We start from the raw sequence: 54,436 nt of genomic DNA on the forward strand, positions 1-54,436 counted from the left end.
CCCCCGGGCTGGCGAGGTCCGCTGCCGCCCCGTGGGGGGGCGAAGGGACCGCCCCCCCCCCCCCCCCCCCCCCCCCCCCCCAAGGCAGCGCAGCGCCTCGGACTTGCAGGGCTGGGTCTGCTCTCTAACCCCACTTCTGCCGGGCCCGGGCCCAGCCAGTGCAGGGCTTCCCCTTGTCTAGGAGCCTGGGGAGCAGGGGCCCAGAGGCTGGGCATGAGTCAGTGCCTGGGGGCCATGCGTGGCTGGGCTGTGAGCTGTTAGGCGTCTCTGGCAGAGCCACAGGGATCCTGTGTGTGCTGGAGGCGTGGCAGCTGCTCCCCCTCCCTGGAGGCCTGGGCCCTCCTGCCGCAGCAGCTGTGCTGTACCTGCCTTGCTGGGTGCTCCAGGCCCTGTGAAACGTTCAGTCCGCTGGCCGGCCGCCCTGGCATTCTGCTTGTGCCCCACGTATACACGTTCACGTGGCTTGACGTGTCTGCCACGAACTGCCTTTTCCCTCCTTGGGTACCAGCCACCTCTGCCACCTGCCTGCTGAGCTGCGGGCCTGCCAAGGCAGGGGCCTCTCTGTGACTGCTCACAGCTGAGACTGGCTGAGGGGCTGCCCTCTGGACAGGCCCCTGGACAGTGTGACCACGTCTCTCTCTTCCCCCCCAGGGTGCTCCCATCTGCTCCCAAATCACCACTTCCTCAGACGCCTGCCTGCAGCCCCAGCCCAAACTCTCCGCTCCTGGCCAGCAGCCAGCCCACCCACCCCTCACACCCAGGCAGGGAGAAGGGGGCCAGCCAGGCCCTGCCCGGCTCCTCCAAAAAGAGACGACGAAAGCAGCAGCTGGAGGTGGAGAGCGTCCCCCAGGGCCTGGGCCCAGCAGGTGCTAGCGGCGAGAGGGTGGGGCTCGCCAGCCCCCCCCGGAAGAGACGGTACCTGGAGGAGGGTGAGAGTGAGGAGGCCGCAGCCAGGAAGTCAGGCAGCGGGAAGAGAGAGGGGCTGGGCCGTAGGGACCTGGAGCGGGAGCGCAGGCACCGAGGCTCAGGCTCCAGCTGCCACGTGGGCACTGGGCCCATCACCCCCCGGAAGAGGAGGAAGAAGAGAATGCGGCAGCTGGAGGAAGATCGCAGCCCCGGCACATCTCCCTTGGGCAGGTGAGGGGGCGGGGGGCAGGAGCCGTGGCGTGTGGGCCTGGCAGCTCCGCCCCATGGGGAGTAAGGGCCCTGTCCTGGGCTAGGGACTGGCCCCCTGCAATGAACCCAGCCCGGGTCCTGGCCCACTGAAGCCAGCTGCCCCCTTCCCTGCCCCTTGGCTCTGCTGGCAGGAGATCCCTGTGTGCAGCCCGTGGTGGGAGCTCTGACGTTAGGGGCTCCTGGACCCTCCGGAGCGGTCGGGTGTGGCTCCAGGGCAGGGCAGGCCACAGATGCTGGGCAGGCTCTTCTCTTGGGCCTGGGGTGAGGCTGCTGCGTAACGACTCCTGCCGCCAGTCTGACCCTGGGTCTAAATTCACAGCAGCTGCTCCAGGAAGGGCGAGCCTGCGACCCTGGCGCCCGGGGCAGGAGGGCTCCACAGTGCGAAGCAGCAGCAAGGTGTGGAGGTGGAAGATGGCGAGAGCGAGCATCGGAAGTGCAAGCGGAGGGAGAGCCCCAGCAGCCCGGTTTCCAAGCCCAGCACTGAGCAGGCGGCTGTGAATGGGCTCCACACCAGAGCCAGCACTCCAGGTACTGCTGCTGCACAGGTGTCCCCTGTGCTGGGCTTGTGCTCTCCTAGCCGGTGCCTGGCTCTTAGCAGTGCCTTTGGCAGATTGGGGGGGGCTGGGCTGCTCTCCCTCTGCCCCCAGAAAAACCATTCAGCTTCTGCCCATCCCTCCCGCCCCACAGGCCCCAGTTCTAGGCCACTGATCACACCCAGAAACTCCTACTGCTGGCTCGGCTGCTCGGGCTCTCGTTGGCTGTGTCCTGTGCCCGTCACTGGGGAGATGACATTGCCCCTCCCCCTGGGCTGTTGGATGTGTGACCCCCTTCGGGGAGGGGAAGGCTACTGCCCCTGTGCCTGGCAGTTGGGGGGTGGGTATCTCCAGGGAGCCTGGCTCTGCCTGTAAGATGAAGATTTCCCCTCTGCCAGCTGGGAGGCCACGCCGAGCCCATGCTGGCCGGGCTGGCTTAGTGCTCCAGCCATGGCATGGCCCCTTCAGAACAAGCTGTGTCTCAGGACACAGGTCCCGCGGTGTAGCTCGAGGGGAGCTGTGACTGCATGCTCATCCCTCCCTGGTCTCCGCAGTGCCGGTGTGCATCTGGGACAGCCAGGTCAGAGATGGCTCCATGCGGGGCACTGGGACAGCATGGCAGAGCAAGGAGGAGGCCAGTGTGGTGCAGGAGCTGCTCAGGAATTCCTTGGATAAAGCGTATGGGAAGCAAGGTAACGTCCCCGCACTAGGCTGCCGTCCTGGTGGCCATGCACAAGTGCTCCCCCCTTCATAGAGTGCACCGGGCTGAGGCTGCAGGGTAACGGTACAGCCCCGCTTGACGCTGCGAAGAAGGACGCTGGTCCATGCAGCCGAAGAGGGGGGCAGGGGTTGTATCTTGCACTGAGGCCAGCAAAGCCGTCCAGGTGGTCACAGGCCCCAGCTCAGCCAGGAGGGGCTGGTGGGTCGAGCAGCCTGGCACTGCGCATTGGTGTGGCCCGCAGTCGCTGATGGGCAACTCTGCTTTGCAGTGCTGACGTGGGAGGGTGAGATCTCGGCCATTAGCCAGGACGCCATTCGGGACATGGTGTGGGTCCAGCGCGCGAGAGTCACCGACGACTGGGACGAGGACTTCGACAGTGGCAAGGTGAGGAGCTGAGGGCTGGCGCCAGTGGAGCATTATGGCTCATTGCTGGGGTGGGAGAGTGAACAACTGGACTTGGTCTCAGGAACTGATCCCTTCCTTGGGCTTCTGCCTCCTGTCCTGGCATGCTCCCCCTCTGGGGGGGGGGTGCGTGTGCGCGCCCCGCCAGGTCTGACCTGGAGGCCCCTTCCCTTCACTCTGCCGTGGGCTCTACTCTCATTCAGGTGAAGAAGAGTAAAAAGTTCAAGCGGGAACGGAGGAGACACTTCAACGCCTTCCAGAAACTGCAGAGCAGGCGTAACTTCTGGTCCGTGACTCACCCAGCCAAGGTGGCCAGCCTGAGCTACCGACTCTGAGACGGGGAGCCCAGCGGGAGCTTGCGGCGTGGGCCGGGGTCAGAGTGGCTGGACCCTGCTGTGCTAGCATCGACTCGTCCCTGCCCAGCAGTCTCTGGGGCCAGGCCGAGGGCCGTGGAGTGCGACAGGCCGGGGTGGCTGGCTGTGGTACTGCTGGTGTTCAGCGTCCTGTGCAGGGCGGGAGCAGACCAGGAACAGGAGGAGTGGGGCCCCTTGGAACAGGGGCTGGTTCTCGGGTGTTGGGGAAGGTTGAGACTTGCAGGGGCTGCTGCTGCTGGAGTTTAGCCAACCTGGCTGGTTGACATGCTTTAAGTTGCCCTCGTACCACCATGGCCAGTGCCAAGGAGCATCATGGGTACCCTGATGCCTCTCTTCTCCCCCACCCCCCCGGCAGGTAGCTGGGGAAGGGCCCCTTAGGGCATGTCCCATAGCCAAGGCTGGGATGCAAAGTGTACCCTGCTCCTGACTGCCACAGCCTCTGGGTGACTCCTCTAGGCCCCCGCTCCTGGCACTGCCCAGCAGCCTGCCTTGTGCCCAGCCACGCTCCTCCCTTCCCCGGAGCCTTGTGATGCTGCTGCTGTTGCACGCTGCCTGCTGGGGAGCCATTCCCCTGCTGCACTCGCCCCAGGACTGCAGCGTGAGCTGGAACTGCCTCTCAATGGCGCTTTGGCCTGCTGCTTCCTGGTCTCTGCTGCTGCTCCACGCCGGGGCCTGCCCAGCGAGGCGCACGCGTGGCTGCTGGGCTGGCACTGCCCTGCCTTGCAAACATGAGCCCTGCTCTTGGGGCTCTCAGGCTGCTGCCTATGGCAGTTTTCTGTTAATGCCTCCTCCTGTACCGCCGATCTCCTCCCCACCCCTCCAGCCCCAGGAGCTGCTTCCGCCTGGGTCCCTGGGCGGAGGGAGTGATGGGTTCGTACAGACCTCCTCCAGCCCATCAGCTGTTCTCGTGGGTGAGCGTCACCCCCGTCCTGCTTGGCCTCCTGTCCCGGGTTCCCCCTGGCTAGCTGGGGACACGGCCCCAGCAGAACCACAGTGGGAGAGGGGGCTGTCCCCTGCCACAGCTGGACCAAGCTGTGTGCATCCCTGCACAGAGAGCAGCTGTTGGCCTGAGCTGCTCGCCCCCAGCACGCCTGCCTTGACTTCCCCTGGTCGTGCGCCGGTGCGTCTCACTGAGGGAGTGCTCTCTGCGGGGAATGCTGCCAGGCCAGGAGCAGATGAGATGGGGTCTGCTGGGTGGGGGCTGTGGGAAGATCTCCTGGGGGACTGCTGCTTCAGGGGAGAGGCTGCCTCCACCCATCTGCTGCTGCGTGTCCATGTCTGCCTGGTACCTCTTAACTGTTCCCTGCACTGCTGCCCCATGGCCAAACCTCCCTGCTGTGCAATTCCCAGGAAAAGAATGTTCTCCAAGTCTTCCACTGGCAGGGCCCTGCTCTCCCCCTTCTCCCTGGGAGCTGTCCTGCATTATCTTCTAAATACTCACTAACCTTTGCACCCCCCGTCAGCCAGACAGGCCAGGTGAAGGGGTTAATGGCTGCGAATCATTTCATTATCTCCAACGTGTACAGCTATCAAAGCCTGTTTAATGGCCGTTACAGCTAGGATTTGCATTTATTTAAATTTTCAACTTAGGCCAGTGTGAGCCTCTGTCCCTCCCCCAGGGGAGATTTCCCTCTTAGCGTGGGGATTATTCTGACATCTTGTACAGTTTGCTGATGGACGGTTCCATAATCTCAATGTATATGTGTGTAGATACCCGGAGCTGATCTGTACAGGGTTGTATTTTGCACCTCCTGCTGGGGACAATGCAGTAACCTCAGCTATTGCCAAGATCATGGTGCAATAAAGTAACTGGTTTTGAGTCCTGTCTGTGTCCCGTTTGTGTGTCACGGCTGACGAGCCATCCCTGACCGTACCTGTGGCAGGCGATGCGGCGGCTGTAAGTAGCTTGATGCCTCGGCTGTGGGGAGTTGGGCCGTCTTTAGCAGTGCACGGAAGGGGGCAGCCTGGGTGACGGTGGAGAAGGGCCTAGGAAGTAGCAGATTCATGCCTCTGCCTGGGGAGATCTGTCTCTGCTAAAGAGATTGTGTTCTAACCTCAGAAGGCATCTGTGTGTCTCTGATCCCAGAACAGCTGCCAGCGAATGCTTTGCAGTTCAGGGAAATAGCCCCCTGTTGTGGGGCTGGGAGCCGTGCATCTCCCCGCTGTGCAGAAGGGAAAGCGGCTGTTGGAGGGGTTGGTGTTACACTGCACAAAGCCACACTCTTTAAAGCCTTAGTAGATCGCCTTTAACCTCTGGAGCCAAATGGGCTCTGAGCAGCAGCTAGTAGACTGCCTTGCCCAGGTGCACTGTGCACCTAGGGGTAACTTGCAGTAAAGCAGGTCTGTGGCCATGTCGGTTCAGAGATTGGGGGGGCCTATTAGCTTCACAAAACATCAGCTTCTTCAGTGCTGCCCTTAAACGGAAGGTCTCCAAGTGGCAGGTGCCTCCCCAGGCCATTGGGTAGGGGGGAGGAATTGTCCGTATGGGATTTGCCATCCTCCTTCTTGGAAACAGCTGCTGGCCTCATTAGCCCCCACACACCCACTTGCTCTTCACTCAGTTTTTCCTCTGTCCCCAGCAATGCACAAACAGCCTTGCTTTGAGGAGTGAGCACTCCTTTGTCTGCATTTCTACTTGCAGGGGCAGGCTGCTCTTGCTACCCTAGTGTCATTGCTGCTTTATTAATCACGCTTTTGTGGTAGTGCCCATAGTGCTAGGCCCTGTACAAACAGTACCAGATACTCCCACTGCTAAACAGCTTACAAGGGGCATGAGGAACAAACAGGAAGAACTGGAAGTCTTAGTCCATAGTCTAAGTTAAGACTTAACTGGCATCACAGAGCTTTGGTGGGCTAAATCTCATGAGTGGAATATTAGTAAACAGGGAAGGACCGGTAGGGGGGAAAAGGAGGTGGTGGTGTATATATTGTACTTGCTTGGAGGTGAGAGGCAGATCAGCTGAAACTTTTTGTAAAGATAAAAGGGGAGGGGAATAGGGGTGACATAAGAGGGATCTACTCTAGCAGCAGTTCTCAACTAGGGGAGCTGTGAGCAGGTTTCAGGGAGTCCTCCAAGCAGGGCTGGCATTAGACTCGCTGGGGCCCAGGGCAGAAAGCTAAAGCCATGTGGGGCTGAAGCCTGTGATGTGGGGCCCCAGGCAGTTGCCCTGCGTGCTACCCCTGATGCAGGCCCTGGCTTTTATATGCAAAAAAACAATTGTTGTGGCATAGATAGGCCATTAAGTTTTTATAGCAGGTTGCGGGGGTGTCAAGGAGTGTGGGGGGACACCAGGCCCTGCACCCCTGGCTTCCTGCGATTCACCATGACTCACAGCCAGCCAGTAAAGCAGAAGGTTTATTTAGGCGACAGGAACACAGTCCAAGATAGGTCTTGCAGGCACAGACAACAGGACCCTCCCCCCAGTTAGGTCCATCTTGGGGGCCCCCGGGACACCACAGCCCTGTTGGGGAGCCTGAGCCCCATCTGGGCTCCCCTCCATTTCCCAGCCAGCTCACTCAGCCTCTCTCCGCTCCTTCCCCAGCCTTTCTCCAGTTTCCCAGGCAGAGGTGTCACCTGGCTCCAACCCCCTTCCTGGGTTCTCCTGTTACATGCTCAGGTATCCTCCCTCAAGGAAAGTCTCCCATCCCCCCCAATGCAGACAGTCCCAGCCAAACTCCCCTGCAACCTTCCCAGGCCAATACTCCCCACTCAGCATTCAAAGAACACATTAAGAATAGTCCCAGTTCATCATGGGGGGGCCTCAGAAAGAAAAAGGTTGAGAACCGTTGTACTCTAGCACACCAAATCAGGAAGAGGAGATGGCGGAGTCCTTTCTAGAACAAATGACAAATACCCCAAACCCAAGACTGGGTAGTAATGAGGAACTTTAACCACTCAGATACATGCTGGAAAAGTAATACAGCACAATGCAAAATGTCCATAACTTGTTAGAATGGGTAGGGGACAACTTGTTTCAGAAAGTGGAGGAAGTACCCAGCTAGACAGCTGGTTCTGACTAATGGAGGAATTGGTAGCAAATCTGAAGCTTGAAGGCAATTTGGGTGAAAATGAACATGAAATGAGAGATTTCATGATTCTAAGGAAAGAGCAGAATATGGATAGTGGTCTTCAAACACGCAGACTAACAAACTCAGAGAACGGGTGGGTAAGGTCTCCTAGAAAGAAAATTCAAGGAAAAAAAGAGTTCAGGAATTCTGGCAGTCTGACGCACAAAGGAAAGATAGGAAGAATAGTATGAGACCAAGATGGCTCCAATGACCTGAGAATCCCACAGAAAGTGGAAATGTGAACCAATTGCGAAGGAGGGGTACAACAGCCTAGCACAAGCAGGTAAGGACAAAATGGGAACGGGTAAGGCACACCATGAGTTACAGGTAGCAAGCAATCTAAAAGGCAATAAGAAGAGGTTCTATAAATACATTAGGAACAAGAGAAAGACAGGAACATGTAGGCCCTCTACTTTAGTGGGGAAGGAGAGCTAATAATGGATGAAGTCAAGAAGGCTGAGGTGTCTAATGCCTATTTTGCTTCAATCTTCACTAAAAAGGTTAATTATGACCAGATACTCAATGCAATTAACATTAAGATGGGGGAAGGAACACATTAAAGAATATTTAGATTATTCAAGTCATCCTGAAAGGTGGGTGCACAACTAGCTGAAAACTTGCACTCAGATTTAGCACAATTGGACAGTAAACCATGGTTGTCAACTGGGAGGACATATCTAGTGGGATCCTGCAAGGGTCTGCCTTAGGTCTGGTACTATTCAATATTTTCATTAATTATGCAGATTAGGGTGACCAGATAGCAAGTGTGAACAATCGGGATGGGGTGTGGGGTAATAGGTGCCTATATAAGAAAAAGCCCCCAAAATTGGGACTATCCCTATAAAATCAGGACATCTGGTCCCCCTAATGTAGATGATAGAGTGGCAAATATACTTATAAAATTTGCAGATGACACCAAGCTCAAAGGGGTTGCAAGCATGTTGGAGGACAGGATTTGAATTCAAATGACCTTGACGAATTGGTCTGAAATCAACAAAATTAAATTCAAAAACAAGTGCAAAGTACTACACTTAGGAAGGAAAAATCAGCTACAAAATGGGGGAAAACTGGATAGTGCCACTGAAAAGGATCTGGGGGTTATAGTAGATCCCAAATTGAATACGAGCCAATGTGATGCAGTTGGGGGAAAAAGGCTCACATTCCGAGGCACGTTAACAGGTGTGTCGAATCTAAGACATGGGATGTAATTGTCCTGATCTACTCGGCACTGGTGAGGCATCAGATGGAGTGTTATGTCCAGTGCTGGGTGCCAGACTTAAGGAATTATATGGACAAATTGGAAAGTGTCCACAGGAGAGCAACAAAAGGGTTTAGAAAACCTGACCTATGTGGAAAGGTTAAAAAACGGGGCCTGTTTAGTCTGGAGAAAAGATGACAGAGGAGGGATCTGCTAGTCTCAAATCTGTTAAGGGCTTTCTGTCCTTCCTCTGCAGTTCAGATTGTACCATCTCAAGCTTTCACGCTGCCACAGTGAGTTGAGCATGGTGATTTCAGGTGTTTAGAGAGACTAGAAGAATCCCCTCTCTTATACGACACCTCCACTTCTCTTGTTTTATTTTCCATCCATTCACTCAGCTCTGCTGGCAGAGGTATTAACGTCCACGGCTCACCCGCATCGTCTTGTTGCAGAATCGTTCTTTTACTGACGTCTCATTCTGGCTGAATTCTCTTCTCGAATTCTTTCCCCTCTTCAACACTCTCCATGTATTCTTCTCACTCCGGCTGTCGGCCTGGCTGCACCCACACCGGCTTCTTTTAGAAATGGCCATTGCTCTTCCCTATCGCCAGCACGAGCTTTATTAAGATCTGTGGTTGGGTTGCAGCTTGAAATGAGCCTTCACTGCTGTACCTGGGGACCAGCTCTGGGCTGGCTGAAGAGTCATTATTTCTTCGTGTGTGTGGCTCTCTGGCTGCTGTAGGGTGAGCGCTTAGTTACTGGGCTGGGGGTGCCTATGCCGTAACTGCCTGGCTGCGTCTGGGGCAGCTCTCTCCCTCCGGCCATGCTGCTGAAGAGGCCCACAGAGAAGCCGGTGCTGGTGCCACACCTGATGTCTGGTAGCTGATAACCCTTTAACCAGAAAGTGGCATTTTAAACAGGAGGCTTCTAGAGCCTTTTTGCCACTTGGGTACAAACCCCCAGCACCCCAAAGCCTTTGGCCAAAATGAATTCGGCTCACAATACTCCAGAGAGGCCGGTTGGGGCTGAACGTTATCCCCACTATAGGGCTGGGGAAAGAGAGGCAGCGATGAAGTGACTTACTTGTGGTCATACGAAGAGTCAGGCCGAGCTGGGAATGGAACCCAGGAGTCCTGGCTCTCCCCATCCCTAGACCCCACTCCCCTCCCAGAGCTGGGAATGGAACCCAGGAGTCCTGGCTCTCCCCATCCCTAGACCCCACTCCCCTCCCAGAGCTGGAGAGGGAACCCAGGAGTCCTGGCTCTCCCCATCCCTAGACCCCCACTCCCCTCCTAGAGCTGGGAAGAGAACCCAGGAGTCCTGGCTCCCCTCTCCCACCCCAGGCCCCACTCCCCTCCCAGAGCTGGGGAAAGAACCCAGGAGTCCTGACTCCCCTCTCTCACCCCAGGCCCCACTCCCAGAGCTGGGGAAAGAACCCAGGAGTCCTGGCTCCCCTCTCTCACCCCAGGCCCCCACAGCTAGGGAAAGAACCCAGGAGTCCGCGCACGCGCACACTCACTCTCCGCCCCGCCCACCGGCATCACGTGGCCCCAGCCCATGGCCGCTCCCAGCCCGGCTTCAGAGGCCCCGCCCCGCTGGTGAGCTCCGCCCCCAGGCGGGCGGGGTCGGGGAAGGAGCGAGCGCGGGGCCCCGCCGCCGCCAGAGGCAGCCGGGGGCAGCGGCGGGCAGCATGGAGGAGGAGAGCGGCTACGGTGAGCGCGGGGCCCGGGAGGGGGCGGTGTGGGGACAGCTGGGACACTGCTAGGCTGGGGCTGTGGGGAGGGGATGGGGGGCTGGAGGGGAGGGGGCAGTGCTGGGCTGTGGGGGACGGGGGGCAGTACAGGGTGGTTGGGGGGCAACTGGGACACTGCTAGGGGTTGGGGTGTTAGGCTGTGGGGGGGTTGGGGCGGGCTGGGGCTGTGGGGAAGGGGCAGTGCTGGGGCTGTGGGGGACGGGGGGGTAGAGGGGAGGGGGCAGTGCAGGGGGGCTGGGGGGCAGCTGGGCTGTGGGGAAGGGGCAGTGTTGGGGCTGTGGGGGACAGGGGGTGGAGGGGAGGGGGCAGTGCAGGGTGGCTGGGGGGCAGCTGGGCTGTGGGGAAGGGGCAGTGTTGGGCTGTGGGGGACGGGGGGTGGAGGGGAGGGGGCAGTACAGGGTGGCTGGGGGGCAGCTGGGACACTGCTAGGGGTTGGGGCTGCTGGGCTGGGGGGCAGTGAGAGGGAGGGTGCCCCCCAGTGTGGAGAGCGAGCCGAGGATCGCGTTACTGGGCTTGGGAAGAGCAGTGGGGCGTGTGGGGGGGACTGTAGGACAGCTGCAGGGGCAGATGCTGTAGGCTGTTTCCTGTGGGTCACCCCCCCCGGGGGGGGCAGGGCTCTCTGTGTCTGAGGTCTGGCGCCGCCCCAGCTGCCACTCAACAGCTGGGCACATGGGCTCCCGCCAGTCACTGGGTGCGTTTTCTCTAGTGCCTCTCTGTGGCTGCATTTGATGCTCCTTGCTGTTTCCTGTTGCTGCAAGTGATCGCCTGGGTCCTTTCCTCTGGCAAAGCGCTAAGCATGGGGGCAGGAGCATAATGGAGTGGGGGGAGGTCAGAGCTGTGCTTGGGTGGGATGTGGGCACCCCTGCTAAGGCTGCTCGCTGGTCACCCCCGGGCAGGCTGGTCCCCAAGCTCTGCTGGTGCTAAACCCCAAACTGCAGTTCTGGGTGCATGGAGCAGATGCCCTCAGTTCTCTGGCCGTGTGCTCGGGTCACAGAAATGGTCGTGTCTGATGAGCATGATGTGATATGCTGCTTAAACCCTGGCTAAGCTAAAAGGTGGGTCACGAAATGGGGAGTGAGAGGACCAGTCCCGGGGGACTTAGCTGTCTAAATGAGGAATGTGTAGCTTGCAATGAGCTGCAGGCTGGGGGAGAACAGACCCCAAGGTGGCCTGGGAGGTTGAGCATGAAAACACCATGAATTGGTTGAGGAGAGGGAGGCTGGGGTATAATCAATGTGCTCGGCCTGCTGTGGATTTGGGTGTAATGGTCCTAGTAACCTGAACTACAAAGAGGAGTTTGGGCCTGAACTCTCCAGAGCTGTGAAATGCAGGGTTTGAGCGGACCCCTGCTCCCCAGCAGGCCTGTTTCTTGTGGGAGCTGATCGTGTGCACTGACACCAGGTAGATGGGCTACTGTGCTTAGGGGAGGTGAGGACAGAGCAGCTTGTCTTTGCTTCAGTTGGCTGCTCACTACACTTCCGGACAGGGTGCACTGTTGTGAGCTTGCCGTTTTAATTCAAGTTTTCCTGGTGTACAGCCTGTGGTGGGAGTTCTCTCTCTAAACCCTTCTGGCTCTTTTCTAGTTAAAGGACTTGTTTTTTAAATCCAAATTCCCTCTTGGCTGGAATCTCTCTGCGACATCCTTGCAGCAAGTCAGTGAATTAATATGTATGACCCAGTTATCAGCATGAACCCAACCTTCCCGCTAACGGCTCCAACACAGACCTGCTTAAATTATCCTCTTACGCTGCTGAACATCTCTCGTCCTACAGACTGCACCAGGATTTCTTAACCCTTTGGAGGCAATTGCACTTGGGTATCTTTGGCCTTTCAGATTTAGGGGCCTGGAGTGAACTGGCTGGAGCTCTGATGATGATGATGGCTAGACTTGTCGGTTCACTTGGTTTGAGTGTTACGAAGTTCATATCTCAGGTAGCTTGGACTTCCCTGGTAAGTCACTGGGGCCTGGTGTTGATGTCCCAGGCCTTGCCTGGATGTGTTGATGGGGTAGCTGTTCTCAGCTCCCTGTGTAGATGAGTCTCTTGGTGGGAGTGGCTAGATAACAACAGCTGGGTGCGTGCCTGTGTCTACACACCTGCTAGTGTTGCTTTTGTTCCTAACTCATTCAGGGAAATGGCTGCTGTGCTTGGAGTCTCCTGTGGCTTCTGTTGTACTCCTGGATGCCTTGTCTGGTGAACGCAAAATGTGCTGGCCTAAGCCAAGGGCAGCCGCTTTCTCAGCCAGCGTGCACTGGAAGTGCTGGATTCGTGCTGCAGTGGTAATCTCTTTCAGGCAAGTGGCAGGCTGCCCATCCCTGCGCTGAATGTTATTAGGATCTGTGAATTGCCACCAGGGCAGCGTTGCTGTTTGCCATGTGCATGAAGAAGGACCCAGAGTTCTTGTTTGGCTGGTGCAGCTGCAGGCAGAGGGCGTTACCTGGGCTGCTGGTGATTGTCAGTGGCTCTCAGGAGGCAGCTGATGGAAGATCCCGGGTGCCCCCCATGCACCCCAAAACTCCTCAGGATGTGCTGCTGGCCCCTGGGATTCATGCACCCCAAGTGCCCCACTGGGACTGTGGAGGTGACCCCATCAGACGCATTCTGTATTCAGGAGCTCCTGAGTCTCGCTCTGAGACTGACCTTCTTCCTGGTCTCTGTGCCTGGGAGGTGGCTTAGAGGCCGAGGAATTCTGCCTCGATGCACCGTCCCCAGGGGCAGGTAATGACTTTTTGAGCATAGGCTAGGCTGTGCCAGCAGGCTGTGGAGAGAAGCAGCACTGAGCATGCTCTGTCTGCACTCTGCGGGCTGAGTAATGGACCAGTGCACACTGCTGCTGGTCTGTAGCTTTTCTTTCTACCCATAGATCTGGGCAGAAACTCAATCTGCCCTACGAAGCGTCCTGCCCATTCCAGCAGCTGTCAGGAACGTGCTAAGCCAGGCAGGGCTGGGTGATCTGTATTGCAGCAAGGGGCAGAGAGTCCATGGCCTGGCTAGTGTGGTCCATTCCTGGGACATGGCAGGGCAGCAGGCGAGGTGTCCCCAACACACTGCTGCTGGCATAGTGCGGCAGGGAACGGGGTCCTTGGCCTGTCTCTCCATGCTCAGTGGGTTTGTTCAGCAGCCTGCGGGTTCAACGTGCGCCTGCTGCCAACAGACAGGTGCCCTTGTGGGACAGCTAGGTGCTGTTCTGTGCCAGCTGCTGACACTGCTTAAGAAATGCTCCCCTGGTTTATTTGCTAACAGGCTGTGGATGCGAGGTGTGTCCATCTGCTAGGCCAGGTTGGGGGGTGAGCCAAGGCACGTGCAGGGGTGTCGTGCCCAGGGTTCTAACCTCCAATCCACATGCACGCTCCAGTCTGCAATGGAAGGAATTATCCAGGGAGGCTTTGGAGTGTGCAGCTCGGCAGGTTTGGTTACTTCCTGGTGTTCCCTCTCCCAATGTGCTGTGCTGGGTTCTTGCGGGAGCCTCATGGGGAGGGAAGGATGAGGAGACCCGCGAGAGGGGGCTAAAATTAAGTTGCCTCTGACTGGTTTTTTTGCTGTCACTTCAGACAGCGTCCTCCAGGGAGCAGTCTCTGCAGCACCTGCCCTGCTCTAACCCAGGCTATGCAGCTTATCTGCATCGTGTCCTGGGAACAGAGAGAGAAACTGCTGTTTGTGTTCATGAAACCCAGCCCACATCCTGTGCAGCTGCTGCTCACACCCCTTTGGTCTGTTACCCCACCTGTGGGCCCGGCTGGCTAGTGTGTGCGTGTCTCTCAGTTCCTTTTCTGTCCTCTCAGGGTTGCGACACTGGCTCTCCCCTCTACCCTAGCAGCTCTGGCTGGGAATGATGCTTCATGATATGGTGACTGTCAGTTTCAGCATCACTGATAGCTTCTGACTGGCTCTCGGAATAAACCAAGAAACCAGCCAAAATCTCTACTTTTGACCGTTGCCGACAGGGATATGAGATTTCAGGCTGGAGGGATGTAACTAGACCTCCCCTCACTCTCACCTAGCTGTCCTTCTCCAAGGGTTCCCTGCTGACCTGCCCTTTGTGCTAGGACCCCTCTGTCCCACTGCAGCCAGCACCGCCTGAAGTGAGCTCTGAGCCTGGTGGTGTCTGACACAGCGGGTTTCAGATTGCCTTGTCACACAGCCCATACAACTATAGCTTCCCGTCCCCTGGGCTGCAGGACTCTGCTGCCTGCTTCTTCCCTCGCTGCTCCACCTGCTCTGCATTCAGCTGATGCTTCTGAACGCTGGCTGAATTTAAACTCTCAGCCAATGCCCTGCAAACCCTTCCAGGGTAGGAGCTGGGCTTGAATTTCATAGTGTGTCTCGAGCTGAACTTCTTGCAAACAGCACCCCCTTGCAGCTGATCACCGCCACGTGCCATGCACAATGTGATCACGCTGTAGGCAAATACAGACCTGGGCCAGGTAGTGCAGTTGCCCAGGTCCTCCCGAACTAACGGAGCAACGTGAGGAGGCTCCGTGGCTCTGAGATCTGCCAAAGTGAGGAGGCTTCTTTGGCTGCAGGCTCTGCCACTTCTAATATATTGAACACTTTAAATTTAATTCCCAGGTCTCTCAGGGCCTTCCTCGGCCTCTGCAGCTGGACCCCTGCTACTTTAACGTCTCAGGGCAGGTTGGTCCAGGCCAGTACTTAATGGGCAATCTCCATGGTGCACCTCAGTGTTGAGGACAGCGGTGCTGGTGAGTCAGCAGGTGGCGATCTTCCTTGAGAGTTAGTACTCACCCTGCGGTGCTGCTCCAGGGGCTGGTTTGATGAGATGTGAAACTGAGATCCTGACTCTGACCCTTGCGGTGCTTACTGCAAGGGGCCACAGACCTGGCAAAAACCACCTGCCAGGTTGCTGACGGCCACACTTCGCTGGTTTACCAAGGCGGCTGCTCCCAGATGATGGTAGACCACGATCCTGGGACATGTAGGAGTCTATTTTTCTTGAGAGCCAGGGTTGTCTACCACAGCACCAGGGCCAAACTCCCATGGGCTAATTCTGTTCTGCCTTCCTAAACTGCCCCTGCAGTTCCAGGCCAGCGTGGGGCTGCCCTTCCTGTTTGAAATCATTGTGCAGTGTAGCAGAGAGCTGCCACGTTGCACCCCATAAGTGTCTGCATTTTGGTGATGAGTGAGTTGTTCCCCACGTGTTGACATTTTGGTTTAGTTTGGAAAGCACTTGGATCTCTTGGGACATTTTGTTCTCTCTAGGGGCCCCTCAGCACGGGTGCTGGCAAAGCAGCCTGTGTAGCTGGAGAGTACAGAGCCAGATTTTTCTTGTGGCAGGTGATGGGGTTTCATGTGGCCAGTGGCTGAGCAGGGACACCTCATTGCACCCGAGCTTGCAAATCCGTTGCTAGCCTAGCCACCCAGTATGGTAAGTGGCTCACCACTAGCGCTGTAGTCCACAGCTAGCCGAGGAGCCCAGCACTCTCGAGTTTCCTCTGCCGCCTGCGAGGTGGTTCGCAGCCTAAAGCTGGGACCTCACGGTCTGTCTGCTGTGCCAGCGGCTCTCAGTGCTGCTTGGGGAGCTAGTTAACACTGCAGGCTAGGTGCCAGGGCCCTTGTGGCAACCCGGGCCCTCTGCTGTGGTGGAGACCGGCAGTACCTTTGCCTGGGGACACTAGTCACCAGGGCCCTCTTGTTCCTAAGGGACAGTGCAGGGCAGGAAGGGCCCCTCCCTGGCCAAGCAGGGGTCTGTGTCCTGGCCCCTTGCGAGTGGAGTGATTCCGCTGGTGCTGTACTTCTTCCTCACGGCACACGTGGTGTGCAACCTTCCCCAGCTGCCTGCTCGGCAGAGAGCAACTCCCTGGGTCAGCAGTGGGTGGCATGGGTGCGTCTCTGGGACCATGCTGTGCCGAGCGGGGCTGCCCCGTTGAAAGCGCTCCCCATGTTGGAGAGAGCTCAGAGAAGTGAATCACATTCACTCAAAGGCTCAAAGCTGGGCAATGGGGCTAACAGCGGGAAAAGGTCTGCCGGGGGTCCCTGGCGGCTGTGAACACCACGGGCGGTGCCAGGTGTCCGTAACTAGGAATGTTGTTTTGCTGGCAGTTAATCGGGAAGCCTAGAGCTGTGGAGAGGCATCTCTCTGTCTTTAAATCTAACTAACTAACTGGGGGGAGAAGGAAATCAGGGCTGAGCAGTGCCCGGCTGGGCTGGGGCATCGGAGAGCCGCCGGCAGTGGGCAGAGGGGACTCAGCGGGGCTGTTCTGCTGGATGCACTGACTTGTTGGCAGTAGGAGCCGGGACTGGCCCACACCCCTCCCCTCCAGCCTGTAGGTGCCAAGGCAATGGCAGCTCCTGGCAGGGGATTGGCAGGTAGCTGTAGACCTGCTGCACTCTGGGGTTAGTGGCAGTTTGGGCTGTGGGAACGAAGGGATTTCTGTAAGAGGGGCTGGGGAGCCCAGGCCTGGGAGCAGGGTGATGCTGCAGAAGCTGATGGAGAATAATTCAAAGGCACTTGCTGCACTGGGAAGCCTGACCCTTTGGCTGGAGGACAGCAGGGGTAGCAGCCCCACACCTCACTCCGGTGCAACGTTCCCATCCCTCCTGGGCTCTCCCCCGCAACCATGTGGCTGCAGCTCCATGCCAGGGTGTACGGCAGCAGCATGAACGTCTGTTAGGGCCTCACCCCCCAACCTCAGCCAGCCACTGGGCATCCTCTGTCGCCAGTGATCCCGGGCGGGTTTAGCATTTATCCTGCAGCAGAGCTTAGAGGCCTGCACCACCGTGGGTCCCGTGTGTAGTCTGGCAGCCCTACCCCAAACAGCTGACCACGTAGGACTGCCGGGGAATAGGACATGCTGGAGAGTCAGGCGCAATGGAGAGTCAGGGTTGTGAGCAAAGGCCAGCCCATGGGGAGTTTGCCGTCTTCTCTCTCCCCTTCCAGCCCTGAGCTTCTGGAACCCCGAATCCAGGAAACCCTGGTGTCTCCTTCCCTTATAAACCTGATCACACAGCCGTAGCCTCCTGGTGCCCCAGCAGTGCCCTGCAGAGCCGAGTCCTTCCTCAGGCCCGTGGCAGTCACTGGCTGTGAGCACGTCATGGACCAGGTGGGCCACAGCCAGGCCCCTGGGATCTGGAGCAGCAGCAGCACAGAGAATTTTAAATAAATTGGTTTAAATAAAACCCACTGTGCACATGGGCTCCTGCTGCTTACTGTGAATTAAAGGGTTTTCTGTTGTCTTGCACTTCCAATGTGTTATGGGTCCTGTACTGGGGAAGCTGGAGGTCTTGGCTGCTGTCATTTGGGGGTTTTTGTTTGGGTTTGTGGGAGAAGCCCATTAGCTGGATGTTTCTTCTAATAAAATCAACCATTGAAATAGCTGAGAGGTAAATCTAGCCTGTTATCTGTAGGGTTCAGAGTTAACCACCGGCTGACCCCAGTGTGGCCAGTGCATGCCCCACGGAGCTATTTTTTCAGGCTGCCTATAGACTCGGGCAGGCATCACCGCACCGGCTGTGCTTGGGTCACATCCGAAGGGTTTGTCTGCCCCCATCAAAGGGCCAGACATGTATCTTGTATAGTGGGTGCTCGCTTTCTGGAGCCGGGTTTTATAGCACCGTTAGGGGGGGATGCAGGACATGGTTGGGCCAGGCCCGCTGGAGTTGGGGTGAAGTTCACATCCGTTTTCTTCCAAAGCGCCCCAGGCCAGGACCCTCGCTCAGAGAAACGTGGCCAGGTGGGTTGTGGGAAACGAGCTGGTGCCCAGTGCACAGGACACGTCTCTGCCTTGGCTGAAGGAAGGAAGCTCGGGGTGTCTCTCTGTGAGGTACAGATCTATCCTGATTTCATACCAGCTGGGCGCTTCCCTGGCACACAGGGATGTTCCTACTGCAGCAGGATTTCCTCTGGCGGCTGACGCTGGGCCTCAGGCAAGAGGACTGTGTACGCTCTGTCGCTGGCCTGAGTATCGCGAGCACAGGACAGCTTCCTCTGTGCCTGGCTCCTTCCTCCGCTTGAGCGTTTGCCTTGGAGCTGCTGGTGATGCTCAGGGTCAAGGCTCAGCCATGTGGCCGTGGCAGTGCTGGCCTCTGGGGAAGTGAAAGCGTGTGGCAATCTGAAGGTCAGGCCTGTAAGCCAGGACAGCAGCATGCAGACCGCACTGCTCTTCCTGGGAACAGTCGTTTTCCCTGTGTCTGCACAATCCGTTGCGCCATTCGTCTCTTGCGGAGAGCTGCCCTGCAGGCCAAACTGCTGCCCCAAGTGTCCACGGGACCTCCTACCAGAGGTGCTTCGGCGGGGGTCTCCTTCCCCTCTGATGTCTCCGCCAGGGAGCTCCTGGCTGCCCTTTCTGCTCCTGACTCTTCTAGCTGGGCTGCAATGTGGTGGGCTCAGATCTCTTGGTTGCTTGGCAGATTCTCGGGGCAGGGGAAACTCTGGGCCCCGGCCTTTGATTCAGAGCTAGTTGCTTAGTGCCTTCGTGCTGCAGCAGTGGTTAGTTCTGAGGGCTGGCGTCCGTCTGGGCTGCCTGGGCCGCACTGGGACGCTCCCCACCAGGCTCTGAGAGCAGAGCAGATGCCAGCTCCCCTCTCTGGAGAGGGAAACGCACCCCGCCCCATTGTTGGTCTCTTTGGGGCACATGTGGAGCAGCAGCTGCAGGGGCCTGAGGGGCTCAGGTGTGGGTGAGGGAGGCAGGTGGCCAGGGCTGCAAGGTGCTGAGGGCAAGAGGTGATGGTGAAGCAGGCAGCATCCGTCCTTCCAGCTTGGGCTGAAGCTCCCAGGCCTGGCCTCTGTGGCTGGGTCTGAGGTGCCTCGGGCCTCTCCCAGCGACACACTGCATGGGCAGTTCAGCTCAGCTCAGCTGTCCCAGGGCAAGGCGCTCATGAGCGGAGGATTTACATGGGGCATCACCCAGCCGGAGCCCAGGCCTAACGTGTGGGGCGTCGGGTTCAGAGGGGCTGGGCAGACGTTCTCCCTCCCTCTGCCCGTGCGAGATGCTCCAAGTCAGGCTGAGCCAGTGGGTCAGAGCCGGGGGAGCATCCCCCTCCTGCTGCAGCTGGTGCACATCATGCTGTTGGCCTCCCTCGGCAGGGCTGGAGGGGAGCTAGACACACCCTCGCCCCCCCCCCAGGTTCTCCCCCCCTCCATCACTTCGGCTTGTGTGCATTGTAGTTTTTTATGCACCTTCCCTTTATGCAGTGCTGGTTGCTATGCAACCACCGGGCTCACTGGATGCTTAAGGCTCTAATAATACCGAAGGCGAAAACTGACCTAGAAATCCCCCCCGCTCCCCTGGGGCAGGAGGGGCGGGCTGGAGCTGATAGGCCGGGGCAACTAAGGGGAAGTTCCCCAACTAACTGTCCTCTAAGTGGTTTTGAGCCCCCCCAGCTGCCGCTGCAGGAGCACCACCTGGGTTAGTTTTCAGGCGGGGAGCTGGGATTGGCTGGCCTCTGTGCGTGGGCTTCGTCAGCTGGGAGCTTCCAGTTGCCAGATAATCAGTTCCTCCTGCCGGAGCCAGACCGGGGAACCCTCTGTCTGTCTGTCTCCCTCCCACTCCCTGCTTGGAGAGTCCTCAGCGCTGCAGAGCCAGGGCTCTGGCAGGTGTGCTGCCTGGCGTGACGTGGGCACCTGCTGGGCCTGACTGTTCCTGCCCACTGGCATCGGAGTGACACGGCACTCAGTCCCCACGGCCCCTGCAGCATGGGGACGGTCAGCGAGCTTTGTGCCTCGAGTTTCCAAGCCTTCCTGTGCCCCTCTGCGATCGCCCAGGCAGGTATGCGCTTTACCTTCCCCCTCTCCCTGTGCAGGCAGCGGGGGGAGCAGGCAGGATCCCCGGCTCCCAGGAAGCCCTTATGCTGCCCGCTGCTCTGCGCCCTTGTGGCTCTCGCTGACCGTAGTGCAGGGAGAGCGCACGTTCCCTTCGCTGCCTGTGTGCTGCCGGCTCCTGACCTTTCCCTGGGAGCTCCGGGCAGTGCTGCTGTGGCGCCGAGCCGTCCCTGCCGGGGGCATGGGGTCACTGGGGGGCTGGCATAGCACCGCCCCTGTACACGGGTACTGTGTGTGGTGCCCAGGACAGTGACTTAGTGCCAGGAGTCGGTGACTGCTGCAGCCCCTCAGAGGGTCTGGACAGGCCCAGGGTTCTCCCGAGCCGTGCTCAGCATGTGTGCGCAGTGTGCTGTCCTCGGGGGTCTCACCTCAGGATGGATCTGGCTGCTTCTCAGCCCCTGTGGGGGGTGCCGCTGCTCTGCTGCCAGGCGCGGGCGTGATCACGAGTGTTGGGGGAGCTGCTGGGTGAAGTGTCCTTGGCTAAACCACAGAAACCAAATGCAGTGCAGTGCTGAGACTGCCTGTTTCCATTGCTCTTTCTCACGACACCTCCGGGGTAGCACGCACAGGGAGTGCAGGCAACTCTAGGTCCCAGTTGCTGAAGTCTCCGGATTCCTGGTCTTGTCGTGGAGTGAGGGGGTGGGGAAGGGTTGTGTCACCGTAGGGACCCATAGGGCATTTGGCAGTGTCTGGCAGCAGCCGTGTGGATGAGGGGTGGGGGACCGGGCTGTAAGAGGTGGCACTGTGTGCAGAGCTCCCATCTACTGAGTGCATTTGATACCAAGCAGCGTTCAGGTCTCTAGGCTGGCATTGAAGTACCAGGCGTACAGGAAATAGGCATGTCAGGGTCCTGCTCCCTGCAGAGCAGTGGGGTGCACCTCATCCTGGCTCTGACCTGCTTCCAGCTGGGCCTATATGGAACATCTTGGGGTCAGCTCTGCGCTGTGTGTTGGGGACATGGTGCCTGCGATGGGCCTCGCATCCCAGGACCTGCCTGCAGACTGGGCCCCATGCTGGCATCTCGTGGCCGTCATTCCCCTCTGCTGGTTCCCTCGGGCATAGCTGTACCTGGTGAGAGTCCCTGGGCCCGTCAGGGGCACCGACCTGAGAGTGGCATGTGTTTGAGGAGCCATCTCTGGGCTCCCCGTTCAGGGACCAGCTGCTGGGGAGGGCTGTGAAGGGCGGGACGGCTCTCTGACCCCCTCGGAATGGCTGTTCCCCCGTGTGCCTGCAGTGCTCCAGGTCAGGAAGAAAAAGTCAAGGGCCCACTGGGCATCAGGCTGCGATTCCACGAGGGGGCAGAGAGGGCTCCCTGGGCAGCACTGGCTGCTCCGGTGCCCACCCTCCTGAGAGCGTTCTGGCTGCTTGTCGCTAGCTGGGAGCAATGGGTCTGCCCCACATCCCTTCGGCCCCCTGCTTCCACCCCTCTCCTGTGCCAGAAGCAGACAGGTGGAGGCTGCCTGCAGTTTGCAGAGGACAGGGTGAGAGGTTGTCAGACAGGAGCAGGGAGGCAGGTACACGCTGTGCACCAGCTGGGGGGAGCATGGCTGACAGGTGGGACCTTCAGCTCCCTGCTAGCCCATCCCTCAGTTCCCCCCACCCTGACCCACAGCCCCCTGCTATCCCACCCCTGGGCTCTCCGCAGCTCTGCCGGTACCCCTCAATCATCCCCAAAGTTCACCTGTGTTGCCAGGCAGGTGTGTGCTGTGCTTGGCCAAGACAGGCTCGATTCCCTTCCCTTCAGCAGGTGGGTGCGGGGTCTCCAGGGAGTCGGCTGGTGCTTTAAGCCCGGGCATTTGGGGAAGCTCCTGTGACTGTTTCCCCCATCGGTCACTGCCAGGCTCCAGGTGAGGGCTGCTGCCTGGGGAGGCCTGGCTGGGGTTTAGTGCAGCCCTGGAGGTGGTGGGTCAGAAGGGACCCAGGGCCGGGATCCCACGGCTGCACTGCCATTCCTGCCCTTGTGCTGTTTGGGGAGATACAGCTCATATGACAGCCCCTCTGCTCTGGGCCTGCTGCTCGGCCCCGGCGGGCGAAAGGGGGTTCTCGCTTGGAAGGAACTGGGGAGCCTGCAGCCAGAGCGCTGAGTGAGCCAGTGTCCATGGTAACGGGTCTTCTGCTCAGCCGGGAGGCTGCGGGCAAAGAGCTGCTGCTTCTCCTTCTTGGCCTGGGCAGGGGCTCGGCTGTGGGTGACTGGGGCCTGGCTGCCCATGGCCGGGGATTACTCCGTGGGAGGAGCCTGGGCCAGCCTGGCTGCACGAGGGACCCAGGCAGTGTCTGGCTGCCTGTCCCTGGTGCTGCCCCCCTCCGCAGGGGGCCTCTGGCTGCACCCTGTGGGAATAGCTCGCTCTGATGTAACCCTGGGACGTGCGCACCGCACAGTGAAAACAGGATGTGGTGGCCCTGTGCCCGCAGTGCTGAGGCAGCAGGCAGGGGTGGGAGGCGGGGCAGGAAGTTCCCCTGCAATGGCTGGGAGGCCTGAGTGCTCCTGATCCGGCATCGGGGAACAGCCAGTGGGGGGTGGGACTGCCGTGTGCTGGTGCCCGGCCTTGGTGCAGAGCAGCAGCTAAATCCTCTCTGTGCCATGTGTGGTCCTGGCCACCGAGCTCCCCGTTCCTCCGCCTTGCCCCATGGCACGCCGAGACGGGCAGGCAGGACTCCCCAGGTGCCTGGGAACTGGGAAGGCCCTGGAAGATCACAGAATATCAGGGTTGGAAGGAACTTCAGGAGGTCATCTAGTCCCACCCCCTGCTCAAAGCAGGACCAATCCCCAACTAAATCATCCCAGCCAGGGCTTTGTCAAGCCGGCCTTAAAAACCTCTAAGGAAAGCGATTCCACCACCTCCCTAGGTAACGCATTCCAGTGTTTCACCACCCTCCTAGTGAAAAAGTTTTTCCTAATATCCAACCTAAACCTCCCCCACTGTGACTTGAGACCATTACTTCTTGTTCTGTCATCTGCCACCACTGAGAACAGCCGAGCTCCATCCTCTTTGGAACCCCCCTTCAGGTAGTTGAAGGCAGCTATCAAATCCCCCCTCATTCTTCTCTTCTGGAGACTAAACAATCCCAGTTCCCTCAGCCTCTCCTCATAAGTCATGTGCTCCAGCCCCCTAATCATTTTTGTTGCCCTCCGCTGGACTCTTTCCAATTTTTCCACATCCTTCTTGTAGTGTGGGGCCCAAATCTGGACACAGTATTCCAGATGAGGCCTCACCAATGTCGAATAGAGGGGAATGATCATGTCCCTCAATCTGCTGGCAATGTTCCCACTTATACAGCCCAAAATGCCATTTGCCTTCTTGGCAACAAGGGCACACTGTTGACTCATATCCAGCTTCTCGTCCACTGTGACCCCTAGGTCCTTTTTGCAGAACTGCTGCCTAGCCATTCGGTCCCTGGTCTGTAACAGTGCATAAGATTCTTCCGTCCTAAGCGCAGGACTCTGCACTTGTCCTTGTTGAACCTCATCAGGTTTCTTTTGGCCCAATCCTCTCATTTGTCTAGGTCCCTCTGTATCCGATCCCTACCCTCCAGCATATCTACCAGGGAAAGGAGGGGCCAAGCCCTGCTGCACTCGGTCCCGTCAGCCGCTCGCAGGGTGTCACAGGTTGAGTTCTGCTGTCCCAACAAATGGCTCCACAAACACTGTTGGCCCTGGCCAGTCCTGGCACTGCTTTTCCAGTTCCGCGTTACCGAACAGCAGGGCAGTGCTGTGCCCCTTGCGGAGGCCTGGGACAGTGTGTGCCTGGGCTTGGTGTGGAGGAGGGGTTCTGAGCCTGGCTTTGGGGCGGGCAGTGTCACAACCAATAGGAATGGTTTTGCTTTTTGTCTTAAGCCAGTTGCCTTCAAGTGGGACCCCGGCTCGCGGGGAGTGCTCCTGGTGCAGCCTGTGCTTGGCCGGGGTCCTGCCCTGTGAGCTGGGTTGGCCTTCTGTAGTATGAGTGCGGAGTGCCAAGCTGCCCCGAGCCCCACAGTGTCCATGGGATGGTGGTGAGCTCCCCCCGGGCCGTGCGCTGGCCCTGGGCAGGGACTCGCGGCATAGGTGGGTTTTGCTGGTGCGCTGGAGAGCCCAGCCCTGCGATGGGTTTGTCCCTGAACCCAGCAGCAGCCCTGGTTGCCATGAGACGTGCCGAGGCCGGTGCTCAGCAGGGTTCGGGAAAGCGGGGACATAGCTGACAATCAATGATATGTAAAATAACCAGGCCGGTGGGACAGGACAAACCCTCCTGCTTCGTGATGTGGGCCAGCTTCCAAGGCAGCGTGGGAAGAACCATCCCTGGAGCAGGTCACCCCACGCCTGCCTGCCGCAGGACGGGCCCTGGGCTGAACCAGGCTGGCAGCGCCCATGTTCCTGTGTAGCCAGCAGAGGGCAGCACAGGCCAAGGTGGGGCCCTGTGACTGGCATGTCTCTCCCGTGGGGGGGGGGGGGGGGCCCGCGGGATCTGGCCTCTTGCCCTGAGGCCCGCTGTCTGTCCCTGGCGAGAGAGGCCATGGTCCTGGCTCGGCAGGGGACAGTGCGGGAGCAGGAGCCGGCAATGCTACCTAGGGATGCAGCCAGTTAATTGCCTTACTAGCCCTAGGCCATGTCCAGCGGGTCCTGCTGGCATCGGCCTGGGCCTGGTCTGTTAATGAGCTGTGCGAGGGGATGAAAGCCAGCAATGCTAATGGGAGGGTCTGCCAGCAGCCCGGGAGCAGCAGGACGACAGGAGGGGATGTAGGGAGACGGGCTGGCAGGCGAGGTGTTGGAACAGCCACTGGACAGAGGGCAGTGCCTGGGGCCAGCAAGCGAGACCTGGCCCTGAAGAAGATACAGCTGCGTGTGCAGAGGCCTGATGTCCCAGAGCAGGGAGAAGTCAGTCCCCGCTGTGGCCCCAACTCGCCGGGGTGCTGCACTCCCCTGTGAGCCCCTCCTCACTGGAGAGATGCAGGGAGAGGGGCTCTGGGAGGGCCTGGCGAGTGTCCAGAGCAGCAGCAGTGACCTGCCAGGGCTGTGGCTAGGAGCTGAACTGGGAGAGGGAACCCCAAGGCAGTGGGAAGGGTGGGGAAGCCCAGGGGGAGGGGATCTGTGCCAAGGTTGGCCTCAAGCCAGGTCTCTGGCTCCTGTGGCAGGGGAAAGCAGGGCCCCTAGGGCTGGCAGGCCTGGGGCTTGGCTGCTGTTCTCCACAGTGCTTTGCATCTGAGGGTCTGAGCTGGGGGTATTAGGAGCCGTCTGAGGGGACACGGCTGTTGGACGCTTCGAAATCTCTCACGTCCCAGCGGTGTCCTTGGCACCCCCAGCCCCTAGGTCCAAAACTGTCCCCCTACCCACCCACCAGGCCTGCTGGGCCCCCAAGGGAGGTTTGGATTTCCGATCCTCCAGAGACGCAGTCTGAAGCCCTGGACCCGGCTGTCTGGGGTGGGCAACGCTGCTGTTGCCTGGGGCCCATGTGACAGGGCAGAGCATTTGCCCCAGATCCTGGGGGTAGGAAAGTCCAGGGTGGCCACGGCAGGGCAGGAATGGTGCCCTCCAGCCCAGCCCAGGGTCTGAGGCAAACGCCATGGGCCGGGTTGGCGTGTCTTGGGGCAGTGCCTGGGCCGGAGTTGTGGCTCCGAGCGCTGTGTGCCGAGCTGGGGCTGGGAGCAGAGGGGTTAATGGCTGCTGACGGCAGGAACAGGGTGTTGGTACTGTAGCTCCGGATGACGCCTGCCCATCCGGCTGACAGATCACTGGCTCAGAGCGACTGTGAGTCATTCCAGGAAGTCCCGTGAACTGCAGGTGTCCCACCCCGCTTGGCCTGGTGGAGCAACCTAGTGCGGGAGCCGAGGACAGAACAGGCCACAGGACAGGCCCTGCAGGAGCGCTGGCCAGGATGGTCCTCAGGACAGAGGAGGGGAGCGGTGAGTCGGCAGGGTGGGGGTAGTTTGCTCTACGTTCTGGAGGGTGTCTCTGCAGCCCCCCATATGGCTTTGTGGCTCAGGTAGGAGTTTGGGGTACATCCAAGCCCCACTTCTCTGAGTAGTGTTAATGGGTGGGCTGTTGGGGAGGTGATGGGGGCACTCCTGGGTCCCTCCTCTCCAGGGATTTCTGCTCCTGCCCCCAAATGCACGCTGGGCCTGAGTCCAGCCCTCCCCGTAGGCCATAGTCAGCGCTGTAGCGGTGCCTGGCTGGCACTGCCCAATGCACCCAGCTCCGCCCATGCCCTGGGTGCTAAGGAAGCAATGATCCCACCTCTCTCATATGCTGGAGAATGGGAGAGCACAGGGACTCTGACTAGGCCATCCGAGCCCTGCCCCAATCCCCTCACCGCATCAGCCCCTGTGGATTGTGCTCTCCCCTGCCCCAGAGGGTAGCTCCATGGGGCGCTGCCTGCCCCCGTAGTAACCACACTGACCCATGGGCTCACAGAGACTCTGCATGGCTGTTCCTGGTTTGCCGGCCAAGGCAGCGCATGGGCAGCTTGTCGGGAGCTGGGTCTCTGCTCTCCCTCCCAGTGAAGGGTTAAGGGTGCTGCTCCCTGGGAGAAGGCGTCCCTGGGTCCCTCCCAGCTGCAGGCTCCAGTGCGTCTCCAGGTCATGCTGCTGCTTGCCCCGAAGCTTCCAGGCAGCTGGGAGGGTGCTGGGCAAACTGCAAGTGGAGTAAACAAGTCCCACAGGCCCTCCTTCCCAAGCTGTTTGGGATGGGGTGGGGCTTGGCCCCTGCTCTCTGCAAGTTCCCCTCCCAGGCCCCCTTCGCCTTGAATCTTGGGGGGGGGGATGGGTCCCTTTGAACAGGTGCCCATCAGGATCTGCCAGGGTACAGAGCAGAGGGTGGGGTGGCAGCAATTCCCAGAGCTTCCAGCAGAGCTCTCGGCTGCTGATGGGCTCAGCTGCCCCCGCGCCCCCCCCCCCAACGCATTATGCAGCGAGACTGGCAAACCCTGTTCAGTGACAGAGGGACCTTGTGCCTAACCAGCAATGCCTAGCTCTGCCAATGCCCCTTAACTCTGACCCCCAGCCCTGGCTATCCTGACCCTGAGCCTCTCAGCTCTGCCCATGCCCCTTAACTCTGACCCTGAGCCTCTCAGCTCTGCCCATGCCCCTTAACTCTGACCCCCAGCCCTGGCTATCCTGACCCTGAGCCTCTCAGCTGTGCCCATGCCCCTTAACTCTGACCCTCAGCCCTGGCTATCTTGACCCTGAGCCTCTCAGCTCTCCCCAGGCCCCTTAACTCTGACCCCAGCCCCTGGCTATTCTAATCTTGGACACTTGAACCCTGGTCTCCACAGGAATAAAGTAGGGGTGGCACGTGGGGATGGCACCTCTCTAAAGGGTGGAATGTGAGCTGGGCAGTGAGATCTTGTGCATGTTTCTGGAGGCTGAATCCCATAGAATTGTGCCAGGACTGGGGCACTGTGGGCTCAGTCCCTCTGGGAGGGATTCTTATAGGCTGCTGCACTGCCCCTGTTCCTGAGCCTGCAGTCTGGGGGCAGCGACACTGTCTGACACAGTGCTCTGGGGGAGAGGGGGTCTCCTTCAGCCTGGATGTGTCAGGAGGAAGGGGCGCTGCTCTGGCCTGGGGAAATGCCCCCTTTAGCCCTGTGGGGCTGGTTCAGATGGGCACTGGTCCTAGCTGGCTCCCTCTGCTCAGAGCTGGGCTCAGCTTTATGCAGAATCACTGCAGCGCCTGTCCACGTCTCGGCCAACGTCAAAGGGAAGAGCCAGTCACTGGCGCCTCCCTGTGGGTCTCTGCTTACCCCCTTCCCAGCGGCGGCCTCGCTTGGCTCCTTGGGTGGGTGGCTTTAGTGGTGACCCCCTCCAGGAAGAAGGCCCACTCCTAAAGGTGGGAGGAGGACAGGGCTGTGCTGTTGGTGGAGGCAGTGGGATTGCTCTAGGCCGGGGGGGGGGGAGGGAGCTGACCCCGTCACTTCAGGAGTGTTCCCTTGCTCTTGGCATTGCAAGGGGAGGGGGCCAACCCCGAATACCCCCACCCCCGTGCCCCAGCTACTCTGCACTCCTCCTGCTGCTGCCAGCCAAGTCCTGCTCCCGAGCCTAGCGCAGCCGCTGGGGTCTGTCCTGCCCCGAGCCATGGCCTGGCGGGGAGCAGCGGCCATTGCTGCAGCAGGGCTGGCCTGACTCAGCGGCCTGTGGCTGGGTCCATTGGGAATGGCGCGCTGCTGCACTACCCTGAGACCCAGGGCCAGCTGCCCTTCCCTGGCATGGGGCGCTGGCCCAGGCCAAGCTGCCCCATTGGGCGGCACCTGGACTGAGTCACTGTCTCAGCTGAAACATGGGCTCTGGCCCAGCCAAATGGCGGCCCCTGTGGGTGTCAGGGCAGTGAAGGCCCCCACACCCACCCCTCCTCCATCGTGGGGCTTCCCCACCTGTCCCCACAGGCTGCTGGGAGCTGGAGTTCTAGACCTGAGCTTCTCATTGTAGCTGGGAAAATGCGGGGGAGGCGTGCTGGGGGGACCCAGCTAGGACTCCTGAGTCCTTGTGCAGTCGATACTGTCCAGGTTGGGATAAGGTCCCATGCAGCCTCAGCAGTTTGATGTCCTGTCTGGTCTGCCCTGGGGAAGGGGGGAGAGTTTAGCTGGACAGTGGGAAATGGCCCCCTCCATCTCTCTGTGCCCAGGGCCTGGGAGGGCTGGTGTGGTTAGATCTCCCCCGGGCTTCCCTTCTCCTCTCTGCCTTTTGCCTCTGGACTCTCTGACGGGATGAGCCTGTAACTGACTCAGCTCCTGAGAGTCGCCTCCACTCAGGACAGAGGATGAGCGCTGAAGGGCGCAGGCACCGTGGGGGACCTGCCAGCCCTGTGTAAACAGGCTGCCCCGCTGCGCAGACACCTGGGGCTCCATGCCGGGGGAGGTCCCCTCTTCACCTTTCCTGATGCTGACCCCGGCAGGTCTGTGTCACGAGCCTGTTTACCCTCCGTGCAGCAGCGCTGCTATCTGCAGTCTCAGCTCCCACTGCCCAGCCTGACGGGGGCCCCAGAGCCCAGCCATTCTGGGCCTGCCCCAACCCCGTAGGCTGGGACGAGCTGGCAGCAGAGGTCTCGTTGTGCCCAGCACTCCTTCCCGTCTGTTGTACCCGGGCCCCTTTCGCCTGGCGGTGCCCCGTTGCCGTCTCAGGGTGGCCAGGGATCTCTGGGCAGCTGGGCAGTGGAATGGAGATTCCTCGGGCCATGATGGCTGCCTGCCTGGGCCCTTCTCTCCCACAGTCCCCTGCCTGCCTGTTTGTTCCCTCGCCTGGGCGGTCTCCCTGGCAATGCCTGGAGAGCAGTGGGCTGGCTGGAACCCTGTAGTGCTTGGGGTGTGCCAGCGATTCCTTCGTGCCAGCTCTCCTAGCTACCTTGTCCTCCAAGCGCCGGGTGTGTTAGTGGTATGAATTTCCGTCCCTCCCCAAAGGCTCCATGCTGCTGTCTGCGCCTGGCTGCTCAGTGGCCTAGCAGTAAGCGGGGCTCCGCACCCCACCTGTGCACGACTCCACGTGGGAGTGGCACCGCAAAGCGACACAAGGGGTCGTGAGCACTAGAAGACTCAGTGCTGGCTGGTGGCAGCCAAGGGGCGGGGGAGACCCGCTTTCCTATAATGTGCTAAGCCCTGGGCAGGGCGGCTTTGAGAATAGAGGTGAGGAAGGACGGTTGTGTGGCTACAGCCAAGCTAGGGTGCCTGGCCCTTGACATAACCGCAGTCCTGAGCCCTGGTGTGCTGTGTTCTGGGGGTTTCTTTGCCACCCATCACCGTGGTATCGGAGCACCTTGCACGTGAAGTGGGTAGCACAGACAGCCGTGCTTTCTGCAGGTCCTGTCTCGTGTCTCTTTGGGGGAGGAGCTTTGGGTTCGAACGGTTATTCATAGATTCTAGGACTGGAAGGGACCTCGAGAGGTCATAGAGTCCAGTCCCCTGCCCGCATGGCAGGACCAAATACTGTCTAGACCATCCCTGATAGACATTTATCTAACCTACTCTTAAATATCTCCAGAGATGGAGATTCCACAACCTCCCTAGGCAATTTATTCCAGTGTTTAACCACCCTGACAGTTAGGAACTTTTTCCTAATGTCCAACCTAGACCTCCCTTGCTGCAGTTTAAACCCATTGCTTCTTGTTCTATCCTTAGAGGCTAAGGTGAACAAGTTTTCTCCCTCCCCATTATGACACCCTTTTAAATACCTGAAAACTGCTATCATGTCCCCTCTTAGTCTTCTCTTTTCCAAACTAAACAAACCCAATTCTTTCAGCCTTCCTTCATAGGTCATGTTCTCAAGACCTTTAATCATTCTTGTTGCTCTTCTCTGGACCCTTTCCAATTTCTCCACATCTTTTTTAAAATGCGGTGCCCAGAACTGGACACAATACTCCAGCTGAGGCCTAACCAGCACAGAGTAGAGCGGAAGAATGACTTCTCGTGTCTTGCTCACAACACACCTGTTAATACATCCCAGAATCATTTGCTTTTTTTGCAACAGCATCACACTGTTGACTCAGATTTAGCTTGTGGTCCACTATAACCCCTAGATCCCTTTCTGCCGTACTCCTTCCTAGACAGTCTCTTCCCATTCTGTATGTGTGAAACTGATTTTTTCTTCCTAAGTGGAGCACTTTGCATTTGTCTTTGTTAAACTTCATCCTGTTTACCTCAGACCATTTCTCCATTTCCTCTGTTCGGGGTGTGGGGTGTCATGGCAATGCCAGTGTCCGTGTCACTGATGTGTGGGAAGCTGTGGCTGTAATCTACAGGAAGGGCTGATCGGGTCTGTAGCTGAGCTAAGAAGTCACTGTGACCACATTCAGCATCCTTGGGGGCGGGGGTCTGGTGATGCCAACTCAGGTGACGTTATTGCAAGTCTCATGGTGTTTGGTGGTGGCCTTAACGCTCCAATTCCAGCTCTGTGATTAGGTGAGAGCCTCTGCTTTATTTTGGATCAATGTTTCTAGCTGTTTGTGGAGAAGCTCGAAAGCATGACCTGAGTGCGCCCAGAAACCTCAGACCACGGGGCAGAGAACTGCCCCCCACTTCCTAAAAATGCCACATGCTTTTTAAGACAGTCTTCTAACTTTGAGGGCCTGCCTGGGGATTTTTACATCCCTGGGGCTGGTAATGTGCGGAATCGATCCAGTCAAATGTGGAGGGATCAGACCAAAAGCTGGTGGCACTGACCTTTAGAAGGGGGAGTTCCAGGAAAGGGGAAGCTAGTCAAAAAGGCCCCATCATCAGAAGTGAGGAAATTTCCATGCTGAGTCTGGAGAGGTGAAGTGACTGGAGCTGCCCGAGTGGCGTGTCTGGCCCAATGGAAAGAGGAAGCCGTGTAGTCAAAGCACCAGGCTTAAAGGGCCTGGGACAGGAGAGTCCTGCAGCCAACGGGGGCTGGTCCTTCAGAAAGCAGAAGTCCAGTCCTAGGGATGGCACTAGAAAGTCCCTAGGCCATGATGGAGAACATCCCATAGAAATTAGGACAGCAAAGAAGGATTTGAGAGTAAACTGTAAAAGGAAGAAGAACAAATAATTCTTTAAATATGTCAGCAGCAGAAAGCCTGCAGGAAATTTGACTGCCAGGGACTAAAGGGAGGAGGGTAAGGACATTGCAGAGACACTTAGTGATTTCTTTGTATTGGTCTTCATCATAGAGGATGCTGGGGAGAGAGACCTGCTCTTCTCTGGTGATCTGGGCAAGGCTGTCTTTGTGTTCTGTTTGTACTGTGCCTAGCACAACAGGTCCTGATCTGTGACTGGTGCCTCTAGGCACCCCACAGTATAAATAATTATAATAATAAAGCCAGAGATGACAAAAGAGGAGGTGCTACTAACAGGTATCCAATTCTTTCTGTAGACTAGCTGCTAATTTTAATGACATTGCCTGACTTCGAGGCCTGAAGTAATAGAAATGGGATGAAATTTAATAGTGCAAGGTCATGCACTTAGCAGAAGTTCTTATTAGTATCTCTGTGCCAGGGGCTCATTAGTTGGTAATGACAGGCGGCAAGACCTGGGTGTGCTGATCTATCACAGGGGGCCTATGAGCTGCCGATGTGTTGTGGCTGTGAGAAAGGTAAATGCGATCCTAGGATGTATGCGCTCAGTATTTCCAGTACAGATAGGGAAGGATTAATGCCATTGTACAAGGCACTGGCAAGATCTCACCTTCAATACCGTGTGCACTTCTGGTCCCTCCACCTCCAGAAAGCTGAATTCAGACTGGAGCAGGTGCAGAGAAGGTCTCCTAGGATGAGCGGGGGAGTGGAGAGCCGAGCTGACCAGAGGAGACTAAAGGAGCCTGGCTTGTTCAGCCTAGCCAAGTGAAGGCTCAGAGGGGATCGGATTGCTCTCTCTAAACACGTTGGGGGTAAACCCCAGGGAGAGCGAGACGCTGTTGATGCTAAAGGACAATGCTGGCACCAGAACAAATGGGGACAAACTGTCCACGAATACTTTTAGGCTAGAAAGTAGAAGACGGTTTCTAGCCGATAGAGGAGGGAGGTTCTGGAACAGCCTCCTAATAGTAGTACTGGGGGCAAACAGCCTAAGTAGGGGAATATGGCCTGGGTTACATTTAAGAACAATTAGCTGGCACACACTAATTGGATTGAAAGATGGCCACAGGTCTCAAAATGGGGACTCTCCATTGAGCCGGCATGTTCCTAGTGAGGACCCACAGGGCTCAGTACGTGGTCCCACTGACCTGAAAGAGATCCCCAAATCCCCATGGATAGTTTACAGATGACACAAACCTTGGGGGAGTGGTAAATAACGAAGAAGACAGGTCTCTGATTCAGAGCAATCTGGATCACTTGGTAAGCTCGGTGTGAGTAAACAATATGCATTTCAATATGGCTAAATGTAAATGTATGCCTCTAGGAACAAAGGAGGTAGGCCATGCTGACAGGGATGGGAAGCAGTGACTGAAAAAGACTAGGGGGCTGTGGTGGATAATCCACTGAACGTGAGCTCCCAGTGTGCCGCTATAGCCAAAGGACTAATGCGATCCTGGGATGCATAAACGGGACTCTCGGGTAGGAGCCGAGAGGCGATTTTAGCTCTGTCTTTGGCACTGGACTAAGGAGTACGTTTTTACCAGGGAGGGTAATTAACGATTGGAACAGTTTACAAGTGTTATGGTGGAGTCTCCCTCACTGGCCATTCTTTCCATCAGGATGGGATGTTTCTCGAACAGCTCTGCTCTAGGCATTGTTTGGGGCAGGTCTCTGGCCCGTGTTAGCAGGAGGTCAGACTAGATGGTCACAATGGTCCCACCGGCACTCGGAATCTATGGAGCTATGTGACAGCAGGGGCTGGACTTGACCCTACAGAATTGGAGAGTTGTAAATGTTTGGGGTATTTTTCAAGCTGCTAGGGAACGGCAGGCCAGTAACCGAGAAACACGGTTGAAACGATGGCTACCACTCGAATGCCATGGGGAACACATGCAGCTGTTACAGCAATAGGGCAACTCTACAAGAAAACGGTGCCTCTGAATCCCCTGGAATTGTAAAGAGACAATGTGGAGACAAGGGCCGGGAGAGAGGAATGGCCCAGAGGAGTTCAAGGGGGGTTTGCTGCTCACTGCTGGGGACAGGAGCAGTCAGTCCCTGCAGTAGGACGGCAAGGAGCTGGCGGCCGAGGAGTGCTGCCCGGGCACGGGGTGAGCGGACAGCTGTTTGCTGGGCGGTGCCCGCAGCGGGAGGCGGGCGGAGGCTTTGCCCTGTCCCGGGCATGTGCAATGGTGCAAGGGGGGTTGTGGCCGCCCCACTGCGGCCCCCGGGCTGGCTCCTGCGGGGGCCGCCCCTGTCCGAGCGCACCCCGGGGGGCAGGTCCCAGCCCGGCTGGGGCGGCGGAGGGGGACGGGGAGAGGGAGCCGGGCTCGGGCTCCGGCCCCGGCCAGCCGGGGGTTAACGCTGGGCCGGGCGGGGCTCGCACCGGTGGGGAGGGGCCGGGGAGGCCGCTGCCGCGGGAGCCGGGGCCGATGGGATGGTGCGGGCCGGTGAGCGGGGGCGGCCCGGGATCGGGACCGGGGGGGGGGCTGCCCCACGCCGCGCTCCGGGCCGGGGGGGGTCCCGGCGTGGCCGCTCCGCCCTTGGGGTCCCTGGCCGGGCACAGCCCGTCGCTGCGCGGGGGCGGGACGCGCTCTGATGGGGGCTGGGCTGGTGGCAGGGGCGTTTACACGGAGTTCGGGTCCTGGGGGGGGGGGGGCGCTGAGGGGCTCCCCCTGTACCGCCCCCCTCCTATTCTCGGTCCTGGGCCCTGCCCCGGTGCGGCTGGACGGGGCTGAGCGGGGCCCCCTGGCCCTGCCTCGCTGCCTAGAGCCCGATCCCGGCGGGTTGGGGTACGGGGGGCCCCAGGGTTGGCCTGGCACTTGCAATGGGGCAGGGGCGCTGTAGGCTACCCCCACCCAGAACAGCCTGTGGGTGGGGGGCGCTCAAACAGCAGCACCTGTCAGCGGCGCCCCGTGAGCTGCAGGGACACGGCAGCCTGCCAGGCGCTCCCCCAGCCCGGGCAGAGGGTGAGGGGCCATAGGAATGGGAGTGGGGCCCTTGGGGGGGCACATCGCCAGAGCCGGGCTGGCCATGACCCACTGGGATGGCCGCTGGGCATGCAGCTCCTTGGATCCTGCAGGTGGTTTTCCCTGAGCTCTGGACGGGCTACCTGGCAAGGGGAGAGGAGCTGGGATGTGGGTGGGGGGCGGCTGGTGCAGAGATAGTGAGATACCAGCATCCCCTGGGGAGACTCCCTGGGCAGGAAGGACACATTGGAGGGGGGGTCTTCGCACAGCCCTCCCCTCTCTGTAGAGGGATCTGCTCTGAATGAGCTGGGCACTGGCACACTCATCCCACAAGTGGGGAGAGGCCCAGCCAGTCGTAATGCATGCGATTTGCTGGCTGAAATGGTAGCTTCCTGCAGGACTTGCCTGGTGCTCCCTCTTCAGGAGGGACAATGCTAGGGAACCTTGTCTGCGGGCTAGGACAGGAATGGGAACCAGGACACCTGGGTTCTATTCTCAGCGCTGCTACTGACTTGTGAGGCCTTGGACAGGGTCACTTCCCTCTCCGTGACTCAGTTTCCCAGACTGTGTGAGGGATAGTGGGGACTGAGATGGCACTGCCATGCTCCTTCTGCTCCACAAGTTGGGGGGAACTAAATGTGGGGGGACTGAAACGCAGCCTGGAGCCGAGGGCAGGGGAGATGGAGCAGGCAGCACCCAGGTGGGCCCCCTGCTCTTCAGGCAAGTTGTGCTGGATCTGTGCCGTGGGTGGCAGTGCTCTCCCTGGGCTGGGCTGCTGCTGGGAGCCCAATGGCTGGTGCCCTGAGCCGCCCTCGGGGGTTATTCCAGGTGTGAGAAATCCCTCCCCCACTCTGCTGCTGGGGGGCACAAGCGCCTGGGTCCCATGTCCCTGCGGCAGGAGGGCTGCACAAGGGAAGTCACTTGACTTCATGGCATTTGTTGCTCTTCCCATCCTCCCTGGGGTAGTGGTGGGCTGGCGCGTGACCCGGCCCCCAGGACAGGGCCCTGCCTCTCCCTCGAAGAGTTGTCTCCTTTGTATGCAGCATGGGCTCCTTTGGGCTCCTGCCCGCATGTTAAAAACTGCAAAGCAACACAACGCAGCTTCCCTTGTTGTTTGGTTTGTCTCTTCAGGCGGCACAATGGGCCCTTGTGTCAGGAGCGCTCTGCTCTCTGAGACAGCCCCTGGGCTGGGCTCCCAGTTAATCTCTGCCCAGGGCAGGATCCCTGGCCCCCCTTGGAGTGTGTGTGGAGGGGGAGGGACCTTCTGCAGTGCCTGCTTTCTGTCTAAAAAGGGTTGAGCCAGTTCCCTGGTCTTGGCCTCACGTGGCCCTGTTGATTGAGGGCGGGGGGGGGGGGGTTGGCCAGCTGGCCCTTTGCAGCCGCTCTCCCTGCGTTTACTTGGCTGGTGGCAGGCCCTGGGCAGAGCTCGCTGCTCCGTCCCAGGCTGCTGAATCAGCAGGAATCTGGCAGGGTCAAGCCAGGCGGGAGCCCCCCTCCGCCAGCGCTGGCTTGGTGGGAAGGAGTGTGGAATGTGAAGGACACTCGCGCTCCTGGGGTGGAGCTCCCAGCGTGCCCCGCCACCCTGCTGTCTGGGGCCTGGAAAGGGCAGGGATCCCAGGGGAAGGGGCCGTGGCCCATGGACGCAGATATTCCTGGCTGCAGGGCCCACCTAAGGGCCTGGATGAGCTGACATCCAGAGGACCCCTGCTCCTGCAGGCCCCTGTGAAAGGGGTGCTGTGTTCCCTTTGCTGGCTTGCCCGGGAACTGCCTTCTGGGTGCAGGGGGCTGTGGCCGGGAGGAGGAGGTTGAGTTTCTGGGTGGGTTGTGGGAGGCTCCTGAGGTGGGAGTAGCCCCCAGACGTGCCCTTTGGCTGAAGGCAGGTTTGAGGCCAGACCTGGCGTGCGGTGTTCACTCAGCTCTCCCCATGGTCCAGCACGGCTGTTCTCTGCCTGCAGGTGCCCGAGCAGGGCCCTGGGAAGGCCAGCAGCAAAGCCAGGTTCAGCCCCGGAAAAGGGGGCAGGCAGTGCAGACCCCAACCTGTAGTCAGGAGTCAGGCTGCTGGGGGCAGAGTGGGTGGTGGTAGCCCCTGGGGAGCGCTGCTTGCTAGGCAGGACTGGGGAGCTCCCCGCTTGGGCAGCGCAGGGCTCAGGAGGGTGCATGTGCCAGGCCTAACCCTCTCTCCTCTCCCCTCGCAGTCCCCAGCGACCTGACCCCAGAGGAGTGCCAGGAGCTGGAGAACATCCGTCGCCGCAAGCAGGAGCTGCTGGCCGACATACAGGTGAGGGGGCGGGAGGCCAAGGGGTGGAAGGTGCTGGAGAGGAGCCCAGCTCCGCTCAGACCTGGAATTATCCGCCGGTGCCCTTCCTTCTGAGATGCGCTGTGGGCCGGGCCAGGCCGGGCCAGAGCCTGGGACGCTTTCCCCATCGCCATGTCGAGCTTTGCGGCTGGCCTGGTATTCCTCTCCCCTTCCCGCCCCAGACGCTCTGCTCTCAGCAGCCCTTCTTCCTCAGCACCGTCGCCGCGGGAGAGGGACAGTGTCACGGCACATCAGTGTGCAGGGCGTTTCTCTGCACTGCTGCTGCCGGGGGCGGAGAGAAGTTGCTGAAGGGCCCAATTAGCCGTCGTAGCTCCCTGTGTGAGCATCACCTCGCTGTGGCCTTCCCCGTTCTCGCCCGGGCTTGTCAGGTCGCTGTGGCTTGTGGCCGTGATGGGGAGCTCCCCCCGGCCCCCCGAGACAGGGGAGGACGGGAGACTTGCGGCACTTGTCTCCTGGCTTCATTTCTCTCTCTCTCTCCCCCCCCCAATGCCCTCTGCTCCATGGACGCTATCCCATGCCCAGCTCTCACGCTGTGTGCTCAACGGGGCATGGCTCTGTTAGCTCATTGGCACCGGCCTCCCGTTGCCCAGCGCAAACCGGTGAGGGCCATGAGCGGAAGAAGTGAGGAGTCAGTGTCCCCTCCACCCCATCTCCAGAACAGCACCCTTGCTCTGGGGGTGTTCTCCCCGGGCACTGCAGCATGGTCACTGGCGCTCTCCTCTCAACCTGGGAGAAGGGCCCTGTCACCTGCCCCTCCAGCCTCAGCCCGGGGGCCCCTAGCCAGTGCCGTCAGGGAACGGATCATTCTCAAAGCCGGGCTGGCCGGCTGGGAGCAGCTCCCAGCTCACGTACCATCCCCCTCCCCTCCCCAGAGCAGCTCTTCCCCTGACGTTTCTGGGGCAGAGCACTGGAGCCAAAGGGAAGTAAGTCGAGGAGGCTGAAGCCGGGTGCTGGGGGCAGAGTGGAGCAGGCCAGGAGCCTGTCCTGGCTATGCCCCCCCCCCCATTGGCAGTGCACGGCGCTGTCTTTCCCAGAGATGTCCCCTTCTCCCTACAGCTGCCTGCTGGGGGCTGGGTGGGGGCCAGTCCTTAGGTTGGTTGCACTGATCTCATGGGGTGTCCTGGCACTGGGGGCTGCTGCTGCCCCCTCCCTGGCAGGGCCCCTCTCCCAGTCTGTTCTCCTCTCTTAAGGGATGCTAGGCTTTCGGGTTCCTTGCTTTTTCCTTATTTCACATTGGTGCCTTTTCTGATGACCTATGACCCCTCCCGAAGGCCCAGGTGCTGGCTGCGTCCTGTGGTGCAGCCAGGGGGCGATTGGGGGCTGCTGGGTCAGGCCAGGCCTTTGCCCCATGGAGTTCTGGTTGCTGGGTGGGGTGCTGGGGCCCATCTGGGACACTCGTCAATCATGTCAGTGATTAAGGCAGCGGAGTCTAATTACCGCCATATGCTGGGCATGAACTAAAAGGATTAGAGCGTAATTACGTTAACCTCTGGGCCTCTTCCTTCCTGTGGGAGCAGAGCGCCTTGGTGCTGCTTGGAGATTAGCGCCCGCAGTGCTGCCGGCTCCCCGTTCACTAGCTGAGCGCTGCCACGGGCTTGCTGGGTTGCAGCACTGCACCTCAGGGAGGGGGAGTTAGACGAGGGGCTCGCTGGGGTCTCCGGGCTGCTCTGGTCTTGGCACTCACCTCAGTTGGCCCTCTTTGGGGAGGGTCAAGGCTGCCCTTCTGTCTGGGCGGGTGCGGGGAGGTTCTTGACTTGGCTGGCACAGTTAACCTTGGGCTGTATCTGGCACGGTCTGTGTCCCTTGCCTGTCTGTCTGGGCTTGTCCTGGCAGAACAACGCAGAGCCTGGTTCCGGGTGCACCGCCCCAGGGAGTGCTGGCCTTAGGCTCGGAGCAGGGACCCAGGCTTCAGGGCTCCTGGGTCCTATTGCTGGCTGTGTGACCCTGGACAGGTCATTCCCCTCTCGAATTGGGCAATATCCCCACCCTGGGGCTTGGGAGGGTGGGTGAGTTATGGGGTGAGAGCTCCTGGATTGAGGGGGCTGGAGGGGCGCTGGGGGAGGTGGTGAGATTGTCCCTGTTCCCCCCTCACCACGTGTGTCTCGGTCTCTCTTAGCGGCTGAGAGATGAGATAGCAGAAGTGACCAATGAGATTGAGAACCTGGGATCCACGGAAGAGAGGTGAGTCCTGCCCGTGACCCGGCTGCTGAGCGAGAGGGGGAGCGGCCTCCAGCTGCCTGGCGCTGTGCACCCTGCCCCTGAGCCGCAGGCTGTTCTTGGGCCCAGTCCGTGCGGGGGGAGCAAGGCCCCAGGGGAGCCTGAGCACCGGCAGCCTTAGCTGTGCCCGGTGGGTGCAGGGACGAGCCGGGAGTTTCTCGGGCTCTCGGCCCAGCGTAACCCCAGCCTGGCTGCCGGCTGAGGGAGGGGTGTTGGCTAAGGAGGCCAAAGTCCCATGAGCGCCGGCGCAGGCTGGAATTCCCAGGCCGCATCTTATTCCTTAATACGGTAACGGGATCTCCGGTCTGATCCGCTGCTCCAAATGGCCCTGTTTTTCCCACTGCCCAGCCCCTCTGTCTGGCCTTGGAGACTGTCTGCCTTTGTTATTCTGAGCTGGTGCAGACGGTGCCAGCGCGGGATTAGGGAGCCCTGATGGCCAATGGAAACTGACTTGCAGCGTCACTTCCAATCACCCTCACGTCAGGGTTCCCCTCCCCCTGGAGTCACCCTGCGAAGCTGCAGCCTGCAGGGCCAGAGCTCCCAGGCCCCCAAGTCCCCATCCACCCCCAAGAGCAGAGTGCGGGGCCAGACGGGAGCAGTCACCTGGCACTTGGTCTGCACAAAGCCCCTTCTGGTCCCCGGGCTGTGTCTGCACTGGGCCCTCTGCCCCTCCATGCACCAGGCCCGGGGCAGGCCTGCAGTTCTTTGGGGCAGGGCCTGCCTCCTGGTTTTCCTGGCATGCCGTGGGATCCTTTAACAATGAGGGGCTGAGGGCTCTGAGAACCTCCCCCCAAAACAGCTCTTTAAATGGCCTGGTGCCCTGGGCTCTAGCTCGTGCCGCGTTCAGGGGCTGCAGCCTCCAGGCGCAGAGAGCAGGGGGTTCCTACTCCGCCCCGGTGGGGCTCACATGGGTCTCTCTGGGCTTGAGAAGAGGCCGCAGGCTGGCACAGGGAGTCTGCTCTGGCTGCCGAACGCTTGCCTCTCCAAGGCCGGGAGCCCCAGGCCGGGAGCCTGGCCACTCCCGGAGTTCAGAGCTGGCCTTTGTGCGTTCTAGGAAAACCATGCAGAGGAACAAGCAAGTGGCAATGGGCAGGAAGAAGTTCAACATGGACCCCAAAAAGGTAAGGGCAATGCCCCAGGGGCTGGGCTGCAGGCAGAGACGCAGAGCTGCAATCACAGCACCAGGGGAGGGTGGTGGTTCCTGCCCCGTTCAGCTTGGGGTCCAGGCATTGCAAACGCAGCCTCCCCGGGTCGCTGGGACACGTTCCAGGCCATGCTCCACATTGGGATTTGGGGGCACCACGTACTGGACAGAATGGAAGGGTCTGGGGATGGGGGACCCCATACACAGAAGGGACTTCTCACTGTTGCACTGCTTCTGTCTCCGGGGTCCCCTTCCCATCGCTCTTACCTAGGGCCCCAGTCCCATGGGGGCTGGAGCACTGCTGGATTCCCGGGCTCCCTTGGAAGGGTGGCTTCCTGGGTGATGGGACCCATGGCAGGGGGCAGCCTCCTGCACCCAGAGGGCTCCGGCCGGTTGCTCACAAGGGCTCCCTGTGCTGGGCTGGTGATGGGGATGCCAAGGAGCCTCCTGGCACGGGCTCGGCTGTGCCCCTCGAGGCAGTGCCCGGCAGTCCTGAGCTGGAGTCACAGGCCTTGTTCTTCCGCCTTCCCAGGGGATCCAGTTCCTGATTGAGAACGACCTGCTGAAGAACACCTGCGAGGACATCGCCCAGTTCCTCTACAAGGGGGAGGGGCTCAACAAGACGGCCATTGGCGACTACCTGGGCGAGAGGTACCAGCTGCTGGCCAGGGTGGTGGCATCTGTGGCCAGGGCACCAGCTGATCACTGCAGGGGGCAGGGAGGAATCTCCCCCCAGTGTCTGATGGGATGGGGCGACGAGGCTGGGCTAGGGCGCCAGGGATTGGCTGCTGCCAGAGCAAGGACAGGGGGCTGGCAGTTCCCATCTGCCCGCGGGTCCTGTGGCCGTGGCAGCAGTGGGAGGGGCGTGTGGTGGTTGCTGGAGCGGAGGGCATGCAGCGTGCAGGGGTGAAGGCAAAGGAGCCGCTAGCTACTGGCAGCGCCGGCATCCTGCTGGCATCCCCTAGCGCTGCACAGAGGTGGCAGGGCCCCGCTCCAGACCCCGCCTGCACCATGCACGGTCGGGGGGGCGGAGGAGACGGTGCAGCTACCAGGCCCCTGAAATAAGCAGCTGGTGCCAGTGCCCATAACCTGTCCCCTGGCTTGGTGCTGGGCTCCAGGCCCGGCAGGCATGGGCAGCCCTCAAGACTTATGGGAGACCCAAATGTGTAACCTAGGCCTGGGGGTGGGGCTGTACCTGTTCTCCTCCTTGCTCACTCTGTCTAGGGCTGGGCCAGGGCTGCCCCCGAGGGGTGAGGGTGCTACTGCAGCCCACGACCCTGGGGAGGACTGAGAGTCTGGGGCAGGGTGGGGCAGAGTGCGATCTGAGGGTGTGGTGCAGCCATGACTCGGGCCCCTGGGCTCTGCCTTTGTCCCGGCAGAGACGAGTTTAACATCCAGGTCCTGCACGCCTTCGTGGAGCTGCACGAATTCACTGACCTCAACCTGGTGCAAGCACTGCGGTGAGTGTGCGCGCGGGGGCTGAGCCATCACCTCGGGCACCTGTCTCCCCATCCCCGTGCGCATGGGTGAGCCCTGGCTGGGTGCCCCGGGCTGGTCTGGTGGGGATTGTCCCCTGCCCTTGTGGGGTGTCAGCCCGAGATGGGGGAGGAAGGACTCCGAGGCCATGCGCCCCATTCCTGGGGAGACCGCTCCCTGCACAGCTGATACCCACCCCGTCCCACAGGCAGTTCCTGTGGAGTTTCCGCCTGCCGGGCGAGGCGCAGAAGATCGATCGGATGATGGAGGCGTTTGCCCAGCGGTACTGTCAATGCAATCCCGGCGTCTTTCAGTCCACAGGTAACAGCACTCCCCACAGGGCAGGGCACTCTGACGGACGGTCCTCAGGCCGCACCAGAGTCCCTCGTTGCCAGGCCAACTCCAAACCCAGAGGTCCCCGGAGAGAGCAGAAGAGGTCTGCCTGATCGCTGGCTCTGACCCCGCCCCCCCATGCTGCTGGGGATGGGGTCTGCGCTGCCCTGGGGGCCCGGGGTGGGAGTGGAGGCTGGGTTTGGGCTGCAGGCCCGGTGTGGCCGCGTCTGCCAGGAATGAGCCTGGGGACTGCTCCCAGCCTGGCCTCTCTGCCCTTCACCGTGTGCCTGGCCTGCCCAGGGCCCAGCTGACCCACTTCTCTGTGCCCTGCAGACACCTGCTACGTCCTCTCCTTCGCCATCATCATGCTGAACACCAGCCTGCACAACCCCAACGTCAAGGACAAGCCCACGGTAGAGCGCTTCATTGCCATGAACCGCGGCATCAACGACGGGGGCGACCTGCCGGAGGAGCTGCTCAGGGTGAGGCAGGCCGGGGGGTACTGCCTTGGCTGGCACCTGGGGCTGGGGCTCATTGGCCCCGGGGAGCTGCGCCCTGGATTTGACCCTCGTGTGCTTCTCTCTGTGCCAGAATCTCTACGAGAGCATAAAGAACGAGCCCTTCAAAATCCCCGAGGACGACGGCAACGACCTCACCCACACCTTCTTCAACCCCGACCGCGAGGGCTGGCTGCTGAAACTCGGTGAGTGCTTCGCCCCCGGGAGCCGAGCATGCCCGCAGGAATGTGCCTGCAGCCTCTTGAGCCCCTGCTCAGGGGCACTAGCGACGGGCAGCCAGCTCTGCGGCTCAGCTGCCGGGAAAGCTGCATGTCCTGGCCCCAGCTCTGCAGCCTCCCCAAGGCACTTTCCCCGGTAATGGAGCCCCAGTCGGCCCCACCTTGCCCTCGGTGGCACTGTGCAGCACTGCTGGCCTTCAGCAAGGCTGGCCGGGTCTCCCCCGGAATCCAGCCTCACTTTCTGGTGACCGTGTGGGACGGGATGGGGCGATCCTGCGGGATGTGGTGCTGGCAGGCAGGGGAGGTCCCGTGGTCGGTAGTGCTGGGAGGAAGGGGAAGGGAAAGTCCTGGGGGCTGCAGTGCTGGGGGAGAGTTTCCCATGGTGCCGGCAGTGTGGGAGGGATAGGGGACGGTCCCGGGGGCTGTGGTGCTCGGGGAGGGCTGGGAAGTCCCGGGGGCAGCGGTGCTGGGAGGGAGGGGAAGTTCTGGGGACTGCAGTGCTGGGGGGAAGGGATGGGGAGGTTCCTGGGGGCTGCGGTCCTGAGAGGGAGGGCTGCGGAGGTCCGGCGGGCTGCAGTACTGGCAGGGAGGGGCTGGTTGGGGGCTGGTGACGGCGCCCAGCATCTTGGCTACATCCTGCTGGAGTGCCTCCCGCCACACTCACTCAGAAGGCGAACTGCGAGCTGCCCCAGGCTGTGTGCATCTCCTCCAAGCCACAGCCTGGTTCCTGGCACATCCTCCCCAGAGCATCATCACCTTGCACATCCTGGCTCCACATGCAGGCAACATGCATGGCATCCCCGCGCCCCGGCTGTAGCTCCCCACGGCACCAACAGCCCCTCCCCAGCTGCGTGACCGTCCCGGCTCATGGGTTTCTTCGTTTCAGTAGCTATGTTGGGGTTTTCTTGTCTGTGCCCCGGTCAGGAGCTGGGGCTGCAGAGACCCGACAGGCCCTGGCAGGAGCTGACTCCATCTGGAGGCTTTTCCCTGGGGCTCTTGCTGTGGTTCGGACTCTACCCTCTAACATCTCTCTGCCTTGTTGCCAGCCCCGTCGGTAGCAGGAGAGGGCCTGCCACGCACACAGACGTGCCTAGAGCAGGGGTGCCCAACCTGCCCTTGGGCCCGCACAAGCCTGGGCTGGGCGTTGACAGGGATCCCCTCCCACTCTCCAGGGTTCAGGGGATCCTTCGTTCCCCAGCCTGTCGCGATGGGATGGGGGAAGGGCCACGTCCCCACATGGGCTCTCCATAGACAGCAGCAGAGTACCTCGGCCACAAGCCCTGGCATTGGTATCCTGTCCCAGACACTGAGCTCAGGCCATCTACCCCCGTCTGTCTGAGCTCGAAACCCACTGGCCTCCAGCCGCTGGGTGGCTCTGCAGCAAACCACTGCAGGACAGGTAAAGGGCCCTGCCTGCCGAGCGACTCACTGGGTGAATGGGCCCCAAACAAGCCCCTGTCTAGGCCCAGCAGTCCCACGCGCCGGCTGTTTGCAGCTGGGGTGCTGCCTGCAGCTCTGCCCACGCAGGGCCGTGAACCAGCAGAGCTCCCAGGGCGCGAGTCAGGCGCCTGCTGGCCGTGCCGGGCATGGGCCTGGCTGCAGGTACCACTCCTATTTGCCAGGCCAGCACACAGCCGCCCGGTCCCCTGTGGCCAGCTCCATGGCACCTGTCCCCACTGCTCTAGCAGCTGATGGCCGCGGCAGTGCCCCCTCCTGGCCAACACGACGTGCAGCACTGGCTGCACCAGGGCGAGGGCGGGGTTAATTTCTTTGTTTTAATTTTCTTTTCTCCCTCATTTGTATGTTTCCATGATTTTGGCTCTTCCTTTCCTTGCCCCAAACTCCAGGAGGTACGTACCCCCACTCCCTCCCGCAACCCCCTCCCTCGCTCTGCTCTGGCTGCTGGGGTGTGGCAAAGTGCTTCCTCCATTTCTTTTCTTTTGGGTGGAATTGCTGGTGATCGTCTCATTGCTGCCGCTGCTGCTGCTAACCGACCGCAGTCCCTGGGGAACTCGCCCCCACGCTCTGCATCCTGGGCTGAGGGCAGGGAGTCTTCCGCTTCGGGCCCTGCGTGACCCCTGGCAGCCCCTCTCCCCGCTTGGCTGGGCTGTGGCAGTGGCCTTCCATAACTCAAACCCAGTCAGTCCCTCCCGAGTCTGCAGGTCTGAGCCCAGCCCCAGCTCTGGGCCATGGTCCTGGGGACTCCACAGCCCCCGGGTGGAGCCCAGCCTCTCTGCGCTCACATGCCAGCTCCCATTTGAGGGACGTGTCGGGAGATGTTCGGGGTGGCTCAGCGCATCCGGCAGCGTGTGAGGGGGCAGCTGCTGCAGCCCTGTGTCCACACCTCTTGCACTGGTGGTCGCGAGGCCTCAAGGGCCAGGTGGCCTGGCTTTGGGGTGCTCTTGTCCTCAGAGCCAGTGCAGTGCCCCCCGCTGCGAGTGGCAAAGGGAGGTCGTTTCCAGGGCTCTAGTTGCAGCTGGGAAATTGAATCCTCCTTTTCCTGGACCAGCCATGCGGATTGCGGGGAGCCAGGGGAGCAGCCCTCAGCCTGCTGCCAGCAGGGCTCAGGACCCCTGGCGCGTGTTGGGGGGGCCCATGAGTTCCCTGGGGACTGTCCCAGGTGCTGACTGGAACTGTCTGCTTGTGTTGTTTCTGCTGAGAGTCCAGGTCTCTGTGCAGGGCTGGGCAGCGTCTGCTCCTGGGGGTCCCTGTCTGTGAGCAGAGCTTCCTCCTCCACTCCTCCCAGAATCAGCACCTGCTTCCCCGGGCTGGTGGAGAGCCGGGTAGCTTTGCTATTGCTGCCCAGTGCTGACCAAGGGGGACCCAACACCCACGATCAGTCCAGGAGTCCTCGCCGCGCAGGGCATGGGGATCCCAACGTGAGAGGCTGGGCCAGGCCTCCATCCCCAGGAGTCCCAGCAGTGTTTGGGGCCCCGGGTGCTCTGCGTCTCTGTGCAGACATGGCAGTTGTGGACCCGTTCCTCACCCACTGGCTCCTAGGCAGAGGCAGCCGCCCTACTCCTTGCCTCTACCCTCATCTCCTCACCAAGCCAGTGACGTCCGAGGCCCTGGCTCGACCCTGGCAGGTGAAGTCTTCTCAGCTCCCCTTAAAGCCCCGGATTTCCCGGACCAGAAGCCCAGGCTGGCCACTGGGCTGGGCCCAGCAGTGACTTTGCTCTCTATTTTTTATCTAATCTAAACAGCCCTTGGCAGAAGCATCGAGCCTCTCCAAAAGACTGGCTGGCTTGTTGTGGGATGTGATCCAGGGCCTTTCCCCCTGGGGTGCTGGGTCCAATCCAGCCCCCGTCAGCAGGGAGCACCAGCTCTTGGTGGGCAGAAGGGAGTGGTGTGCAGTTCCTATCAGGGCACCTGTCTGTCACAAAGCACCCCAGGCTGGCCCCGCTGGCCCCCTCACCTTGGAGGCTGAGCTCCATCTCACCCCACTCCAGGGCACCTTGGCAGGGGCAGCTTGCCCTGTTGCTGCCAGGGCATTTGCTCTCCAGGCCGTCGGCACCTTCCCCCTGGCCCACAATGGGTCATTCCTGCCCTGACTAAAGGGGGCTGGGTCCCCGGGGAGATGAGGTTGGGGTGGGCAGCCTGACTCAGGAGTGTGGGTTCCCCTGGGCCTGGCTCTCCTGACATGTCGTCTGACCCTGGGTTCGGGGATGGAGCTGTGCGGAGCCGCACATTTCGTTTCAGGGCGAGTTTCCTATTTCGAAACTTCTGGAGTGAAACAGCCACAAACCCAAATTCCAGAAACCCTGGGCTGACACATTGCGACGGGCCTGAAAACCCCAGAAATGGGGCCAGCGTGGGCCGCTCTGTGTCCGTGCCGTACAGAAACAAGTTCCCAGTGCGGCGCGTCTCCGAACCGTCTGGCTGTCAGATCAGCCCTTGCCCCCAGCTCCAGCTCCTCGATTCGCTTCTCACTGCCGCTCGCGTCCGGCCACCGTGGCTTTGTGCTGCCTGTTCTGCTACGCTGGCCCCATGCAGTCACCGAGCGGGGCTGGCTCACGCTGCTTGTGCCCTGGCTCCACGCTCTGCGAGACGCTTGTTTGTTCTGTCTGTTCTCGTCCGTGGGCTCTAGCTCTGCCATAGTCTAGATGTGCTCGTGAGCCGGCCCCCCACCCCGGGGGCTTGGGGGTGGGTGTTGTGTCAACCGCGCCTCTCTTTACTTGGCAGGGGGCAGGGTGAAGACGTGGAAGAGACGCTGGTTCATTCTGACCGACAACTGCCTTTACTACTTCGAGTACACGACGGTGAGTGCCCCCCTCCCCTCCACCTGCGCAGGGTCATGGAGCTCAGCTGATGCTGGGAGAGGCTGCGAGTGCCAGGCCCGAGCTGGGTGTGGTTAGCAGGAATGTTCCTAGCCCTGGGGCCATGGGAGACAATGGGGCTCCACTTAGCTGCCCTGGGCTGCTCCACTCTAGCAGTAGGTGGCTGCACCCCCAGAATTGAGGGGCTCCCTTTTAGTGGCACAGGGCGGGGGAATTTTTATATGGCTGGCTAAGGCTGTGGGGCAGCCAACTTCCTCCCCTCACAGCCCTGCTCCTGGGGGGCAGCCAGTGGCTGGCCAGGGCTGGAGCCGCGCCCTTGGAGCAGATCTGGATGTCAGTGGGCCCCCACAGCTCTGTGGCTAACGTCTTCCCTCTCTGCTTGGCTTCCTGCAGGATAAGGAGCCGCGTGGCATCATCCCCTTGGAGAACCTGAGCATCCGCGAGGTGGAGGACTCCAAAAAGCCCGTGAGTCTCTGCATGGCCCCTGCCCGTGGTGGGAGGGGGAATTTCCAGCTGGGAAGTTTCTCCTTACTTGGCTGTGTGCATTTCTCCAGCAGAAGCCCTTGGGGGATGTAGTGTGAATGTCGGCCTGGGCCCAGCCGGGCAAGGAGAGAGCCTGGGGCTGCAGCATTCTCCCCTCATGACCAGGCACCTGGGGCGGGGGCTGTTAGTGGGGGCAGTTGGCTTCAGGGCAGCATTGGTGTCGCTCATTCAGACCTGCTCACTGATTTGGCTCCAGATGCCCAATCCTTCCCTGGCGGAGGATGGGCCATCCGTCCGTGCCCCCCCTCCGCCCCCCCGTCTCCAGCACTCAGCTCTGGGGCAGGCTCTGGACTGGGCAGCTGCAATATAGTGATTGCAGTAGAAGCATTTCTTGTTGCACACTTAGTAGTTCGCCCAAGGGGGTGACGTTCCCAGGCTGTAACTGGACGGGACTCCCAGGGCCTGCCCCTCCCCAGGCACGGCCCCAGGACCCCTGATCGGCAGGGGCAGGTCCCATGTGCCTGGCTGGAGGCTGCTGCTAAAGGGTCTCCTTCCTTCTCAGAACTGCTTTGAGCTTTACATCCCGGACAACAAAGACCAAGTGATCAAGGCCTGTAAGACGGAGGCAGACGGGCGGGTGGTGGAGGGGAACCACACGGTGTATCGCATCTCGGCCCCCACCCCCGAGGAGAAGGAAGAGTGGATGAAGTGCATCAAGTGAGTGTTACTGCCTCGCCCCCGTGGCAGGGGGGTACCGCCTGGGCACTGGGCCAGGTTCTCTGAGCTGCCCCTGCAGAGGGAGGGTGCTGCACTGGCCGGGCCGTGGTACCCGGGTGACCTGCATACATTCTCCCAAGACCTGCCCAAGGTTCCCCAGAGTCTGGGGCAGAGCCTAGATCTCCTGGATCCTGGTCAGTTCCTTTGCTGCCAGAGCACACTTCCCCACTGGGGACAGGAATGACCTGGGATTTCCCTGGTCTCTTGGGTCTCCCATTTACACGTCCTTTCTCCCTGCCCAGGGCAGCGATCAGCAGGGACCCCTTCTATGAGATGCTGGCGGCGAGGAAGAAGAAAGTGTCCTCCATGAAGAGACATTAGCGGCCTGGGCCAGCTGAGCGAGGTCAGCGTTCCCAGGCAGCGAGAGGCTCCCCTCCCCTGGAGATGGAGAGAGCAGGTTGCCAGGCAAGGGCCTCTCCTGCAGCCCAGCCCAGCCTGAATTCCCAGGGACTAGCTTCAGCTTTTGCAATTTCTTTACCATTGGGGGGTGGGCAGGAGTTTGGGGGGGGCTGGGAGGGTCCTAGGGCCACAGTGATGAGCCTGCAGCTACGGTCGTCATCGGCACAGCAGCCTCCTTGCGAGATGAGCAGGAGTTTGGGGCTGGCAGCTCCCTTCTGGGCTCCCTTCCCAGGGAGCCGTCTTCAGGCCCTAGCCCAGGTCCGGATGGCCTGGGGGAGAGGGCCAGAGCCGTCTGCGAGTGAGACACTTCACCTGCAAGGAGCTCAAGGAGGATTTGTCAGCGATGCCCCAGCTGGAGCCCCTGAGGCCGGCAGCATGTGATCTCTGGGGGGGGGGGGGGGATGGGTATGGGGGCAAAGGCACCTGTCAGCCTTGGGCAGCCTGCGTGGGGAGGGGCAGGGCAGATGTGATGGGAGCTCTGGGAGCCCTGCCCAAGCCTGGGGCTGCCTCCGGCTCGACTGCTGTCTGCCCATGTGTACTATACCCCTGCCTCTGCTAATTCCCCTGGGGGAGGAAGCTGCGGGGGCCATGGGCTGAGCTGGGCACTTGTTTGGAAGCACTTCGGGCGTGTTCTGTCTGTCATTGCTCAGTTGGTGCTGGGCCGTTCAGCAGCAGGCGTTTCGCTTGGGAGGGGGGTGGAATCGCTGAGTGGGGAGGGAGGAGGCACTTGGGTGTGAGCACGACGTGAGCCAAGGGGAGCCCATGTGCCTTGCCCACCCACCTACCCTCGTTCTAGAGGGCACCGGTCTGACCTGGGCTCCTTGGAGAGTCCAATGAGTTCTGGGACGCACGGGGCAGCTGGGCTCGTTAGAGATGGGAGCAGACGGGCACAGAGGTTCTGGGAAGGGGAGGCCAAGGGTCCAAAAACCATCATGGCGCCCTTATGTAGCCATAGCTTCCACAGGTGCCCAGTGCCACGCAGCAGTGCCAAGCTGCCAGCAGGCAGCCTCCTGCTCCGGCCTATTCCTGGAGCTGGCACCACTGGGCCTCGTGGGCTACGAGCGGAGCTCAGGGAGCAGCCGAAGGGCTCAGCGACATCCCAGGCACACTGGAGCAGCAGGGCTGGGTTTGCCCAGGTGTCATGAGAGGGGATGCACAGCTTCCTGCAGAGGGAACTCCCCAGCCTCCAGGCAGGGAGGGGTTGGGCTGGTGAGGGTGTCCCAGGTCCTGCTGCTAGTGCAAGCTGGGGTTCGGGAATGAGGGGGCTGTGAAACCCATGGGAAGGGAGATGAGTGGCCTGGAACCTGCCTGGAAGACAGCTGCTCCCAGGGGCTGAAGGAGAGGCTAGTCTGGGGCACAGGGTTCCTCTGGCAGCTGCCCAAGGTCCAGCAGCCTGGTCCCCCAGCCGGCGCGGCCCCCTGCCCTAATGCACTGGGTCTGGAGAGAGGCCCCACAGCAGTATTAGTCTATTTATCAGAGGTGTACATAGTCTGTATAGTTTTCTCCTTTCAGGTTATTTTGTATTTGTTGAAGTTCTGTGCAGAGGCCTCTCTGGCAGGGCGGGCAGCATTTCAGGGTTTTTTAGTCTGATTCTAACTCTTTGGTTTTTTGCCACGGCCTTGTAAACTAGCGCTGAGGGTCTGCAGCAAATAAACGTCAAACCTCCGCTCAGCCTCCTGCTCGTGTCTCGCCTGCTCTCTCCGTTCTCAGCTGCGTGGGGGGCTCACACCACAACCTCTGCTCGCACGGGAGAGCATCTCCCTGCCCCTAGTGCTCAGGGCAGGGGCCCATCTGCCCCCGTGTTGGGGGATCTCTGGCCTCACAGGGCCCCGTGGGAGCTCTCGGCACTGTGTCATGAGCCGCGCACCCCTCCATTCTGGCCTAGGCAGGGCTGTTGGCAGGATTCGGCCTGGGGGAGGGGTGGCGTTAGCCCTGCTGTGCTGCTGTCCTGCCCCACGGCTCAGTCCATGGGTAGGGTTTGGCTGGGAAGGGAAAACGGCCAAGCCCCACAGGCAGGAAGCAACATTGCAAAGTTAAACAAGTGAAGCACCAGGCTCAAGGTGTGAGCTATGAACGCAGCGGAAGCCAGCAGGTTCCACCTCCTACTCCTGCCTGGCTGCAGCGACAGGGTCGTCAGCCACCCCCCATAGGGTCCTGGGGAGCTGCCAAGGGCCTCGGCCCTCTCCAGTTATCTGGGCCGTCAGTGGTTCCAGCCCTGCGGCTTTGGTGGCTGTGATGGGCACGGGCCCCAGGCCCCCTCAGTTAAACCTGCCCCGTAGAGTCTAGGGCTCGATCTGCTCTGGTGAAACCCTGACACGCTTGACGGCCATTTGGGGGTGGGTGCGTCGGTCGCTCGGGGCAAAGGCTTTCCAGCGCTCGTGCTACTGCGCCTGCTGCCCGGTGGTTTATAGGGTACCACTGAAGGGCAGCTCGTAACCCAGACGAGGTGTCCCGGGGGCCTGGATTGCTGCTTTGATGCCCCAGGTGAGAACACATGTGATGATGGGGAGTAAAGTCACTGGTGCCCATCACTGACCCGCCCTACCTCGACTCCTTACTCCTACGACTCTCCCACAAGCACCTCTCCTTGCCCTCCCAAGTCTGGTGTGGCTGCGCTGCCTGCTGGTGATGGCTGGGCAGGGATGCCAGCTACGGAGAACTACCTGTCTCCAGGAACTGGGCGAGTCAGGAAACGTGCCTGTCCCCCCGTCTTCCCCCTGCCCCGGTGCAGGCTGCAATAGGCTTACGTCCATAAAGGTGCTTGTGTAGCAGGCTGGGGAGTGTCCTCTAGCTGCAGGGGCCCCGGTCCAGGAGCCGTACTGTGCATCCCTGTTCTCACAGTGCTGGAGACACAGCTGGGGCCTGGCCGCCTCCCCGGAGAAAGGAGAACTGTTGCCACGCGCCTGGTGCTGATACACGGCTGCAAACTGCCCATGTTTGTTGGGCCTGGTTTGATCAGTTACTTAGTGAGGTCCCAGGGCTTCCATGGACTGAGATGGGAACTCTCCACATCTGGGGAGTTACGGCACTGGGGGATTGACACCACAGGCCCTGCAGGGGAACCTACTGGCTGACTGCAGCCCTATGTTCTCCTTCGAGTGCTTGCTCACGTCCATTCCAGTTAGGCGTGCGCGCTGTGTGCACAGTCGTTGGAAAAAAGAACAGGAGTACTTGTGGCACCTTAGAGACGAACACATTTATTGGAGCATAAGCTTTCGTGGACTACAGCCCACTTCTTCGGATGCATATCCGAAGTTGGCTGTAGTCCACGAAAGCTTATGCTCCAATAAATTTGTTAGTCTCTAAGGTGCCACAAGTACTCCTGTTCTTTTTGCGGATACAGACTAACACGGCTGCTACTCTGCAACCAGTCATCGGAAAGTTTTCCCTCTAGCAGCGCCCGTCGGGTCGGCTGCAGAGCCTCCCGCAGTAGCGCCCTCATGGCGCTCAATATCTAGTTCCTTCTTACCGCCAGTGACGGTCGTTGGAACTGCAGGGACTTGCTCTCGCCATAGTTCTGCTAGTGCAAGAGACGATGCAGCATTCGGCAGAACGGTGCTCCTGTCAGCGATTCCATAAGTCCGACCCCACCTCCGGGGTAGGGCGTAGGAGTCCCCTAACTGGAATGGACATGAACAAGCACTCGAAGACCTAAAAACGGTTACTCACCTTCTCCTCTTTGAGATGTATTGCTCATGTCCATTCCAAACCCGCCCTCCCTCTGTAGGAGCAGCCGGCACAAGGGAACTGAGGCGGCGCTGGGTCTGCTGGGTCCTATGTTGAGCACCATGAAGGCACCACTCGGGGGGGCTCCACAGCTGACCCCACAGGTGCTGCTAGGGGAAAACTTTCCGACGACTGGTTGCAGAGTAGCAGCCGTGTTAGTCTGTATCCGCAAAAAGAACAGGAGTACTTGTGGCACCTTAGAGACTAACAAATTTATTGGAGCATAAGCTTTCGTGGACTACAGCCCAATGATGTGCGCACACCTAGCTGGAATGGCTGTGAGTAACACCTCAAAGAACAGGCACGAGAACACGAGTAACCGTTTTCTCACCCTGACGGCATGTCTGTCTGTGATGCGTTAACTGGAATGTCACGTCTAATGAATTCCAGAAGGACGGGGAAGGTGCTAGGGGTCAGTGGGAAGAATCCTGTGGGCTTAGGGAACAATTGGAGAATCAGAACAGCCTGATTTTCTCCCCCACCTCCTCCCCCCTGCCAATCGCGTGTGATACAGGGATGAAGCAAACCTCGGTTTGGATGGCAGCCCTTCCTCGGCCGTGCATCAACAAAAACTCTGGGCCTGACTTGAGCAGGCTGCGGGACGCTGCTCTAACCAGAGCCTACGGAGTGTGGTAAAAAGCACTTTGCAGGTTTTCCAATTTTCCCCTGGCCAGAGGGGGCTTGGGACAGCCAGGTGTGCAGCTCCCTAGCTGGAAGGGGCCACTGGGGGCTGTGGCTGCCATGTGAAATGCCTGCAGCATGCTCAGCCCTAGGTTGGTGACCTAGCAGAGGATCTGTTCCCACAGGTGGTCTCATTTCAGCCCCTCTCGTCCCTATAGCCTAAGCCTGTAGGCATCTGGAAAGCCCCACTCCCAAGGGCAGGGAAGGCAGGCACATCCTGCTCCAGGAGCCATGGGCTGTGAGTCCAGATCTGTACGTTTTCTGCCTTCTCCGCAGGCCCCGGAGATGACAGCCCCCAAGGTCGTTCAAAGCACCACCCCTTGTTTCAGCCCCTGAGGGAATTTCTCCACAGTCCCTTTTACCAGCTCTGCAGGCCAAGCTTTGGTGAGACAGGCTGATCTCAAGCGGTGACCCAAAAACCCCTTCATGCCAATTGAGTTATGTCTGCACCTGGTATGTACATTCTGGGGCACCAAAGACTGTCACGTGAGGTCTTCAATGAAAGCCGTGGTCACAGGTCCGTAACATTGTCACGTGCGTACAACTGCGATGAAAGGAGTTATGCCGGAGAGATGGTCTTAGCGTCTGTATCGGGGCCTAGTCACCCGCAGAGGTGGAGAAACAGGTTTTGTGTCTGAGGAGATGTTTAGTAGCTCGCTGGGGCTATCTCCTAGAGCTGGAAGGGATCTTGAAAGGTCAAGGAGTCCAGCCCCCTGCCTTCACTAGCAGGACCAAGTACTGATTTTACCCCAGACCCCTAAGTGGCCCCCTCAAGGATTGAACTCACAACCCTGGGTTTAACAGGCTAAAGCTCAAACCACTGAGCTATCCCTCAGGGATAGGCAGCCTAAGTGAAGGCAATGGACGTGTGGCTCGCTGGCCTGGGGTGGGGGACATGGGCTCCTGGCAGCAGATGTATGTGGGTGTCAGGCAGGGTTCAGGACCCCTGCTCCAAGCAGCCCTGCCGTCGGGCCCTGGCAGGCGGTGGGGCAGCCAGTGATCCCGCAGGAGGTTCAGCTTGGGCAAGGCGAGGCCCTGCTGGGGATCCACAGGCACTGCATGGGATCAAACACCGCGGGGGGCTTAGCAGCACCAGGCCAACCCCCCATTCCCTGCAGCTCTGCGTCCCGCAGGCGAACTGGCACTGTGCTCTCAGGCCACTAGGGGTCAGTGTGCCCTAAGGAGCCCAGCAGGCTGCGCTTGTGGGGCAGGGCCAGGCAGCTTCCCAGAGGGGCAGCCAGGGGCCAGGGCTACATTGATAATGACAGCAGGGCCAGGCCTCAAGCAATTCTCTTACATTCATCATTGATGCAGGAAGTCCTGAGGGGCCGCGGCTCCAAGCTGCTGGGCCCTGAGGGGCCGGGGCTTGGCCCTAGCACAGATTAAGCACTGGGGGCAGCTTCCGCGTGCAGCCCCT

General features: G+C 60.1%; 2 protein-coding genes across 9 annotated transcripts in view; both read left to right on the plus strand.

Moving 5' to 3' along the window:
- Positions 1–5,025, plus strand: part of USP36 (ubiquitin specific peptidase 36) — a 16,591-nt gene extending 11,566 nt beyond the window's left edge. For 3 of the 4 annotated variants that reach the window (XM_034790084.1, XM_034790082.1, XM_034790083.1), the window contains 5 exons: positions 652–1,137; positions 1,496–1,704; positions 2,264–2,401; positions 2,699–2,814; positions 3,036–5,025. In XM_034790084.1, the coding sequence (XP_034645975.1) occupies positions 652–1,137; positions 1,496–1,704; positions 2,264–2,401; positions 2,699–2,814; positions 3,036–3,167 (1,081 nt within the window). In that variant the 3' untranslated portion in view covers positions 3,168–5,025. The remainder of the gene's footprint in view (positions 1–651; positions 1,138–1,495; positions 1,705–2,263; positions 2,402–2,698; positions 2,815–3,035) is intronic. The other variant, XM_034790085.1, reaches the window with a different exon arrangement.
- A 5,068-nt stretch (positions 5,026–10,093) lies between these two features.
- On the plus strand, positions 10,094–50,283 carry CYTH1 (cytohesin 1). Of its 5 annotated transcripts, none has more exons than XM_034789851.1 (13): positions 10,094–10,184; positions 36,649–36,731; positions 38,887–38,951; positions 40,042–40,108; positions 40,664–40,782; positions 41,511–41,591; positions 41,816–41,928; positions 42,274–42,422; positions 42,532–42,644; positions 46,857–46,935; positions 47,347–47,418; positions 47,999–48,153; positions 48,456–50,283. In XM_034789851.1, the coding sequence occupies exons 1-13, from the start codon at positions 10,163–10,165 to the stop codon at positions 48,532–48,534; spliced, it is 1,197 nt and encodes a 398-aa protein (XP_034645742.1). In that variant the 5' UTR covers positions 10,094–10,162; the 3' UTR covers positions 48,535–50,283. The 5 variants fall into 5 exon arrangements, with proteins under 5 accessions (XP_034645742.1, XP_034645740.1, XP_034645741.1 ...); XM_034789849.1 differs by lacking the exon at positions 10,094–10,184 and adding an exon at positions 19,678–19,946 and having other exon boundaries at positions 42,532–42,643; positions 46,859–46,935; XM_034789850.1 differs by lacking the exon at positions 10,094–10,184 and adding an exon at positions 25,719–25,876.
- Positions 50,284–54,436: the final 4,153 nt, after the last annotated feature.

The sequence above is a fragment of the Trachemys scripta genome, chromosome 14 (assembly GCF_013100865.1).
Source record: "Trachemys scripta elegans isolate TJP31775 chromosome 14, CAS_Tse_1.0, whole genome shotgun sequence".
Lineage (NCBI taxonomy): Eukaryota > Metazoa > Chordata > Testudines > Emydidae > Trachemys > Trachemys scripta.

Excerpts from the sequence above, each read along its gene's own strand:
- CYTH1 (XM_034789849.1), top strand. The coding sequence starts at position 19,874 with ATGGGGACGGTCAGCGAGCTTTGTGCCTCGAGTTTCCAAGCCTTCCTG. Across the intron at positions 36,732-38,886 it reads AGCTGCTGGCCGACATACAG|CGGCTGAGAGATGAGATAGC; the intron begins GTGAGGGGGCGG and ends GGTCTCTCTTAG. Across the intron at positions 41,929-42,273 it reads CGGCGTCTTTCAGTCCACAG|ACACCTGCTACGTCCTCTCC; the intron begins GTAACAGCACTC and ends TGTGCCCTGCAG.